The following is a 72089-nucleotide window of genomic DNA, read 5'->3' as shown; positions in this document are numbered from 1 at the left end:
AAGAGCTTCGAATGGAAGTTCCAATTCATTTCAATTGATATAGTAAGCAATCCATTTTTTATAATTAAATACAATTTTGCGAGAGAAACCTTTGCCAAAATAAAAATAAAAGGTTTAAGAAATTGTGTTCCCTTAAATCACAGTATCTCATAATTTCAAGATTAGATCAACATATTGATGAGTCGCCAGGCACCAATGAACCAAAACTTGTGTGAAGTCAAGATAATATAAGAAGCTATAGTTGAAACAATGCTTAAATATCCAATGCCATAGCTGAATGAATTACTCATGAATTTTAAGTTTACCTAATCTCCCCAAATATATTCTTTTGTTTCGTTGCTTAAACACTAAGAGAGTATTGATATATTTTTCTTATTCATAGGCAACGATAACAGAGTTTTGCCTTATTGTTTAACATAGTTCTCCAAGTTTACCTAACACGGCTTACTGATATATTTTTGCTTATTCATAGGCAACGATAACAGAGTTTTGCTTATTGTTTAACAGAGTTCTCCAAGTTTACCTAACATAGCTTATTTTTCTTATTCATAGGCAACAATAATAGAGTACTGAAACAAACGAAAACGGAGGAGGAAAAAAAAAGTAAAATCCACACCTACAGCAAAATTCGTTATCTCCTTTCGCCTTATGAATTATTAGCAATCAAACATTCAACGAACTCCAACGAGATAAATCAAAATTGAAGAAAAGAGATAAAAGGAGAGAAGCAGCTTATCGAATAAAGCTTAAAGACATGAGAAATGAGAAAGATCGACGGACGACGTGAAGAACGATCGATGGATAGCGAAGGAAGAAAGCTGATAATGAAGAGAAGGAGCGACTGTGTCAGCGCGAAAGGTAAGAGGAGAAGGAGTCGCGATTTAGGGTTATATTATTTAATAAAATAAGAAAAAAAATTACACCTTTAATGTCGGTTTTAAATTGACATTAAAGCCCATCTTCAATGTTGGTTTAAAACCGACATTAAAGATCCATTTTTTTTAAACCGACATTATACATCCGATTTTACTTTTTTCAATCGACATTAAAGCCTGAATTTCTTCTAGTGGCAGGGGAAAAAACGGTAACTTTGACCTAATTGTACTTACAAGCAATTTGTGAAAGGTCATCGCACTGTTGACTGGTTATATCCAATGGACACAGAAATATATCTATAGTTCGAAGAGTGCAGCTGTAGGTCTTTAGTGGAGTACCCGACAGTTAATGGATGTTGAATAATTTAATTAAAGAAGTTTAATTAATTATTCAAGTAACATTGGAGTTTCAAGCTACAGGTCCATGAGGTCCCCTCTGTAGCTCAATAGGGATTTTATGAGAATCAATTTTGGATTAATTTGAATTGTTCAAATTAATTGAGGGAATTAATTATATGTGATATAATTAATTTAATTTAATTATATATGATATAATGACTATAATGTATTTGATACATTATAATATAGAGTTTATTTGAGAGGAAACAAATATTTGAATATGATTCAGATATTAATTATATGAATTGATGTAATTGAATTTAATATAAATGAGATTTATATTAAGTACCATTGATGAGAGAATTAAAACTATAGGTTATATTATATATGCTACAATATTAAACCATAGGTTATAGGTTATATGGTTATATATATATATATAAATTAATTAATTTATTATTTACTAATTTTAATTTTTTGAAATTTAGGGAGGGAAATAACTTCCCTCCCTTAATCTCTCTCAACTCACTACGTGTGTGAGAATGGTTGTTATGGGATTTCTTTCTTCACGATTTTTGTGGAAGAAAGATAGAGCTCTGTGAGTGAAAAAGAAAAGAAAAAGATCTCTCTGTGTTTTTCTCTCCCAGACATTCTCTTCTCTCAATTCCCTTTAATCTCCCTCTCTTCCAAAATTCCAAGAGCCCACACAACTCCTTGAATTCTCATCCCAAAGAATACAAAATATATTTTCGTGGTGGTGCCATTTGGAGATTGATCATGTTTTGTACATGACTATCTTGAGAAGAGGTTCACATGAAGAAATTCATTATTCAAAGGTAAGGGTTTCTTCCTCTTCCTTTAATTTTATTTTGCATGCTGTAATTTTTGTGTTTTTGCATAGTCATGTTTCTGTAATTTGTGTTATGTGAAAACTAAAAATTGGGACAATCCAAGTTTCCGCTTAAGGCTTTCACAGGTTCCTTCACTACATTCCTGAAATATCAAAACAAAAGTTACGTCATGATTTTGTCTGATGAAGAGTCTGATGTCAGTAGTGAGTCTAAAGAAGATGTCAAGATTTTGTTAGTTGCATTTCATCTGACAGTTCTGAAAATAAACAACTTATGGATGAACTCACTGCAATAGTTGGTAATGATGAATCATTTGACTCATCAATTGAATATGCATATATGAGCTATACAAGCAGAAATGTGAGGATGCAAAGGCTCTTGATATCTAGAAGGGAAGGATAGAATCACTTATTGCTTATAACACTCGTCTTATGTTTGTCACTTTTTACTTGAAGCGTAAACTCAATAAAGTTAAAGTTGAAAAAGAGTCAATATATAATGTTAAATTCTGGAACAGATCACCTTGATAAAATCATTTATGAAAGTAAGCCAGGGATACTTGAGGCATTAGATTCTCTGGTTCCAGCAGTTCAAAAGGAAGGCAATCTTTGGACAAAGGGAAACAAAAAATTATGTTTGTTAAAGAACAAGTGTCTTGGAGAAATTCACAGCTTGAATGTTCTACCAAAACCCAATTTTGAAACAAGTTCGAAGTGAATAAAGTGCAGTGGATCTATCATTTTTGTGGAAGAAAAAGTCACATAAGACCCTGCTATTACAAGCTTCATGGATATCATAATAATGAGAATCCCGCATTTTTTACTAGGCATGTATTCAAAAGGAAATCAAATATTTCCCCTGTAAAGAAAGTGTGGAAAGTTAAAACCAGCCAAAATCTGTGTAATGTGATTCTCACATCTCTTCGATCTACAACCAAAAGTGATTAGTTCTTTGATAGCGGGTGCTCGATGCATATGACTGGCTACAAGATTTATATTTCTGACATTAAGGCGATTGGATCAGGTCAAGTCACTTTTGGTGATGGATCCATTGGAAAGATTGTTGGCAAATGGAATCTAAAATATCCCAGATTACTTGTGTTGATGAGCCTTGTGTATACAAGAAAATCATCAATAATTCAGTAGCTTTTCTAGTGTTGTATGTAGACGATATCTTACACATAAGGAATGATGTTGTTCTACTGATTGAAGTTAAGAACTAACTAGCGATCCAATTCCAAATGAAAGATTTAGGAAAGGCTCAGTTTGTTCTGGGAATTCAAATCTTTAGTGATCAAAAGAACAAAATGCTAGCCCTGTCTCAAGCATCGTACATTGACAAAAGCTTGTCAAGTATTCGATGCAAAACTCCAAGAGATATTTACTACCTTTCAGGCATGGACGTGTTATAAGTTTATGCCATAGTTTATTGTTTGTGTAATTTATATATTAGTTTGACTTTTATATTGTACATTCCATTATCTTTAGGTCAAGTGGGAGATTGCTAAGATTTGTGTCCTGAATCTCGTAGAGTCCTATAGTTTATAATTGTATTGTACGAATATTTTATTTATATAATAAAATATGTGATGTTTTATTTGACATTTAGTTACATTAATCCACAAACCAATAAACTAACATCCAAGGTTGTCTTGTAGCTTAAACATGTATGTAGAGACATATGGGTGGATCATGTTTAAGTGATAACCTAAATGGTTTGTACTAGATGGATAGGGTTGGATACCTTATCTTGATGACACTATGAGTACGACCCACTTTGTAGATGTTACAATTGTTGTAAAGTGCTACAAATGATCTGATCGTGATCACTCATGTGAAGACATATTAAGGGGGTATTCTATACAAAGAAGTTTGTATAAGAATGGGCCATGAAATGATTAGTGTCGTTATATAATGTCGTTCATAATTGAGACTTACATTTCACAAGGATGACCATAAGTGACATGACTTGAATCCTGAGTGAGTAGTGAACTCCTGCCTATGAAGGCGGCCCTTTGATTTGTATAGATGAGAGTGGCTAGATCACTGACTCAATAAGTCTACCATTTTAGGAATTTGTCTGATTGGGAAGCTAGGAACACAACTACACAGGACGGGATTCACTCTTTCCCTAACGTCGGGGTAAGTAACTCACTGAAGGGTTGATTTCGGGGCTTCAACAATGTGGCGACACACTCTCTCTTGGCCTGAGAGGGGTTTGATCATATTTGGACTATGATTTATTGTTCATTAGAGGGATTAGTAGTACTTATAGAGTAAGATTTAACTATAGGGGCAAAACGATAATTTTGGTCCAGATGTACTTACGAGCAATTTTTTAAGGGTCTTCGTACTATTAATTGGTTAAATCCGATGGACACAGAAATATATCTGTAATGCGAAGAGTGCAACATTGGTCTTTAGTGGAGTGCCTAATAGTTAATGGATGGTTAATATTTTAATTAAAGAGTTGAATTAATTATTCACGTACCTTGGAGCTTCAAGCTATAGGTCCATGAGGTCTCCTCTGTAGCTCAACAGGAATTAATGAGAATCAATTTTTTGATTAATTTGAATTGTTCAAATTGATTGAGAAAATTAATTATATGATATAATTAATTTAATCTAACTATATATGATATGATTACTATAATATATTTGATACATTATAATATAAAGTTTATATGAGAGAAAATAAATATTTAAATATGATTCAAATATTAATTATGTGAATTGGATTCATATAATTAAATTTAATATAAATGAGATTTATATTAAATATTGTTGTAACTATAGGTTATATTGTATTTGGTACAATATTAAGCTATATGTTATATGTTATATTTGGTATAACATATAGTTTAATATATATTATATGATAAAATAGTTATATCATATATGTTGGGGTTGATGCCCTAAATACATAGGGTCCTATAGTTTGTAATTGTATTGTATAAACATTTTATTTATGTAATAAAATATATGATGTTTTGTTTCAAAATTTGTTGCTTTAACCACAAACCGATAAACTAACACATCAAAGGTGTTAGTTTCTACAAACGTGTAGCGAAAAAAAATAGAATCATTAAGCACTCTAATTCATCAATTTTAGCTCTAAATTAAGCATGCTCATCAAATAACAATAGGGTTTCAAACATACCTTTGAAGTTCTACTTCAAACTCGAAATTCAGCTACAATTCTCCCTTTTTCTAGTCATGAACCACCACTAGAGCTTTCCTACTATCCTCCAGGAACCTTAGATTGAGTTGTGGGACTCAAAATAAGCTGAAATTTAGGGAAATGAAGACAAAGGTCACTGATTTTCACACTGTTGAAGACCTCTTTTTCAACCTCAGAATTTCAGCAAATTCAATAGTTTTGCATGAGCTTTTCCCCGCCTCGAAGCTTTAGTTTTGTACCATCAATATATGCAATCAGATTGCATCTAAAATGGCCAGCTCCACCTTCAAGTTTGTGGTGGGATTTGGTGAATAAGATGTGTGCTTGAAAGTGGGAAAATCCCACATGGGATTTTCCATTTTCAATTTCTTTTTATTTTGAAATTAATTTTAAAAAACAAAAACCATTTTTCAATTTTTAATTCTTTAATTAAAACTGAAAAATTTATTAATTTTACAAAATTAATTCAATAATGAATTTTTTAATAAAATTAATAATTAATAACTAATTAAATAATTTAATTAATTCCATTAATTTAATATTAAATATTAAGTTAGTTTGTCACCAATTCTATCGCCATGAATCCCCATTCATGAAATTAATATTTAAATCATATTTAAATATTAATCGATTCTCCAATTTCAATGTGTAATTATATCACATATAATTACTTATTCCCTTAATTCAAATTTCAACGATTCAAATTAACACCTATCACGCTATTCTAAGGCTAATTCTGTTTAGGGGGACCTAAGGATTTACAGATCATGGGCTCCAACGATCCGAGATTAAATGTCAAACTCTTTACACCGATTTAACTCTCATTTGTTAACTACTAGGTCACTTTACTAAAGTCTAGTAGTTACACTCCACTCACTGTAGATATATTATGTCCACTCGATATAACCATGATTAGTAAGTAACCCTTCACAGGTTGTTCGTAATAACAACTGGGTCAATAGTTGTTTTACCCCCGAGAATACCTCTTGTTCCTTAAGTTCCACTGATCCTCTAATGAACAATTTGTTTGTGGTCCAATCAACAAATCAAATCTCTCTCAGGCTAACGAGAGGGTAGGGCCTCTTATTCAACGGAGCCAACACTTAAGGGAACACCCTCTCTACTATCCCTAAATGTGGGTAGTTACCATATATATACATATATATTAAATGTTTTATTAAATAAATAATTTTTTTTTCATTTATTTATTTNTATTAAATAAATAATTTTTTTTTCATTTATTTATTTAAAAAAATAACTAATTATGGGAGGGAGTTGACAAGTCCCCACATTTTACTCTCTCAGACATGAGAATGGGAAGAATCCCTCATTCTCTTACAGTTTTGTGAAAATTATATACAGAGGCTTTCTTATATAGTGAAAATTCCAATTTTGGGTCATTCGTTTTACAAAGTTGAAGAAACAAGCGAAGAAGGTCAAGAGCCCATGTTTTGGGGCAATTAATTGTGATCGAGTCTGTTTTTTAAGTTTTGGGTCGTTTGTGCTGTTCCTGGTGTGTTTTTGGAGTAAATGGCATCCACATTGGAAAAAGAAGAAAATCGTTTGAAGGATTGTTGGGTGATCATTAAGCGAGTGTTGGGCAATTGTTGTTAGGCGTGGCGTTGGATAATGGTTGCTATGCGATAGCACTAGGCGTTCGTTGTTACGTGATAGCACTATGCGATCGTTGCTAAGCGTGGTGTTGGATAATGGTTGCTATGGGATAGCACTAGGCAATCATTGTTATGCCATAGTACTAGGCAGTCGTTGTTATGCGATAGCACTAAGCATTCATTGCTATGTGATAGCACTATGCGATCGTTGCTAGGTGTGGAGTTGGATGATCGTTGCTTTGCGATGGCTGTGGGCGAACATTGTTGAGCGATCCGGGTCTGATTCAAAGGCTGAATGTTTCGGTTCAAGCGGTTCAAGCCTTGGTTCACTTGTTTTGAACCCGTTGATCATTTAATTATGTAATAGTTAGATTTTTTTATTAATTAAATTAATATAAGAGCTATATTAATTTAATTAATAGTTTAAGTGTCCAATCCTGGTCCAATAATTTTTTAATTAATCATGCATTTGATGTATGATTTTTAATAAAATATGTATATCATATTGTATGTCATATAGTATTAAATCCTACCATAGATTATGCATTTATTTTCATGCATCGTTTATATTATAATTATTAGAATATATGTTTAGATGCATGATTTAATTTTATAGCATGCTCATGCATCATATAGTATAAATGCTATAATATATGCATGCATGCATTATGATGGAACGAAAACATGCACAGCAGAAGAAAAATGGATCTAAAGTACTCTAATTAGATTAATTACTAAGATAAGCATGCATGCAATAAACCAAGAAAAAGGAGGAAAAGAATACAACCTTTATAGTCTTTGAATCTTCTCCAAATCAACTCCAATCTCCTCACAAACGGTTCCTAGACCATCACGAGAGTCTTCCCAACTATTCTCCGGCCTTAGAACGGGATGTTGGAATCCAGTAAGTGACTAATTTGGAGAGGAAAAGGCTAAAGCTTTGAGAGAAAAATGAATGAGATTATCACATAATCTCATTTAAACCCACTGTGGCCAAAAGTTCTCCAAAAGCAATAAACACTCTCTTTTAAAGACCATTACATGCAAACATGTAACTTTGAGTTTAATGAGAATTTGACACTAAAAAATCCACGGACTCAAAGTGGGATTTAGTGGGACAAGTGTCTTCAAATGAAAACAACATTTAGCCATGCAAATGTTGGCATTTTCCACTCACAAATATTTGATTTTTCCACTAGCTTGGTCAAAGTTTGACTTTCAGAGTCCAAAGTCAACAAATTTGACTTTTTGACTTTCAAAAATCAACAATTTGACTTCTATTGCATTTTTGACCTAGTCAACAATTTGACTTTTAATTCAATTTTGATCAATTCCATTTAATTTCAAAATTAATTCTAATAATCAATTTTAAAATTAAATTAGTATTAAATAAATAATTAATTTAATTTAATATTAAGTCCAACACTTATTCCAATTTATATGAATCTCTATTCATAATCTTGATATTTAAATCTTATTTAAATATCTCTTATTTTCTCTCTCTTTATATTTAATTTACAATTAAACAATAGGTTCAATATATCGTATATATTTAACGCTTTGCTCCAAAAATCGAATTTGAACACTTCAAATTCGTTCGTCACACTGTTATAAGGTTTAGTCTGATATGAGCTAGTAGGGGAATCTCATGGACCTATAGAATATGGGCTCCAACGATATATGATTAACTGACTAAACTTTTTAACCTAATTAACCACCATTCGTTAACTACCGAGTCACTCCACTAAAGTCTAGTAGTTGCACTCCCATCACTGTAGATATATTATGTCCACTTGATATAACCATGATTTGTAAGTCAGCCCTTCATAGGTTGTTCGTAATAATGGTTGGGTCAAAAGTTGTTTTACCCCCGAGATTACATCTTGCTCCTTATGTCTCATTGATCCTCTAATGAATAATTGGTTTGTGATCCAATCACTAAACCGAGTCCCTCTTGAGCCAATGAGAGGGTGGGGCCTCTTGTTCAAGACTTGGAGTCAGCACTTAAGGGAACAACCTCTCTACTATCCCTAAAAGTGGGTAGAAGTGAATTCCATGTTGCACCCTATGTTCCCAACTATCTACCCGGTCTTACCCCTGAAATGGGAGGCTTATTGAGTCGGCGTTGTTAAGTCAACCCTCACCCATGCAAATCTAAGGATAATTCCAAATAAACAGGAGTTCATAGTTAACTCAGGATTAAAGTCAAGTTACCTAGGTCATCGCTTTGAAATAGTCAGTCTTAAACAGTAAACAACATTATAAAGCAAGAGTGACTTAATTCTTGGTCCGATCTTATACAAACTCATTGCATAGGACGCCCCCACTCCTCATGTCAATACATGAACGAATCAGGATCACTTCATTTGTAGCACTTGACAACAAATTGTAACAACTACAGAGTGGGCCGCATCCAATAGTATTACCAGAATAAGGTACCCAACCTTATTCGTATACTATAGACCATTTTCGCTATTTCCTGAACTTGATTCACTCTTATGTCTCTACATAAAGTTTATATATTCATATAATAGCCATGGATTTTTAGTTTATTGGATTTAGACTTTACAAGGGCAATTAACATATTCAACAACAGTTTTATTGAATAAACGTCAATAACATCTTTATTGATAATGGAATATGTTTAACATTACAAACTGTGAGTTTTAGGACATAAAACCCAACATATCAATAACATATACATGCATCATTAATATTATAATATATAGTATGATGCATGTTTGAAGTATGTTATTAATAATTTTATTACTTTAGTATATAATTGTTATGTATGTTACTAATAAAATGAAATTTCATGAAGCATGCCACCACTTTAGGGTAATTTATAATTGTTATAAAATTACCTAAGTATGTTGTACTTGCAATGTATGGTTTTAATTATTTCATTTGCTTATAATTGATATAACAAAATGAAATTAGAATTAAAATCCATAAATCAGAATTGCATGCAAACCTTAGGTTAAATTCATTTTTTAAAATATGAATCATATAGATCTAAGATCACTTTTCTAATGAAATTTAAGTTTAATCTTTTAATCCGTTTAATAGGGATAAATTGATTCTTATTTAAAAGATTAACATTGTAACAAATATATCTATAAGGGACCTTTTGTCTAAGGCTAGTTCTATCTAGGCTGGGGTGTTTAAGTTGATGGAAATGTAACACCCCTACCTGGAAACTTACCTGTAAAGGTGAATTAGATAGATTTGTTACAAGCATGTAATTATTGGTTAATGTTTGTTAAAGTGTTTAATAAACCTTAATAAAAAAAATTGTCTAACTATCCAAAGAAAATGTTGTTTTTGGGCAAATTAAACAATCACTTAGTTAAAATCAATAGTTGAATTTTCCTATGTTAATTAACCCTAGGTAAAACGCTTAGTGGGAGAAAATGGGGTATTTGATACTTCATTTTATCCTCTTCACGTTTCTCCTTAAAATTTCAACCGTAAGATCTATACTCGGCCTCGAGGCACCTTGAGTGTCCCCCTATAGATGGTGTTTGTATAGATCAATATCAAGGTGAATGAAGATAGTTTTTATAGTAAGTGGGAGCGGGATGTGTGACAACACATCCCTCGATTTCTCTCATTAGTTTGAAGTAAAGTCTCATGCACGGCCTCATGGCACCTTATTATGAAAATTCAATAAACGCTTCCTTGGCTATAGTCTGAATGTTGTAACTTTATGTAGTGACATAAACAGGATCAAATTGACAGTATATAGCCTAAATGGTCTAATAAGTATATGGATGAAATTTGGTATCTCATCCTTGTAACACTATTGGATGCAACCCACTCTGTAGTTGTTACAAGAAGTTGTAAGGTGCTACAAATGATGTGATCCACAAATCATTCATGTTGAGACATGAGAGTGGAGGTATCCTATGCAATGAGTTTGCATATAGACTGGACCACGAAAATAGTCACTTTTCTTTATAACGACCGTTTACTGTTAAAACTGACTATTTCATTTATTATATAACCTATGTTAACTTGATCTTAATCCTGAGCTAGCTATGAACTCCTGTTTGTTCATGATTATCCTTTGATCTGTAAACGGTGAGAGTAGTCCAACAGCACTACTCAATAAGCTTACCATTTTGGGGATAAGACCGGATGAATAGCTGGGGACATAGCCTTGCAAGATGGAATCCACTCCTACCCTATTTAAGGTTAGTAGATAGGTTGTTCTCTTAAGTACTGACTCCAGGTCTTGAACAAATGGGGCCCTGCCTTCTCATGATAGAGAAAGGATTTGATACATAGAGATTATGAATCAGAATTGTTCATTAGAGAATCAGTAGGAACTTAAGGAACAAGATGTAGTCACAGGGGTAAAACGGTATTTTCACCTGGCTGTGATTACGAACAACCTGTGAAAGATCGACTTACTGATTATGGTTATTAAGTTGACATAATACATCTACAGTGAGGGGAGTTCAACTATGGGCTATAGTGGAGTATCCCATTAGTTAACGAAAGGGGTTAGATCGGACTCATGAGTTTAGCCGATTAATCTCGAATCGTTGGAGCCCATGATTTGTAGGTCTGCGAGGTCCCCTTACTAGCTCGTAAATGGATAAGCTTTAGGGTAGGTTAAGAAATTAATTTGAAACGTTCAAATTAAACTTAACAAGAGAATATATATTTAAATATGATTTAAATATATGAAGATGATTATTGTGCCAAAATTAATTTAATATTTGATATTAAATTAATAAATATTTTAAATTAATTTAAGAAAATCAATTATCAATTAAAATTATTTTGAAATCATTTTTTGTTTTAAAAGAAAAGTGAAAATTCGTTTTGCATGTTGCACAAAATGGAGAATTAGTTTTTTCCATTATCTTCATTTTCATGCTGACACAAAGGCCATTATCCTCTCTATATTGATTCTCCAAGCATGAGTTGCAAAGTCATGTACTCCATTTCTTTGCATGTTCATCTACTATATATAAAGAAGATTTGAGTCATTTGAGAGGGATGAATGCAGAATTTTTTAGAGAAAATTTTCTGTGAGAAGAGACTGTCTTCTTTAATCGGTTGCTGTGAGTTCTTCTTGGTTCTTCACTTCTTCAAGCTGTTCTTGAGTCCCACAACTCTACCTAAAGCTCCAAGAGCATAGTAGGGAAGCCTTTGAGGTGGTTCACGGTGATATCAAGAGAAGACTACACCCGTTTTTTGGGAGAGTTCTTCAAAGGTATGATCTTAAAACCCACTTTTTAGAAAAGCATGCAGAGCTTCTGCCAAAATTAATGAATTTGAATGTATATAAATCCTTGATACTTCCGCTACATTTTATTTAACTCATTTGATTGGTATCAAAGCATCTTTTAAGCTTTCAATTCGGTCTAATTTTAGCAAGTTGGGTGTTTTTTTCATGAGATATATGAAACTGATGCACTGTTATGGTTTTCTGAGTTTTGGCATCTTAATTCTCTTTAATTTCTCAATTAAATTTTTACTTGGCTCTTTTTTTATGAGCATTTACGTGTTAGCAAGAGTCTATAATTTATTTGGAGTCATTAGAGTTGAATTTAAGATGTAATTGAAGAAACAAGAAAAGAAGGTCAAGCTGCTGTTCCAGTATTTTCAGCTTCTGCTCAAATTTGTTGCTAAGGTCTAGTTGTTAAACGATCGTTTAGCTCCAGACGTTACATAATGAGAAGAAAAGCTAGACGATCAAGTAATATGCGCTGGTCGTGGTGATGTTGAACGCTATACGATCATGTACCTGCGGGAGCTAAGTGATGCGTTTATTTGCTATACGATAGTATTACGCGATTGTTCAACTTTGTCGTGGGAACTAAACGATACGTTGATTTTGCTAAACGATGGTACTATACGATCGTTTAGCAACAATGTGCGCTAAGCGATGCGATGAAGTGCTACGCGATAGCACTGAGCGATCGTTTCATCGTGGAGCTAAGCGATCGTGTAGATAAATGCTATGCAACGCAATGATGTTCTATACGATGGAGCTAAGCGATCGTTTAGCTGTGACGATTACTAAACGATGACTTGAATGCGTTGGGCGATGGTGTCAAGCGATCGCTTAGTACTATGCGATGGAACTAAGCAATCGTCTAGTCCTATGCGATAGAGCTAAACGATCGTTTAGCTTTCAGCAAGCACTATACGATTGTTACTTCCTCTCAACCCAAAGCAATGACCCTAGATGATTACCTCCAGTCATTACATGATTGGCCTTAATAGCACATTGAGGATGGACCACAACTGGTTCGACCGGTTTACTCAAGGTTCAATCCGGTTCAGCCTCAAATGGTTTTGGTTGGTTCGATTCAGGCTTTGTTGGTCTGATTCAGACTCGTCCAACCTGGTTCAAGTTGTTTTAGGTTCGATTTGGAGCAATTCAAGCGGTTTAAAGATGGTTATGAAGTTGTTTGTATTAGTTAGTTATCTATTTACTTGTTTATGACAAAACAAAAACCATAACAGTTAGTATTTAATTGTTTATACATGAGATGTATGTGATAATTAAATAATTCATGTATATGCACACGGTATGCCATGTAGATTTAAAACCCCACCATAGGAAGCATGTTACATGCATTGACAGTATGTTATAATTGTTATAATATATAGTATGCATGTTAGGGTTATGTTTAATATAATAGTTATGTTGGATACCTTTGTTGAATGTTGTGGATATTAAGCATGTCTAAATGTTGTAAGTTGTATAAAATTGGTTAGACGTTTAAAATCCATAACAAAGAACAGTTGCATGCTCACTTAGGTTAACAACTAATTTTAATCGTTAAAATAGATTGTCGCCTTATAAAATACGATTACAAACTCATATCGGTTCATAAACCTGTCTAAGGTTGGGGATACTTAAGTTGATAGTTTACGACACACCTCTTACCTGAAGATTATGACCGAACTATTGAGAGTTGTTAACTGATTTTATGAGCTTGCATGAGTGATGTGAGGTAATAAAATGGTTTATCACCTAGACATTGTAGGTAAAATCAATTATAAGAGTTATATTTGGATAAACCACTTAGACTTAGGTTGTATGAAATTAGCTGTCACGCCTAAGTAAATTACCCAAACATTTAGAACACTTCAGTGGGAGATTAACAATATATTTGATATATAGTTATTAGCTCTCACGTCCTCAAGAGTTCACACCGTGAGATCCATGCTCGGCTTCTTGTCGATTTTACCTCGACTGCTTCATACGGAAAGTGTTTGCATGGGTCAATAACAAGGTGAATGAGGGAAGTGGTTCATAGTAAGTGGGTGAAGGAAATGTGTCAACATTGTCCTACGGTCTCCTCCATTAGTTTGAACCGTGAGATTCCTATGTTGTGACTACTGTCGTTTTTATGTGGCACTAGCTAGTTTTTAATCGCGACGATCCCTACGGAGGGTTGTAACATAGGATTTGGAACAACCCAAGCTTTAGTAAAATGAATAGGGTCTTATAGTTCCGTCTTGAATATTGTCTTCTATCTCGGAGGCATATTCATACCGTCCTATAAGATCTGAAAATGGCGGGTCACACTTACAAGAATTACTAAGTGTTAATAAAAATCTTGACTGAAAACGATAACCAAAAGAACTATTGGGATATGAGTTATTCTAGATATTAGTATTTGGTCAAGATCTGTATTGCTTCTGTGAAGGAATTCTTGACTGCCCCATAGTAGCACTTTGATAACTTGTAGAAATACAAGTTATTTATACTGCTTTATTTAGATATTGCGGCCAAAAGAGAGGAAAGTTGTGTCAGTTGTAGAGAAATTAACTAAGAAATACAATAATGATAGATTTTCGTCAATACACCCACTAACACCATTGCGATGGAAGAAAAGAATATTTCATGTCTGTTTTGCAGGAAATCAGTCACTGTATGCATTCATGGCTCAAGAGAGAAAGATTAACGCATCTACGTCGTATTGCGCCCATCATTCAGGAATGAATAGACGATCAACGCAATGATGGCGCATGCGACAATCAATCATCCTTGTCACTAATTGCGACGTTCTTGATATTTTATTTTTGCGTTATTCATTGCGTTGCCATGATGTATAATATGTTTACACTTAGAAACATTTCCCACACTTTGTAATTTCTAACTAACACTTATTTAATTCGTAGCTTAGCAATACTTTACCTTTTGCCCTTCAAAGTTCTACTCAAACCTTCTTTTTGAAATTTTTTTCTAAGTATTTATCTATTCTGTCCAAACAACGCAATGAGGACCTTGTGCATCTCTAAATTTGGGGGTGGAGAAAATCTGAGCAGGTGAGATCAAGATTATGCAGTCTTTAAGAAAATGCGTTCATATATTTCAAAAAAAAAATATTTTCATATCAACTCCAATGTCAGCACAAGGGAAAACTTCAAAAACATTCCCAACCTGATAAGAGTTAGTTGTGAAAGGAACCTGCTCGTAGTTGGATGTTCGCATACACCCGTGGGAGCAAGCCAAAACGAAGGTGAGTTTCCAAGAACAATGCAATGTGAAAAAGAAAAGAAAGAAAACAAAAGAAATGAGAGACAACTCCTCTGAAATTCATGAGTTAAAGTTGAAATTGGCATACAATTGTGGTTGGATGTTCGCATGACACCCGTGGGAACAAGCCAAAATGAAGGGTGTAACCATGATCAACGGTCTCTAATAAATGACGCAAAGTTTGACCACTGCATACAAACGCATCAAGTTGTTTTGATAAAGAAGAGGTAAACATTCTCTTTGAAACTAGAAAAGCATTTTTGAGTAGAAATTTGTAGTATAGATGAATAAAGTAGGGCTTTGATACGACTTAGCAAGGATAGAAGGAAATTGCGTTGTTAAGTAATGTGCCTGAGTGGAGCATTCAGAGCAACCAATCAACGCAAATATTTAGGATAGGAACTGAGCATTTTTGCCTTAGTAGAAGATATGCTTGTATCTAAATTTGGGGATGTGATAACTTATAGAAATACAAGTCATTTATAATGCTTTATTTAGATATTGCGGCCAAAAGAGAGGAAAGTTGCGTCAATTGTAGAGAAATTAACTAAGAAATACAATAATTATAGATTGTCGTCAATACACCCACTAATACCATTGTGATGGAAGAAAAGAATATTTCATGTCTGTTTTGCAGGAAATCAGTCACCGTATGTGTTCATGGCTCAAGAGAGAAAGATTAATGCATCTACATCGTATTGCACCCATCATTCAGGAATGAATAGACGATCAACGCAATGACGATGCATGCGACAATCGATCCAGAGCTGAACTTCAACCGCATACGGTAATAAAAATAATATCGCATGCGGGCACACGATCGAAAGATGCAAATGAGCAACGCAATCATGGAGGATTTTGACACGTGTACAACTAACCGTTGTGCATTTTCGACGAACTGATTGCATAACAGAAGGAATATTTATTCCACCATTCTTGGAATTTCCATAACAATAAAGTGGGGACCGCAAGTCAGAGAGTCAAAGCTTTCATCTATAAATACTCTCAAAGAATTCACTGAAGATATACTTGATATAGGGGATAATTGATACGAGGCTATTGAGAGAGAGGTTGATCTGAGTGCTGATCAGAGAAGATCCAGGAAGAAAAAAGACAAGGCCGAGAGGTGAGTCTCAGGGTGAATCATTCCAAATCCCTGTCGTGAAGCTCTGTACCTAGATCAACTCTACTGGTTGAGTAAGCCTGAGAGGGAAGCTCATCCTTCCATTCACTCCATCTACGCCGGCAAGCAATCTCTCCATCTAGATTGGTGTCAAGACATTGGCACTCTTCTGTATCTGTTTCTAACTCTTATTCATCAATTGTATTTCATCTTCTTAGTCTAAATCATTCACAACCATGTATCAGACACTTGATTTTATAATTAAATGTCATGATCACTTTCATTTCCACAATTTCTGTCTATTTTCGTTCCTCCATTAATCGCTTTCTCCATGATGTTTTCTTAATCCCTTGGTGATTAATATGAATTAAACAAGTAACTTAATCTGTGCTAAAGAAATAAAGATGTTTAGCTAAAGCATGCTAGATGGCATCTTCACCTGTGAGAGCAGAAGTGAGGATGCCATTCTGATTTTTCGAGAGAATGTTAGAAGAATGCGTTAACTAAAGCAAGAAGTACTTCCAGAGATGGAAGCAACCTTGCGTTCACTACATTCGTCCCTATTTCACCATAGAGATGTGGGAAATGCTGCCGATCACCGAGAGGTGTACGCCAAGGGAAAGCGGAACCGTACTTATATCTTTAACGCAATTAAGAAACTTGGGTTGTTTATATTAATTATCCTTTCTCTTTCTGTTTCGCACATAAGCCTTGCCACTACATAACACAATCTTTGTATATTCTTCACAGTCAGTCTCAACCTCGGTATCTTGTATCATCATAGCTTAGGTTTATTTTATCGCACTTTATTTTTATCACAATTTACTTTATTATCGCATTTTTATCGCTTATCTTTACTTTACTGCACAATTTACTTTACCACATGTACAAACCACAATTTTATTATATTGAAAAACCCCTGGTTGCATATATCACAAATATAATGCAATTAACCTAAAACAATCCTTGTGTTCGACCTGGAATCACACCGAGAAACTTGCGGTGGAATTATACTTGGTTCCAACGCAAGGAAACTTGTGACAACACACAGCATACTACAAGATCATTCATTAATAACACATACATCTAGAAGTAGTATCGCATATCATCGCAATCATCTATGCGTTGTATGACATAAGAAGATAAATTTTATTCATTCATATTCATACTTGTCTACATGCTTAAAATAGAAGTATCAATTTTTATGTCATATCAAGTTTATGGCATGGACTTGTAGCTAAGATTAAAATTATGTCATACATGCATTACAAGTTTATGGTGCCGTTGTCGGGGATTGGTTAACGGTTATTGTTGGAGTATGTTTGTGGTATTTTGCAATACAAATCTCTTTGTACTGACTGTTCAACGCGGAAAGCAGTCTGACAGTTTATGAGTACTGGTACCGAACAAGAATTCGTAGTTGACCCAGAGATCGAGCGTACCTTTCGCACAAGAGCACGCCAGAATTGAGCAAGGCGAAAGAAAGCAACTGATATGGCAGATAATATGGACAACACAGCTCCCGCAGAAAATCAAGGGGAGGTATGGCCAGTGCAGGACCCAGTCTTCCTGTTGATGATAAGAAAGTTGGTCCTTCTTCATATTCTAAGGATAAAACTGTACAGATGAAAAAGAAAAGAAAAGGGAAAAAGAAAACCGCTGTGAAGAAAAACAAAAACAAAACTCCCAAGGGAAAATGTTTCCATTGTGGAGAGGTTGGGCATTGTAAGCGTAATTGCCTAAAATATCTGGCTAAAAAGAAAGCAAAAAAGAATAAACAAGGTAAATATGATTTACTAGTTGTTGAAACATGTATAGTGGAAAATTCTCACCTTACCTGGATATTAGATTCAGACCCTGCTAATCATGTTTGTACTTTTCTACAGGAAACTAGTTATTGGAGAAGACTTTCTGAATATGAGATGACTTTCAAGGTGGGCACAGGTGAAGTCATTTCAGTTGAAGTAGTGGGAGATGTGAAGTTGTTTTTGGGAGATTCTTTTATCTTACTCAAGAATGTGTTATTTGTAACTAAGATGAAAAGAAATCGGATCTCCATTTCTTGTCTTTTAAAGAATATGTACAGTGTATCTTTAGAATGTAATCAAGTGTTTGTTTATTCAAGAGGTGTTCATATTTGTTTTGCTAGACTTGTGAAAAACTTATACATATTATAACCAACGGAAGCAAAAGCCATTTTAAATATAGAGATGTTTAAAACGACTGAGACTCATAATAAAAAGCGAAAAATTTCTCCTAATGCTTATCTTTGGCACCTCAGCCTTGGTCACATTAATCTCAACAGGATTGAGAGATTGGTAAAAAAAGGTCATCTAAATTAGTTAGAAGACGGTTCCCTACCTTCATGTGAATCATGTCTTGAGGGAAAAATGATGAAAAGATCTTTTTCTGAAAAAGGTCTTCGTGCCAAAAAACCTCTTGAACTTATACATTCAGATCTTTATGGTCCGATGAATGTTAAAGCTCGAAGAGGATATCAGTACTTCGTCAGTTTTATTGATGATTACTCTTGATATGGCTATATTTACTTAATCAGTCACAAGTCTGAAACTCTTGAAAGAGTTTAAAGAATTTAAGGTTGAGACTGAAAATCAGTTAAGTAAAAGAATTAAAACACTTTGATCTGATCGAAGTGGTGAGTATATGAATTTGCAATTAAAACACTTCAATCTCGTGCATACTTAATTAACAGTTTGACACGCTAGATTCAACTCAACATCTTCTCTCTCGAGACAGACATTAAGTAAAGAACATTTAATTAATGATTATTAATCAAAAGCATTAAGAACAAACATGCTAAAATAATTATACATAAATTCAATCAAAGAAGCAACTAATTCTTTCAAAATCCATAAAACTAAGTCGACAACCGAGAAACAAAAATCAATCACTCATGGTTACAACACAAACATAGACCATTCATGAGGTTTCCAAACACAAAGTACGAAAAATAAAAGAGGGAAGAAATTGCAAGCCGTGTTCTTGACTCTCGTCCTTGAACTCGGATCGCAACCTAATGAACTCTTCAAATTTTTTATCCTTTGAAGCTCCAAGATGCCGCCTCTATCCATAATTACACTCCCCAAGGAAGCCTAACCAAAATATTGCCTTACACTCTCAAAATAGCCCTAAAAGTGCCTCCCTAGATCAAATCGGCCAAAAGATGCTTATATATACAGCAGTCGCAGCATCGCAACGCTGACGGTAATTTTAGTGTCATGGAGCAGTGTTGCAACACTTGTTCAACACTGCCCTGCCTCTGATTTTTTAATTTTCTTTCCTTTTTCTCCATTGATCAATGCCCTAGGTAAAAAATTTGACCTTTTTGGGGGTATCTTGGTCATTAATCTTCCAAAATTGCTTGTTCTCGTCCAATTGCTCAATTTCCTACAATCAAATAATAAAAGCATAAAAAATCTCAAATTAAACATAAAATTAACTAAATTCTAAGCCCATAAAACACACTTTTTGGATGTGTTTCAGTTTAATGCAAATATACTAATATAAATCATTTGTATGGTTTCAAAAAATTTATTCATAATGACTTTCGTGACTCTTAATTTACTCCTCGCCAAAAACTAATGATGATAACTACACAACATGAAAAAACACAATCAAAACTATTATAATCATCGATGACCTCTAGTTTTTCCTAATGGAGAATCATCCTCACATTTCAACTCCAAATGTTGCTCGAAATGTTCGAGAAGCATACGAGCGATTAACACGAGCAAATAAGAAGGCCCGAGCGTACATCTTGGCAAGACTTTATGAAGTCTTAGCCAAGAAGCATAAGACCGTGCTCACAGCCCGTGAGATCATAGAGTCCCTGAAGGAAATGTTTGGACAACCGTCCACACAGCTCAGCACTACATTCTCAAATTCATCCTCAATGCCCATATGCAAGAAGGGGCATCTATTAAAGAACATGTTCTCGACATGATTGTCCACTTCAACGTAGCAGAGATGAATGGGTCCGTTTCGTAGCAATGCTATTATGAACAGGATTGACTACAATCTAACCACCTTACTCAATGAGCTACAGACCTTTCAATCCTTGATGAAAACTAAGGAATAAAAGGGTGAGACAAATATTGCTCACCTCTAAGAAGTTCTTCAGAGGTTCGACCTCTGGTACAAAGTCTATGCCTTCTTCTTCTGGCACCAAAAAGTGGAAGAAGAAGAAAGGTGGAAAGAGGAAAACTAACCCACCAGCTGCTATCCAAAAAGGCAAGAAGACCAAGGCTGCAAAGGGAATCTATTTCCACTGCAACCAAGAGGGACTTTAGAAGAAGAATTGTCCCACATATTTGATAAAAAAGAAGAAGGCCAAGCAAGATAAATTTGATTTACTTGTTTTGAAAACTTATTTAGTGGAGAATGATGATTCGGCCTGGATAATTGATTCAGACGCCACTAACTATGTTTGCTCTTCATTTTAGGGAATTAGTTCCTGGCGGCAATTGGAAGCTGAGGAGATGACAATGCAATTTGGAACTAGGCACGTTGTCTCAACTGTGGTAGTGGGAGGTCTCCAGTTGACTTTATAGAATAAATATATTTTACTTGAAAACATATATGTTGTTTCTAGTTTGAAGAGGAAGTTAATTTATGTAAAGTGTTTGTTAGATCAATATTATTGTATTCAATTCTCTATAGATAAAGCGTTTATTTCAAAGAATAATATTAATATTTGTTCTGCTCAGTTGGAAAACAATCTTTATGTGCTAAGACCGTTAGCAACTAAAGCCCTTCTTAACACCGAAATGTTTAAAACTACGATAACTCAAAATAAAAGACTTAGAATTTCTCCTCAAGAAAATTCTCAACTGTGGCACCTAAGATTTGGACACTTCAATCTCATAGGATTGAGAGATTGGTAAAGAATGGGTTTCTAAACGAGTTAGAATAAAACTTTTTACCTATGTGTGAGTCATGTCTTGAAGGCAAAATGACTAAAAGATCTTTTACTAGAAAAGCACAAGGCCAAAGAACCCTTAGTACTAGTACATTCAGACCATTATGTTTCGATGAATGTAAAAGCAAGAGGAGGGTTTGAATTTTTCATCACCTCTATGATGATTGTTCAAGGTATGGGTATGTTTATTTAATGCAACATAAATATGAATCCTTTGAAAAGTTCAAAGAGTTTAAGGATGAAGTTGAAAATGCATTAAATAGAACTATTAAGACATTTCGATCTGATCGAGGTGGAGAGTTTTTGGATCTTATATTCCAAAACTATTTGATAGAGCATGGAATTGTATTCTAACTCTCAACACCTAGTACATCTCAACAGAATGGTGTATCAGAAAGGAGAAATCGAACCCTATTGGACATGGTTCGATCTATGATGAATTACGCTGCCTTACCTGATTCGTTTTGGGGTTTTGCAATACAAACTGCAATGTATATTTTGAACTATGTTCCATCCAAGAGTGTTACGAGAACACCTTTGGAGTTATGGAATGGTCGTTAAGCTAGTTTACTTCATTTCAGAATATAAGGTTACCCAGCACATCTGCTTGAGGAAAATCCTAAGATACTAGAAACTCGTTAAAAACTGTGCCTATTTATAGGCTACCCCAAAGGAACGAGAGGTGGATACTTCTTCGACCCTAATGAAAATAAAGTGTTTGTGTCGATAAACGCTACTTTTCTAGAAGAATACCACATAAGGGAGCACAGGCCCCTCAATAAAATAGTGTTGACTGAATTTTCCAAAGAAACTAATGAAACTTCAACAAGAGTTGTTGAGGAACCCAACACCTCAACGAGATTTGTTGAAGATCATCTAGTAGGTTAAATCCACCTCAAGTGTTGAGGGAGCCTCGACATAGTGGGAGGGTTGCGAACCCAGTTACCCATTATATGGGTTTAACAAAATTTCTAGCTATGGTAGTTGAGAAGTTGTTGAGGATCCATTGTCTTGTAAGAAAGCAATGAAGGATGTTGACAAAGATGAATGGATGAAAGCAATGGATCTCGAAATGGAGTCGATGTACTTAAATTTAGCTTGGGATCTTGTAGGTCAACCTGATGGGATTAAACCTATAGGTTGCAAATGGATTTACAAGAGAAAACAGGGTGTTTATGTGAAGGAGCAAACCTTCAAGGCTAGACTAGTGGCAAAGGGTTATACCCAAGTTAAGAGAACCGACTATTAGGAGGTCTTCTCACCTATTGTCATGCTAAAGTCTATCCATATCCTCATGACCATTGCTTCATATTATAACTATGAGATCTGGCAAATGGATATCAAGATTGTCTTTTTGAATGGCAATCTTGAGGAGACCATTTATATGCAACAACCCTGAGGGATTCATAACCCAAGGTCAAGAGCAAAAGGTTTACAGTCTTAATCGGTCCATTTATGGATTGAAGCAAGCTTCGCGATCTTGGAATATAAGATTTGATACTGCAATCAATTCTTATGGATTTGATATAACATATAATTTAATATATATTATATGATAAAGTGGTTATCATATAAATATATGTTAAAGTTTTTATTAAAATTAATTTATTTTATTATTTTTATTTTTAAAAATAATTTTAGGGAGTGAGTTGTAACTTCTTCCCCATTTTTCTCTCTACAACGTGAGAGTGTGAAGTGGTTTGTTCACTTGACCTTCTTCTTCCATTCTGGTTTTTCCAGAGAATAACAAAAAAAAAAAATTCACAGAAACATTCTGAGTTTTTCCCTATCTTCTTCTCCTCTCGATTAAAAAATCTCCCTCTTCCAAAATAGCCAAAGCACACACAAATTCTTGGATTCTCACCTAGAAAATACAAAGGTTTCATCGCGGTGGTGTTCCATTCAGTTCGAGGGATTTTACTTGAAGAACAATTCTTCAAAGGTAAGGGTTTCAGAAACCTATTTTTTTATTTTGTTATTTTTCCTTTAAGCATGTTGAAATTATCTTTTAGATGCATGATGTTTTTTTGCTGTAAAATTCTTTATTCTATAAATTTGAATTTTTTTTGGGTCTGATCCCATTTTTTGCTCGAGGACTGTCAAAGGTTCCTTCAACTTGTTCTTGATGATGTGATTTTCATTAAAGGGCTGACACCAAATCTTATCAGTATAAGTCAACTATGTGTTTAGAGGTTGAATGTAAACTTTACAAGAGATAGTTGTATTGTCACATGTAATGCTAAAACTCTTGTCATGATAGGAAAGTGCTCTACCAACAACTACTATATATGGACCCCTATATACTTTAGTCAAAAGTGCCTTTATCTAAACAGGATATATTAGCTTTGTCTTGGCATCAAACCATACAAAAGGCTATGATGAGAAATGTTGTGATTAGCCTTCCAAACGTTAGCAACTATGAAGGGGTTATGTGTGGAGAATCCCAAATAGGAAGCAAACGAGAGTGCCTCATAAACAGGTACTGGTAACTATTACAAATCACATCCTCGAGTTGATTCATGTAGACCTTATAGGACCCATACAATTAGAAAGCCTTGGAGGGGAAGTATGCCATGGTATGTGTTAATGAATTTTCCAGATCAGTATAAGTCAACTATGTGATCAGGGGTTGAATGTAAACTTTACAAGAGATGGTTGTGTTGTCATATGTAATGCTAAAACTCTTGTCAAGACAGAAAAGCGCTTTACCAATAGCTACTATATGTAGACCCCTATATACTCTAATCATAAGTGCCTTGTATCTAAACAGGATATATCAGCTTTGTAGCACAAACATCTTGGACATCTTGGCATCAAAACCATACAGAAGGCTGTGATGAGAAATGTTGTGATTAGCCTTCCAAATGTCAGCAACTATGAAGGGGCTATATATAGAGAATCCAAAAAGGAAGCAAATGAGAGTGCCTCATAAACAGGTACCAGTAACTGTTACAAATCGCATCCTCGAGCTGATTCATGTAGATCTTATGGGACCCATACAAGTAGAAAGCCTTGGAGGGAAAGTATGTCATGGTCTGTATTAATGAATTTTCCAGATACACGTGGGTTAAATTCATAAGAGAAAAGTTGAGTCATTTTAAGTACTCAAGACTCTCTATCTCCAACTACAAAGGGGAAAAGGGTTGAACATTGTTTTTATTCACACTGATCATGGCAGGGAATTTAAAAATAATCAATTTCCTGATTCTTGTCACTCTGAAGGTATGCATCATGAGTTATCTGCTCCCCGTCACGCCTCAGTAGAATGGAGTTGTCAAACGAAATAACTGAACCTTACAGGAGATGGCTCGAGTTATGCTTCATGCTTATAACCTTCCGTATCATTCTTGGGTTGAAGCCCTGAATACTGCCTATCACATACATAATTGGATAGTTATCCGGCCAAGTACTAATTGTACAAATTATGAAATTTGGAAGGGGAGGAAACCCAATATCAATTACTTTCATATTTTTGGAAATCCGTGTTATATATTAGCTAATTGAGATCCAAAGAAAAATGGGATTCAAAAGTGATGAAGTAATTTTCCTAAGGTACTCAACATACAGCAAGGTCTATAAGGTCTATAACAAGCATATAAAGAGTGTTGTGGAGTCTATCAACGTTGTCATAGATGATATGAATGAAGAAAAAGGGAGTGTTGAGGTGATTAAAGACGATGATGTTGATGTTGTGCTAGACAGGAATGAATCTAAATTGATTGTCTCACAAACTGCTGATAACAATTCTTGTGACAAGTCTGTAAATCCTGAAGACTGTACAGTTTCGATAGTGAAAAGGACCATAAAAGTTCTAAGCAACCCTCTAGTAGAATCTTGAAAAATCATCCTTCTAGTAATATTATAAGAGATGTTGAGTCTGGCGTTTCCACCCAAAAAAAAAAAGAAAAAAAGAAAAAAGTGGACTACCTCCAAACGATTGGTAACATTTGCTTCACATCCCTTGTGGAACCCAAAAATGCTTCTAAAGCCTTGAAAGATGAATGTTGGATTAATGCAATGCAAGAAAAATCGATGCAATTTGAAAGACTTCAAACCTGGACGCTGGTCTCACGACCTGTTTTAGTAAATATCATTGCCACAAATGGATCTTCAAGAATAAATCTGACGTGAATGGAATGGTCAGAAGAAATAAGGCTCACCTAGTTGCTCAAGGGTACTCTCAAATAGAAGGTGTTGACTTTGATGAGATGTTTGCCCCTATAGCAGGTCTGGAAGCCATCATACTTTTCCTATGTTTTGCTTATTTGCTCAAGTTTAAGCTTTACCAGATGGATGTCAAAAGAGTCTTTCTCAATGAGTACTTAAATGAAGAAGTCTATGTTGAGCAACCTAAAGGATTTGTTGATCCTTATCACCCTAATTATGTATAAAAGCTTCAAAAAGCTTTGTATGGCCTGAAGCAAGCACCTCGTGCTTGGTATGATCACTTATCTGAATTTCTTCTTAAACAGGGATATGTGAGAAGGGGAACTAAAAAAAACTATGTTTGTGAAGAAAGAACAAAGGAGCCTTGTGGTTGCCCAAGTTTATGTGGATGATATTGTGTTTGGAGGAATGTCACAGCATCTTGTGGATCGTTTTGTAAATCAAATGCAGACTGAACTTGAAATGAGCTTGGTGGGCGAGCTAACATACTTCTTGGGTCTCTAGATCAAGCAACTTAAAGATGGAATTTTCATCTCTCAAAGCAAATATGCAAAGGATTAGTTAAAAAGGTTTAGGCTTCAAAATGCTCGTACAAAGAGAACCTCTGCTCCCACTCATGTTAAAATAACTGAAGACCCTTTTGGGTCATGTGTTGATGAGAGTCTATATCGAAGTATTATTGGGAGTTTAATTTACCTTGTTACCAGTAGGCCTAACATTGCTTTTGTTGTTAGGATCCGTGCTTGATATCAAGTAGAACCTAAAGCTAGTCATTTACTAAGTGCCAAGTGAATCATCAAATATATTGATGACACATATAAATATGGTATTCTATATTCTTTTGACTCTAAATACTCTCTAGTTGGTTATTGTGATGCAGATTGGGTTGGAAGCTCAAAAGATAGAAAAAGCACTTCAGGTAGCAGTTGCACTCAGCTTCTCTGTATAAAATAGATGCTTGGAGAATATGATGTCACGCAAAATTCTATGACATTGTACTATGACAATTTGAGCGCAATCAATATTTCTAAGAATCCAGTTCAACACAACAGAATGAAATATATTGACATCAGACACCATTTTATCCAAGAATTGGTTGAAAGCAAACAAATTGTCTTGAAAGATATTCGAACTGAAAATTAGATTGCTGACTCACAAAGGCTCTCAATGCTAAACAGTTTGAGGCTCTTTGAACGGCTTTGGGCCTTTGTATAATTGATTCATAGTAGTTAATCAAGCTCTAGAAGTGAGCTACAGAGGGATTAAGGCCCTTTCTTCAAAGCTAGACACATGACCTTTTGTTGATGGATGTTGTGAGGCAAACTAGAGTAAGTTGTGTGGCATTTACTGTTTATATATTTATGATAACTCTCAACAGTTGTGTTTTGGTAGGAAAGAAGTTTTTTAATTTTTGCATGCCACATTCTCTTCAACTTCCTTTGTGATCGTGGGTGTTTTCTGGTGGTTCTGAATAAAATGGTGAGTACTCAAACTGGAACTCATACTTCAAAATTTAAGATAGTGCGCTATAAGGAAAAGGCAAATAGACGAAGGATTCGTGACTCGTCTGAAGGAAATGCTCCATCGAATTTCATGGAAGTTAATCTCTCTTTAAATCCTAATGTTGAGACCTTGAGTCGAGGAAATGTTGTGTTCGTGTCTAGTGTTAAATGGAAAAGCTCCCGTCTCTCGACAATAGGTAAAAGCAAGAAGAATAAGGGAGAGACCTCTCTTAGACTTACCATGGAGGACCTTGTGGGTCCTGGCATTGAAGTTGAACCGTCTTGTTTTTCCTCTAAGCCCCAAAAACCCACAGGTACTGATCCTCCTCTTGTTATCTTTGAGAATGAAAATATTACTGTTATTAGGGATGTCTTGCATCTTCTAGAAGAGTCTACGGTTTATGTTTCTATGAATTCGTCAAAAGATAATTTGTTTGGAAGTAGTCCTTTGCAATAGGTGTGGAATCTAACATTAATGAACTTATCCAAAATGTTGAAATTGTTGAGACTGAGGCTTTAAATGTTCTATCAAATGTCATTGCATCTGGTGAGGTGCATAAGTCGGAAGATGTTGAAAAAGAAGATAACCAAAAGGTTTCTGATTAGTGGGATGATAAGAGTATCTCGAATAAAGAATGTTCTGGAAATGAAATTCAAGATAATTTTCCTGATAAAAATGAGAATAGTGAAAATTCTCTTGAAAAGGAAGATGTAAGGAAGAGCTCTCCCGACTTTGCTTATGACTCGTTTGATGATAATGTGCCTATTTTTCTGTTGAAGCAAAAAGGTGAACAAAAAGTTATTGATGAGGAGCCTAGTTCTCAAAATGATTCTGTCTCAGTTTCTGAGGAAGAAGAAAATTAGTTGATAAAAGATCCTTAGGATGTGTCTGTTGAGGAAGTATAGAAACCTAAGGTCAAGAAAATAGTAAAGAAGAAAGATGTTCCATTTGTACCGTTCTGCCAATATTTTTTTTCCTTCTTTACTCTTGACTGCTATGGAAGTTAGAGTTGCCTGGTGTGTTTTCGATGCTCATATTTAAAGGGTTCCTTGTATTTTGAAAAGGTTGGTCGCATTATTGTTTTGAAAAAGCTTTTACTGAAATATAAACAACTTGAGTGTAGTCGGTCAAAAAGGGAGTGCATCGACAGAACCTTGTGTTGCTTGGAAGACGTGTTCTGTGTCTTTGCATTAAGAAATAAGAAGATCAGTTAAGAAGGGATTCTTAAGCTTAGAGGAGCCTAAGCTATTCGAGCAAATGAGACTTTGGTCTTGAAGGAAAATATACAACTCACGTGAGAAGGAGTCTCACATCTTAAGAGGAGCTCAAGTCTGATCTTAGGGGAGCCTGAGATTTGCTTCATTAATAGTACAACTTAGGGGGAGCCTAAGTCACAGTGAGAATGAGTCTTACACATAGAGAAAGCATAGGTTATTAGTTGAGTGATAAAGTTGTATAAGAGACACTCTATTTATTTTTTATTATTATTATTATTATTATTATTTTTGCAAAGGAAAAAGTCGTGCTTTCAATATAGATAAGTTTTGCGTTGTAATTACTTATCATTGATTTTAGTGAAGCTATCTTTCCTGGGCGCTCTGTCCCCCAAACGTAGGTGATTTATACCGAACTAAGTTATCAATCTCGAGTGTCATTCTCTTGTGTATGTGTTTCCTTTTAGTCTTGTAAATTGCAATACCATCAATTGTAACATTGTTAAATTGCAGTAGACACTTTTTTATCGTTTTTTAAGTTCCTTTTATTCATTTTTGTCCTATTGTATAAAGAGCAGATATATTGTACCTATTTATGAGTTTTCTCATTTTAACAAAAGATGAGACTCTATTTATTCAACATGTGAAACTAGTATCCACATTTTTAAGTTAAAAAAACATGCATATCAACATGCAGATTTTTAATTCACATTGAAGATTATTAAGAGACAACCTCATTCAATAAATTTTCAACCTATTGACATATTAAACCATCTCTAAATCACAAATGTTCAACTATCGTAGTATTTTGATTGTTCAAGTAACTGCATACTAGTTTGGAGAGTGAGAGATAAAAGCTGTCTTACTTCTTGGATCGACATGAAAATTTGTATTAGTTTAAGTTGTGATACAAATAACTTTAGTTTACTATATTCATTTAAATTTTTAAATTTGCATTCAATAATTATTAAGAGATAATGACATTGTGACAATCTAATTCAATAACTTTTCAACCCTTTGACATGTTAAATCATCTCTAAATCACAAATGTTCAATTATTCTAGTTTTTTCCTCAATTATTCGGTAATTATAGATTGAATGTTGGAGTCACTGGATATTGGATCATGATTTTGGACTGATGATAATTTGTAATAATTTAATCGAGCTACATTTAAAATTCTGTATTCTTCAAGATAATCTCTTGAACATGGAACAAAGTTTTCAGCAATGTATTATCAGAGCGAGGCTTTGACTCTAATGATCTCTTGAATTCCTCCCTTAGGATCTCTCAAACTTGTTTGCCAAAGTAGTCGACATAAAAGCATCAACTACGATAACAAGAATATCGAAAATGTGGTTTGAAATGAACTACATAAACTTAAGGTTCAGTTAACTTTTGCTGAGCTGATCAGAGAAGGATCATAGCATTTGACAGTTCCTACCAAAGTCGATGCTTCCACAAGTGCAGCCAGGAGATAGTCTGGATAATCTTCAATATTGGCATCTCCATTTTGTGTTTTCATTGAACTCAAGACCCTTCCAACTATCTAAACAACATATTTAACATAGATTATAGAGATGGGTTTTGAACTCGAAAATCTAAACTTTATGCAAATGTTAATGAACTTACTTTCCGAGCATATCCCCCGTAAGCAATACCACCAATCAACGCGTGCAATGAACTTGATAACTCTTCATTCATCGAATTCTCTAAATGTAGTAAGAGAAACATTTGATTCTAGATTGGAAACCGGCCGTTGGTAGACTGTATATTGATGTGAGTGAAACATGGTGAAAGGTCAAACTTACTTAAAGTTGATGTGGATTGAAAAAGTCTCTCTTTCTTCAAGCCATCAACAGTGTGAAAGTTTGTGCCACCAGCCAGTTGAAGGAAGCCTGCAAAGGAAACAAGAAGCTTGTCAGTGAAGTGACATGAATCTAAGCTTCGTGAGACCGGATTTGTACACAAACCAGGAGGGCAGTCATTGGAAAGAGCTAACTGGGCAGCAAAAGCAATTGTTTCCCTTGTGGTGCCTCGTCCAATATCTCCACTCATCGGTCGTCCATCCAACTTCATTTAATGTTTAAACGAAATGATGATTGTGTAAACAAGTATAGGTTTTGGAACTTAGAGAGTGTAACAGAAATGGAAGTAATTCATTTGGCTTCATGAAGTTTGAGGCAGACCTGCCATAAGTTCAAACAATGAAGCTGCGATTCCATGATCGAGAACATTGTTTTCATTGTAGATACTGTTAAATCCCCAATATTAGGTAGGCTTACCTGCATCAAGTATAAGTTACCAACATTAAGCAAGTGGAAGGTGGCTAAAATGTTCAAATTCTAAAAGAGAGAGAAGGCTCAGAATCAACACACTTACTGCAACTAGTCTTAGATATTTGGATGAGTCCCCTAATTTATCCCAAAGTTCTTGAAAAGGAGTGGTTTGTCTAGAAGAAAGACGTCAGTTTGTAGTTCTCCAAATTGTCACATTTAGGCCTGTTTGGATTCACTTTCTAAGTGCTGAAGCAAGTGTTTCTAAGTAGAAAAAAAGTGTTTTTGAACGAAAAGTCAATCCAAACAGGCTCTAGATATCAAAGATCAAATTCTGAGTTTATATATACCTTCCATTGGTGTGAATCTCCAAAGCATCGACGTCACCCCGTTTAATAAGCTTTGCAGTAGTAGCTGCATCCCTTACATATGTGACTAGATCTGCACCAATTCAAACAAGCAAACAAAATCAGCAGCAGAGCAGCACCAATTCAAAATAAAGGCTACATTCTTCCCACCAAATCAACAACTAAATCTGTGACAAGTCATACTTATTTTATCATATGGGCAGACTGGAGAGCAACGGCCACAACCATAACAGCGCTCTGTCATTACTCCGCCCTGCAAAAAGGGGAGCAGATATTCACAAGGCCGATAAGGTTTTTGATAAGTATGTTAATTGGGATTTTATAAGGATATATCAGTAATTAGTTAGAGAGTTTGTTAGGCTTGTTGGTTATAAATAGAGTGGGTAGGGAAGGAGGGAGGTAGGTAATATTTGGTGAAATGAATTAGGGCTTGAGAGTATTCTCGAGACTGAAAGGGTCCAAGTACCTCTAATACTTGATTTATCTTGTATTTCTGTCATCTTTTATAGTTCAATATACTCGGGTTCTACCCATTTTTTAAGATAAATGAGTATCCGGGGCACCACTCCTTACACATATACTAGTATTCCACTCCTACCTACAAATCTCAATAGAAGTATTGAAGCCAGCTCCAGAGTCTACCATTGAATATGTTAGAAACCAAGGTAGTATGGGCTACCTTTGTCCCACATTGGTTAGAATGGGATGACCATTGTGGTACTTAAGTGGTTTGGCTCTCTTAATTGAATAGTTGGCTTTTGGGGTGTGGTTCTCCAAGGTACTTAAGTACCTAATTGAATGTTGCTTGGAATTGGGGTAGTGAGAGGCCCCCTGTTGATAAATATTTGGTTTTTTGTTTATGAACATTGTGCTTGTTTTCTTACCATTTCTTTAGAATGGTTTTTATCTTTGAAATATTTGAATTTAGCCAAGTTCCAAAAATAAAAATAAGTTTTTAAAAGCTACTATTATCTCGTTTGATAATCATTTGATTTTTAGTTTTCGAAAATTAGCTTGTAAACACTACTTCCACCTATAAATTTCATTGTATAGTTTTCTACTTTTAACAAAATTTGCTAAACCATGCCAAGTTTTGAAAACAAAAAAAAAAAAAAAAAAAAAAAAAAAAAAAGAAGAAGAAGTAAGTTCTTAAAGTTTTTTTTTTAATTTTTTTAATTTGGCTAAGAATTCAAATGTTACCTCAAAAAAATTGAAGAACGTTATAAAGAAATTGAGAGAAAACAAAGCACAATTTTAAAAAGCTAAATAGTTATCTTTTCTTAGTTTTCAAAACTTTGTTTAAATTTTGAAAACATTGGTAAATAATAGATAACAAAATGAAGAAATCTATTGGTAAAAGTAGTGTTAATAAGTTTAATTTTCAAAAAAGATGAACCAAAAACTAAATAGTTATCAAATGAGACATAATAAATTGGTTTGGAAAAAACTAAAGAGAAAGGGGACGAGAAAAGCAACTATATACATACTAGTTTTTTTAGTTTTCAAATTTTTGCTTAGATTTTGAAAATATTTGTAAAGAATAGATAACAAAACAAAAAACCAAAATTCAAATAGTTATCAAACAGGGCCTAATAAACCACTTTGGAAAAACTAAAGAGACGGGACAAGAAAGGCAACCTTCAATACTCCAGATACACTAGCCACTTGTGAAGGTTCTTTCATTGTTTCTTCCTGTAGTGAGATTGCATTAGCAGGGCAAACAATTTCACAAGGTCTTGAACAGTCAATTGGACAATTCTCAGGATCAAACTCTGTCAATAAAACAATTAATTCATCACTTTAAAAACAAATCCATTTTGAAACCTTTTGCAATAAGCTAGAAGAAATTACCAGCTTTGCGGAAGTGAAGATCTTGGTCATCATTGACACTAATCATCACCCAAGGCCTTCGAACGCCAACAATGCCTCTTGCTGCTTGAATTCCCTCATTCACAGCACTAACAACCGATGCATCAGCAGCACAATCAATACAATCAACTGCAAGTCCTCAGTAAAATCAACAAAACAAGGCTTAAATGTTACTTTGGCCTTACACTTTTGGTTTTTGTCCGTTTTGGTCACTATACTTTCAAAACATCCATTTTGATTCCTCTACTTTCAAAAAGTAACCATGTTGATCCTTTCATTTTCATTTTCATCTCATTTATTTCTATCAAAATTTAACATGATACGTCATTCACTAAGTTTCTTAAATTGTAGCCATAAACTTATATTAAAATGTTTTCATTGTGTACGAATGTTGTGTTAAAATCTTGTAAACAGGAATATAAATGGTCACCTTCCAAAAGTAAGAGACTAATATAAACGTTCTGAAAGTACATAACTAAAATGAACAAAAAATATTGAATCTTTGCAACGTTAGTTTTGATCCTTCTACTTTAAAAAGGTACCATATTGGTCCATTTATTTTCATTTTCATCTCATTTATTTCAATCTTAATTTTAGCATCATACGTCATTCACTAAGTTTCTCAAAATGTAACCATAAACTTTATAGTAAAAGGTTTTCACTGTGTATGAATGTTGTGATAAAATTTTACAAATAGTAAAAAAAATTGGTCACCCTCCTAAAGTAATAGACTAATATAGCGTGTTTGGCATTGATTTCGAAATGGTTAAAGTCACTTCTGTCGTATTTAAAATCACTCTGAAACACATCTTGAATCACTCAAATCAATTTAATACTTAGTTTTAAGTTCTTAAACACAAATTTCAAACTATTAAAGTGAATTTTGAATGATTAAAAGCATTTTTCGAGTGATTTTAAAAATGACAAAAGTGAGTTTAACAATTTTAGAATCACTCTCAAACATGCCAATAGACGTTTTGAAAGTGCATCGACTAAAATAAACAAAAATCGAAAGCATGAGAACCAAACATCTTGAATGTATATGGACCAATAATAAACAGAGCACATTCCATTGAGATATAAATTGGGTGATTCTTACCCCCAGCAAGAGTGTAAACAAGAGAGAGATTCCTGATATCAACCACATCCTACACAGAAAACAAACATTTACTTTAATATGAAGAAGCTTTTCTTTTTTGGGGGAATGCGAAATTGAAGAGTTTTCTAAACCTCGAAACTAGCACCGCAGATAAGCTTAACCCAGTGGCCATTTCGAAGAGATTGAAGAGGAGAAGATTGAACAGAAGCAATTCCAATTCGATCTACGAGGCTTCTTACATTGTTGAGGTTCTTGTTGCTGTTGTTTCTGGAAGCCACTGAGAATAAGGGGGGAAGAGAAAAAGAAAAGAGAAAATTAGATTATGTGAAAAAGAAAAGAAACGGGAAATTTATAGATGCTTAAAGAGCTGGAAGTAGGACCTTGATGTTGAAGATGAAGAGTGGCATGGCAGGACAAGCTCAAAGCCATTTTGATTTTTGCTTTTCTTCCGTTGAAGAAAGAAGAATGCCGCAAGAGAAATAAATGGGATTTCTTTTTTTTTTTTTGGTTAATTTTTGGGTACGGATGACGATTTGACGAACAAAGAGATATTAAATTTAGTTTGTGATATTTATATCCAATTTTAACATTATGAAATCAATATGGTAGTTATCCTCCATGAAAAAGTTAAAGGTTAAAATAAAGGGAAAAAAAATACTAGTGTAACTCTGATTCTACCTATTTTTGTGTTGTCTACGAGTATCTAACTATGTGACAGATTTTTTTTAAAAAAAAACAATAAGATAGATGTCGTTGAAAACTCAAATATTTTTCTTTTTTAATATTTTTCGTCACGGGATGCATGGAGATTTTGGGTTACACTCAAGTATTACTCGTTCAAATTATCTCATTCTATATATTGGTAAAGTGACAAAAAAAAGATTCTTTTCTAAAAATTTTGGATTATCAAGATTTAATGTCTCTTCCAATTATGCAGTAAGTTAATTATTAATTATTTATTAGTATCACAGTCCTAAGAATGGTATAAAAAAATTTGTGACATGCTCGAATCTCTGATTTCAAGAAAGAGTGCATGTACAAGTAGTTAAACTATTATAGCATAGTCATTCGATTGTTACTTAGATTTATGAATACGATTAGTCAAACAATCTAATCGTACCATGATTCAATTATAATTAAGTTTAATTTATCAATTTAAATTTTAAATATTGAAGTGAGTTTAGTTCAATCGTAATTAACACAAAGACATAAAAAGTTTGATCCTAAAAGATTATTCATCCAAAATCATTTACATCATATGATTTTCTTCCCTTTTTTTTTCGTCGTATGTAAATTATACTTAGATAACTATTAATACCAGTTATTAAGCAAGACAACTATTAATGGCAGTTAATAGTTATTATAGTTATCTCATAGATTTTAGATAAGATAACTATTAATAGCAGATATTAAAGACACTTTTAAAGTCCTATTTACCAATTCAAATGATTTTCATCTATTTTCATTATTTCAAAACTCTCATTTACATTAATATTTCTATCTACGTTTCAACAATTTCTTTTAGAGCCCATTTATTTTATAGATTTTGTCATGATATTTTGGATATATATTTAATATTCTTGTTTTTCACAAATTTTCACTTTTTAAAGTTCAATATATTATTATTTAGGTAACGTTAAAACTCATCTTATATGAGTTTTCTAATACCTTTCAAATAAATAAAATTTTATTGAAGATGAACAGTAAAAATATAGGCTGATTATTTTGTTTTAAACAAATACATAGAATGGTTAATTAATAAAATATCAACTATTCATGATAATTAGTTTTAAAATTATTAAATATATGATTTAGATATAATAAAGGGAGTTTTCACGAAATAGAAAAATAAGATAGACTATTTACACAAATAGCAAAATTTTAATCTTATTTAATAGAGGTTGATAGAAGTCTATCAATGTTTATCGATTTTTTTTATTGTATTTCTGTAAATAGTTTGAAATTTTTTTATCTGTGAAAAATTTCCTTTAATAAATTTCAACCAATACATTTACCATTGATATTTTATATTATCTTATGATCCATTTGGTAACCATTTAGTTTTATTTATTTATTTATTTATTTTTAAATTTAAGTCTATTTCATCAACATTTCTGATAATGATTTGCATATTTCTTAAGTACAATGGTTGAATTCTTAGCCAAATTCCAAAAACAAAAATAAGTTTTTGAAAGCTACTTTTTCCTTCTAAAAAATTGATTTGTTTTTTAAACCATTGGTAAAAATAACAACAAATAAAGAAATTTCAAAGGAGAAATAGTATCTATTGGTTTAATTTTCAAAAACAAAAACAAATAATAATATGATTACCAAATAGGTCTTTAACTATTCAATATACAATTTTATAATTTATTATTAATATTCTAATTCATATACCGTTATTAAATAAGAGAACTATTAATAGCAGTTAATAGTTATTAATAGTTATGTCATAGATTTTAGATGATATAACTATTAATAGAAGTTATTAAAGCCAATATTAAAGTCCTATTTACCTTTTTTTTTTTTTTTTTTTAAAGATTATTAAAGTCCTATTTACTAATTCCAATGATTTTCATCCATTTTTATTATTTCAAAAATTTTCATTTACATTAACATTTCTATCTACATTTCGATAAAATAAAAAATCTCAACAATTTCCTTAAGAGCCCATTTGATTTATAGATTGTCATGACATTTTATATATATATATTTAATATTCTTGTTTTTAAAAAAATGTTACTTTTTAAAATTCAATATATTATTATCTATATAACTTTAAAACCTATTTCATATAAGTTTTCTAATACCTTCCATATAAGTAAGACTTTTATAGGTGGGAGATCAATCAAAATATAGATTGATTTTCTCTTTTTGAAACAAGTATATGGAATGATTAATTAATAAGATATCAATTATTCATTATGGTTTGTTTTAAAATTATTATATATATTACTTAGATGTAATAAATGGAGTTTTAAAAGAATAGAAAAATAAGGAAAATTATTTACACAAATTACAAGATTTTAATATTCTTTGATAGAGACCGACGAAGGTCTATAAGTATATATCAATGTTTTTTTATATATATATATATATTTCTATAAATAGTTTGACAATTTCTATTTGTGGAAATTTCCATTTAATAAATTTTAACTAATATATTTGCCATTGATATTTTATGTTATCTTATATCCTAATTGGTAATCATTTGGTTTTTTTTTTTTGTTTTTTAAATTTAGGCATATTTTATCAACATTTCTTACAATTTGTATATTAAGTAGAATGATTAAATTCTTAGCCAAATTCAAAAAACAAAAATATTTTTCTAAAAGCTATTTTCTTACTTCTCAAAATTTAGCTTTTTTTTATACCATTGGTAAAAGTTAGACAATAAATAAAGAAATTTAGAAGTAGAAGTAGTATTTATAGCTCAATTTAAAGGAAAACAAAAAAATAAAATATTACCAAACGGAGTCTTAACGGTTCAATATACAATTTTATTATTAATATTCTAATTAATCTATATTAATTCAATTCTTTGGAATAAAATATTTATTGATATTTTATTAATTAATATAATAATATATTAAATAATAATAAATTCAATTTATTATTACATTAAATGTTATCTTACATTTAATTAAATGTTATTTAGTTTTGATTTTTATATATAAAATTGATAAATTAAATACATATATTTAACTAATATTAATTATCATGTATATTCAAATACTGATTATCCAAACGGCCAACAGATCCTAATATTATATTTAGACGGATTTTTAAAATTTTTAAAATAGAATTTTTTAGCCTAGAATAAATTTGCATACCAAAAATTTGGACAGGAGAGGAGGAGGAAAAAAAAAAAGAAAAAAAGAAAATCACGAGGCATAAAAGCTACGCGAGGAGTAAACTGTTAAGCCCAATTCTACGTCTGCATCAGGTTTTCCCGCGATCTCTACTCTCATTTTACTACTTGCTCCAATAAATTTGATCGACTTCGTCTCTTTGAAGAACCTCGTGGTCATCGGAGAATTTGTTCTTCATCTCCGTCGGCGGACGCGCCATGGCATTTTGGTGGACTCTGCTTGTTCTTGGAATTGCTTACGCGATCTGTAGGTTACTCTTGATGCTCATCCCTCCGAATGTGCCTTCAATCGATGTTGACGCATCTGACGGTGACAAATTCATTCCCCTCTCGTTCTATCTGTGCATTCGAACACTTTTGAATACACTCGCACACTAGTGTGCTTTCTGCCTCCGTTTAATTTTGTGTTCAATCATTTATTCCGACTAATATTCTTCCAGTTATGGACGACGGAAATCAGACGCAGGAGAATAGCTACATCTACGTAAGTAATTCCGGAGATTCTACAATTGATTTTAGCCATACTTAGTTTTATGATACATTATTGCTTCATTTCCTGCGTTAATTTTTGGAATTAGTCGGCATTCTCACACTTTGATGTAAACTGCATTATCTGGTACCGTGATATGCGAACACGAGTAATTTCTTGAAACTCGTATTCAGGATTACTATCTCAGGGTTTGATTCTTAAACTACACCGACGGCATTTTCTTACTTCGATTTAAACTGCACTGTTAAGTAAAAATAGGAGCAAGTTCTTGAAATTTCTATTCCGGAACTATCATTTGTTTATTTAAACTGTTGTTTGTTTTTGTACTAAGCTGAATTCTCTTAATTTGAGTTAAATTGCACTGTTTAGTACCGAGCTATATGAATTTGTGTACGTTCTTGAAATCTCTGTCCTGGAACCACCGTCTCATGCTTTGATTCTTTAGACTGAACTGTTTAGTTTGTATTTGATTTGAATTACGTTTGGTACCGAACTAAACAGATTCCATGATTGATTTAGCTATAATAGTTTTGATAATACATTGCTTCATTTCTAGCATTAAGTTTTTTGTATTAAGTTGACACTCTCTTACTTTGATATAATCTATACACTGTTTAGTAATGATATGAGGATGAGTAAACTATTGAAATTTCCATTCGGGAACTATCTCAGGCTTTGATTCTATTATGGAACTATGCCCTTTGAGAGGATGTTCTTGGACCTGGTTAAAGAAAATTACTACTTACTAATACGTAAATTAGAGATCCTCTTAAGTTCTATTCTGAAAATTTTAGTGACTCAGGCTAACACATTTATTGGCTAATACAAACCATTCGTTCTCCCATATCAAAGCTTGCAGAAGGCAAAGACTTTTGTTTCAAATTGTCTTGGGCAAAACTATTTAATTTCATAATTTTGGTTGGTGATTACTGAACAGATTCCACCTAGGGTAAAGACACAACAGCAAGACAAGAAAGTCCAGTGTTACGAGCCTGCAACTATGAAATATCTGGGCTATTTTCCTGCATTGTCGCGAGACGAGGTTAGTACTCATTGCTGGCTGGGCAATAGCTAATTGGTGAACTAGTTAAAATTATCATTCTTGTTATTGTTTCTGTTAAATTTGGATGGAGGGGAGATTTTTCATCTCATTCCATGCTGTAGTGTCGTATCTTTCATGTCAATCCTCCCCTATGATTTTTCACACTATGTCCCAGATTATCCTCTTAATCCGAGAAGAGATGGGAAGGCAGCAATTGCCAACCCTCTTATGACAATTACTGTCTAATATACTCATGAAAATCTGTATCCTTAGCACCTGCTAAGCCTGATTAGTAGTTTATACTTCTCTAGGACTTACCATATGGTCTCAATAACAACTTAAAACATATAATTTACCATTAACCGGTAATATCAACATCAATATACATAACAGATTCAGAAACCACACTTATATACAACACAAACTCTACTCTGTTTTCCCCTTGACATGGACATACAACCAATAACAGAACATTATGAGCCACCTAAACTGCAATCTTCCTACGGGTTTGAGAAGTGACTGCCTGGTAGAACTGAACTGCCAAGTTTCGGCACGTCGACTATTACCTGGGGAGGAAAACATCTTTAAAGTGTAAGTTGGAAATCCCAGTGATTGACTATCTTAAGTAAAACATACTTTAAATCATAGTTAACATAAGCATGCTTATCAAAGAAATATTTATTAAATCATAATAAGGGGTTTTAAAATGGAACTGAAATCATAAGGGTACATCATGTCAAAACCCTGAGATAATTTATTAGCATATTTCTAAAACTCCACTACTTCACTGCCTAAACATGTAGGAGAGCCATTTTGCTCAATCCCTATTAACCTTAATCGAGAGAGAGCCCTTTTACTCGATCTCATCAACATTGATAACATAGTCATACGTGCATGTAGAGCTGGGTTGGATCCTGACCACCTTACCATACCTTCGGTGTCAAGGATCCATAACATCATTGTAATCTGGGTACCTTACCATACCTTCGGTACCAACATTGAAGTAGGGTTTGTATGAGGCATAGACATTTAAACATTTAAGAATATATACAAAATATGCATATTTGAAATAATACCTCATGGTTTCATATCAAGGCATAGTGCCTTGTAAAACATGGAATACTTGATTAATTCCATCATGTAATAAAACATGGCATAGGCTTAATGGAAAACACATGCTAAGCTCTTAAATAACTTCATCATTTAAAAACATGGATCATGTGATTAACATTCATTTCAAGGCATTCTTGGAGAAAATTATGATATAATAACTTCATATGAAATGTCTATGCGTTGGGAATCATTCATAAAACTTGTGTTAGAAAACATTTATTAAAACTTGTTACTCACTGTCTTAGGCTACTTATCCAAGGGATTGTACGTCTCTCCTATTTGCATTTGCCCTGAAAAGGAAATGTCCTTTGGTCATATTCTTAGCTCCCTTTTGAGCTTAACGCATAGCTTAACTTCATCATATACTAGTAGCTATCGCATTATAGTTAAGTTCGACACATCAAAACCATCCTTAACGCATCGACTATCCTTAGCCATCTTACCTTATAACTTGGCTGATAATTGGGAATCCTTTCTCAAGGTGCTTGGTAAGCGTTGAAACACTTTTCAGTCCATGCGACGTACGTCCACTATACGATGTACTCAAATTGCCTTCGTTGTGGTTTGGCTATGTTGTATGCGTTAACGCATAACATCACTGAGTCAGCTGTTTGTTTGTTCTTCATATACAGCTGCTTGCTTATTCATCCACAACATCATTCCAAATTTAAACTTCCAGATTTCTAACTTTAATTCCAACATTCGTTTAACTAAACTCCTTTTGAAGGCTCATAAACATCTTAACTTTTGCTTACCTTAGCATTTGAGCATCATTTCCTCCAGAATCGATCAGAAATCTCTCAAATTCTCCTTTAGTTGGGCGAGAGTTCTTGAACTTTCAAAGTCTTCAAATGGCAACAACACTCCTTCACTTAGGCGTTAGAAAAATTTTGGTAAAACAATCTCCTTCTTGATTAAGCCTATTTATACTCGGGCTTGCATGAGGAGTTTACTTAATTAATTGCCACCTGGCTTACTTATCCCTTCATGGACGTTAACAAGACTGCCACTTGGTTTACTCACTCGTTAATTAAGCTGAATTTCTCATCTTAAACTCCATCGCATGGCCTTGCGGCCACTCAAGCCTTCTCCCTACAACGCATAACTTTCTACCGCATCACTTGCCAGCTTAACCGTCATCAATAGTATACAAAGTTGGTCGCATAAATCCGTCATACCACTTGTTGTACTTAGCCACAATGCCTCCTCCTTGATCCTCTGGTCGCATCATTCAACCAAGCTGGTCGCATGGCACCTACTAGTTCCAACGCATGGAACCCTCTCCTCTCTCTAGGTGTTAACTTGTTCATACTTCACCTGAGAACCCAATGCTCCATACTTAACATATTTTCTTGCCCTTTTTCGGCTTACCGTTGTTATTCTCCACCCTCTACGCATCGACCAGGTTACAACCTGAACACATATAGTCATAACACTTAGAAAATTTTCCTTCTCTTGCATTTCAGACGCGCAATTCACAATACTTAACTTACTTATTTCATTAATATTAATTCACATCCTAACTCATCATTAAGAGATCTTAAACATGATTAACTAGTAAAACAAGTTCAAGGGTTTACAATTTTTCTCTCAATCTTTTGATATTTGATGGAAGGGAAAGGACTCACAATTCTCTACTTCAAAAGAACACTACTTTAAGTTTCCCTCTTTCATTCATCCAGTTGTCATCTCTACATAATATTTCTCATATTGATGGCATTAGTTATTAGTATTGCTAAATGAGAGGGAGAGAGAAAGAAACTGAAGTTGTTGATTAAGCATATTATGTTAAATTCTATGCTCAGGTCAAGGAGCGTGTCGCTTCAGCCAGGAAAGCGCAGAAAGAATGGGCCAAAAGTAGCTTCAAGCAAAGGCGTTTGCTTTTACGGATACTTTTGAAGTATATTATTGAACATCAAGAACTCATTTGCGAGTAAGATCCAATTATTTTAATATACTATAGACTTTTGTTATTTCTATATTCTCCAAAAGTAAAAAAAAAAAAAAAAAAAAGGAGACAAAAGCAGCCATATGGATATTTTCTGTCATTCTAATTATTTATCATGTGGGGACAGGATCTCCTCCCGTGAAACTGGAAAAACAATAGTGGATGCTAATATGGGAGAAGTAATGGCGACATGTGAAAAGATTACTTGGCTTCTTTCAGAGGGTGAGAAATGGCTGAAGCCTGAGAGCCGGTATCTCTCTTTTCTCCTCTTTTCCCCTCTTGAAAATATGTTGTTGCAGCCAATAACATCCCTTACTCTTGTTGAAGACAGGGTGAATTACAATTTCTATATGTTTCCTTCAGCAGTTAATTAGTTCTCTTTCCTGTGACCAGCATAGTGGCTCATCCAGTCATTGCTATGCATTTTTCTTTTTTTTAACCTTAGAAAAGACTTCGATAAGGAACATCAAAGAGAAGGCTTAATCTTGATGTTCTTGAAGCAATCCTACCAAGAGGAAAAATTATCTTAAAAAACTCTGATTTCTTTTTATCCAAATCGAAAGAATGGCTTTTAAAGCATTAATCCATATTAATTTGGCCTTGATAGAGAAGTTGCTAAACATTTGAGTAAACATCATTGCTAGAAAGTTGAAAACGAAGCTCATATTAAAGATAGAGAAGAAAGAGGACCTACAAAACCTTGAGAGAGGGCACCAAAAAAAAAAAGATGAAAGTGGATTTCAGAAGCTGCCATACAATTCTCTGTTGCTCTTATTTACTAGTAACCGAGCATCTTCGAGGCATTCCGGCTGGACTGCAACTTGTCACTGTGAAAATGATATTGTCCCCATGTCCCTAGTTATGTTGGATGTGGATTATATTTTGATTAAGAAAGACTGAAAGAGAGCACTTAAAATTCTGGACGATTGAATTCGTCATGCATTCGTTCTCTTAACTTTTTTCAATTTGCAGATCATGTGGAAGGGCAACACTTCACAAGAAAGCCCGAGTAGAATTTCATCCCCTTGGAGTTATTGGGGCGATAGTCCCATGGAACTATCCATTCCATAACATTTTCAATCCAGTGCTTGCAGCAGTTTTTGCAGGAAACGGCATTGTAGTTAAGGTATTAAAGTTGAAAGGTTTCTTTTAATACTTTTGAGATATAATATTTTTTTTATGCCATGCTCTGTCAGAAACTACTTACTGCAACAAATTGCATGTCCTACCATCCCGACCAATCATTGCATGTGCCCTAGCCTGTTCTTAAGATGGCATGCATCACTAGAGTACATGGATGCATGGATGCATATCCTTAAGGAATTTCAATATTGTAGAAAAATGTTCTTCATATTTCTTATTGGAACCTCTGTTAAAAAATTAATTAATTAATTAATCAATTAAAATATAAAATTAGAGGTTTCTTTATGGAAAAACAATCTTCAAATAGCTTTTGTTTGTAGTTTGTTTTGGTGTTTTTGGTCCTCTTTTCAGTTGTTTTTTAAGGCTCCTGTACTTTTGGTGTGTGCTTGTTTCTTTGGGGTGTTTTGCTTTGTATACTCTCCCTTTGGGAATTGTATCCTTGAACATCTTTCTTCCTCTTTATCTATCAGTGAAACCTTTGTTTCTTGTTTTTCTTTGGGGGAAAAAAAACAAATAACTAATAGCTTCAACTAAGGACTTTGCGAAGGTTCAGTATCATGATCCTGTTCTTTTATGAAACAAATTTGTTTTATACTGGTTTTGTTTTAATATCATGCAATTGATTGAAATTGTAGGTTTCAGAACATGCAAGTTGGTCAGGATGCTTTTATGTCAGGATTATCCAAGCTGCACTTGCTGCTGTTGGAGCTCCTGAGAGTTTGGTTGATGTGATAACAGGGTAGACATTTTAACTTTTCATTTGAACTATCTTCACTAGGCTGTTCATTTGTCCACTTTAATATGATCCTTTATCAGGTTTGCTGAAACAGGGGAAGCGCTAGTATCTTCAGTAGACAAAATGATATTCGTTGGATCTACTGGTGTGGGTAGGATGGTATGAACTATGTCTGGTCTGGAATATTTTAATTTTCTACTCCTATATTTTTTGTTCTTATCATTTATTGATGCTGCTGTTTTGTCTTCCAAATTTATAATTATAGCACCCATCCATGCTCTGAAGCCGTGTGCCATACATAATAGGGAATGAATTTGGAGGTTAGGCAGAAAAAATATCCATTGGATTAAAAGTTGTGGGGATGAGAGCTAAATTTTCTATTATTGTGTTGTTACATTTATTTTGCAATCAGGCTCAAAATGAAGAAGATTGCCGATATTGTTCACAAAGAATGAGAATTATATCTGAATTTGTTTGAATAAATAAAGAGAGAAGAAACAAGGAAATGCTGGAACTCATTATACATGTTCCACCGAAGAATGTGTGGGGGTTCTGTAGGGATTCTTTCTCCATTCTATTTCTATTTTATAAACAATGGAAAGAAGGTTAGTAGGAAATGACGTCCATTCTGTATGAGTATTGTAGACTGATTAATTTGCTTTATTTCTAGCAAATAAAGTAATACTCATTCTGCTTGGAAGTTCATTTTTTGTTTCCCCTTGAATGCTAGTTATTACAGCCGGGGCTTTTATTTATATTCTTTTTACAATAAAAGAGATGGAAAAAGTGACTTTGTTTCTAGCACCCACCTCTGGGCTGTGTTACAGATTTGGCATGACTCTTTGCAGATAATGAAAACTGCTGCTGAGACACTTATTCCAGTTACTCTTGAGTTGGGTGGAAAGGATGCATTTATCGTTTGTGAGGATGTAGATCTGGATCATGTATGAATACTCTACAATTTTACTACATACAAGTAGCTCTACTAGTTTAATATGCTTTCATGTCATAGAGAACTGATGGGAGTTTCTTTACTTAATATAGGTTGTAAACGTTGCTCTCAGGGCTTCCATTACATCAAGTGGACATAATTGTACCGGAGCTGAGAGATTTTATGTCCACAAGAACATTTATTCTTCGTTTGTGGATAGAATATCAGAACGTGTAAAGGCTATTACAGTTGTAAGTATGAATTAGTATTATATATATATATGTATCAAAATTCTGTCCATCCTTCTGCTGGGGTATAGGGTTTATGTGGTTTTTCAGTTTCAAATTTCTACTTTACATTCTGCACATACGGGTCATTTGGAAGGTATGTGGTGTTTTGCAAAATGTAAATTAGGAGTGGCAGCTGAAACTGAATTTATAATGTAAGGTTTCCACAGGGATAAAAATTTTCAAGGTTCTTAGTAGTTCTTTTTGCTTCATAGGGTGTGGGAAGCGTTTTTTGTTCTCACCACTCTCTGATATATTCAGTGGAAAGTTCTCAATTCAATGTTAAGAAAACATCCATAGAAAAATAGGATTTCACTACTCATGTAAATAATAAAAACTGTAATTAAAAAAAAGAAGGTTTACGTGAAAGATTACTCTTTGAAGCCAGTAAGAAGATTTACAAGGGATCTGCTAGAATTGTTGTACCATATTCTTCTATCAACAATTAGAGATGGGTTTAAGTCTTGAATAAGAGCAGTTTGAGATGAAGGCCCAATGAGCTCGAAGATCATTCATATTGAGATGAGAATTAAAGTATATTGGTTTTTAGAAACTAAGCCAAATGGCTTCTGGAATTGGGTTTTGGAACCATCTTTCCATATGAATTTTACACAAGGAATGTAGGAATTAAAACCTTGAGGGATAGATTTCCTAGGACAAAAATGGGAGGTCATTAACTTAAGAGTCTCAACCAATTTTAGAAAGAACCTATTCACTTCTAGCAGAAGCTGAAAAAGAAAAATCACTGGAAAATCTCAACAGCAGAATTTCCATGAGCCCTTTACTTTGACGTTAATAATTTTTAAATGCAACATGGGCACGTAATTCTCATAAATTGGTTAAAATTTGGCTCCTTTGACTCTGCCAGTAAGTTTGTTGTTTACACTTCTAGTCTTTCAGCAAAATATATTTGTGGTTGAATAATCATGCATCATCTATTTTGGTTGTATGCCATTGTTGTTGCCAACTTGCCATATCCATATTGTATCTATTCCAAGTGAGGAGGTTTCGACTAAGTCTTGATTGCCTGTGGAACAAACAATCTCGATCAAAGTTTGAATCTTATTTTGTAACTGAAAGATGAGACTTTCTTCTCAAAAATGTATTTCAGGGTCCACCGTTAGCTGGGAAATATGATATGGGTGCCATCTGTACGCAAGAGCAGTCTGAAAAACTTCAAAGCCTTGTAAATGATGCCTTAGACAGAGGGGCAAAAATTGTTGCTCGTGGAACTTTCGGACATTTACCTGAAGGTGCCGTTGATCAATATTTCCCACCTACTGTTATTGTTGATGTCAACCATACAATGACGTTAATGCAAGAGGAGGTACCAATACTTGACATGCTCTTTTTGTGCAATAGAATTTTTGGTAGTTCCTATCCCTTTTAGTCGGCCTATATTATATTTTGTTGGAATAATTCTCCAAATAGCTCTTGAAACCCTACTTAATACTCACTCTGACAACGTGATGGTGCTGTTTGTAAATGACTATTGAGTCTTTAGAATTAAAAACAAAGAACAGCTATTATAAACATATATATAGAACAACTAAGACCCCTTTTGATAATAATTTGGTTTTTGGTTTTTAATTTTTTCGAATCAAGCTTATAAAGCTTATAAACATTACTTCCTCTTATTTGACTAAAAATTTAAATCTTTCTCTAAGAAAGATGAAAACCATCGGAATTTTAGAAAACAAGAGACAAATAAAGTTGTTATTAAATAGGGTCTAAATTTTTTTTCCCTAGACAATTAAATTTAAATTTTATGAAATTGGTCTCTAGAAAAATGTGTATAACTGGAGTGGCCATCTTATCTTTTATATTAAATTTGCAGCGCAATTGATCCCTAGGAAAATATCTTCTGGCTCCCAATTGACCTAAAACTCATTGCTTAACTTTCAAAGTTAAGCAAATGTGCTAACTTAGTGATGGCATACAGGCATTTGGACCAATCTTGCCTATAATGAAATTCAGCACAGATGATGAGGCCGTGAAGCTTGCAAATGATTCAAGATTTGGGCTTGGCTGTGCTGTTTTTTCTGGCAGTCAGCGGCGTGCCAAGAATATTGCTTCGCAGATACATTCTGGAAGTGTTGCAATTAATGACTTTGCCACAAATTATTTGTGTCAGGTAGTATTCATTCTGAAGCATTGCGATGATTTAGTTATGTTTACTAGTTCCTGTTTGCACGGTTGATACTGACTCAGGGTCACTTGTTAGACATTCATTGTGCATTTGTTGGTTTTACCTACGTGAATTATAGATCATTAGTATATTTTAGTTATTATTTAGTTCAGTTGTTCATTTAGATTAATTACTGTTTAGTTAGTATTTTAGAATCATTTAGTTTATTGTCTCATTTCTTTGTAAGGCTATAAATAATCACGTTAGATGGTAATAGGAAGCTTTTACTTTTTGGAATATCATTTTAAATATAGAACATTATTCTTAGAGAAAGTTCTAACTTAGGGATGAATTTTCCTGATTTGACCTAATGCTTTCACCTGTTGCATCACTAATTGTTATAGAAAGAAATCATTTCAGGTGTGTGCTACATAACATTTAAGGGACACATTTTTTGAGGTATTGTCTTTATAGTCTAGTTACCCATGTATCAGGAAGAATTTGTTAGTGTTATAGGGCAGTTACACGTATTGAATTGTATAGTGCATCCTTGGCTAGAAAAACTGAAAAGCTGATTCAAGTTAGTCTTATCTCAATGTTTGAATATTCAACCTTCGTTGCATTTTTTATTTTTGGATAAATTGCAAAAATTACCTCTGAAGTAGGGGCGAGTGGTCGGAATCGGTTTTCTGACCAAACTGCCACCGAACCGACTATGGTTAGTTTACTAAATTTTCAAACCAACCTCAACCGGCGATGAGTAAAAGTCGGTCGGTTTTATTTTTTATTTATTTATTTTTTGAAATTTTTCGATTTGGAATTTTTCCAAAACGCCGCTGACCGACTCCTCATTCTCCGACCGAACCGTCGGCTCACTTTCTCGGACTAGCATACTCACTCCTACCCTAAAGTATGATAGTAGTTGCAATTACACAACCTTCAACTTTCAATTGTAAAACTTAAGCCCTCAAACTTCTATATGCAATAAATTTGAACCTTAAAACTTACAATAGTTGTAGAAATTGGAGTCTCATAAATGATAAAAATTGAACCTTCAAATTTATACAACTATTATAAATTTTACAATTATGTAAGTCTAAGGGTCCAATTTTTATACTTGTAGAAGTTTGAGGGTCCAATTTTTACAATTCAAAGTTGGGTATGTAATTGCAATAACCACCATATTTTAGGGGTAGTTTTTGCAATTTGCCCTAAACTCATCAATAGCTTATCACCTCAATATCTTTACTATTTATGGTTTGTGCCACATTTATACTAAGGTCTCTTTGATTTTCAGTCCTTGCCATTTGGTGGTGTAAAAGAGAGTGGATTTGGTCGATTTGCGGGCGTTGAAGGATTACGAGCTTGTTGTCTCGTTAAAGCAGTAGTTGAGGATAGATGGTGGCCATTCATTCAGACTAAGCATCCTAAGCCTCTTACGGTGAGACATTAGAAAAACTTTGACAAGTACTTATTTTTGCTTTTATTTTGTACGTATATATTGAAACGGTTCGTATTCTTTTTCGATTAGTATCCTGTTGCAGACAACGCCTTTGAGTTTCAGATGTCACTCGTGGAAGCAACCTACGGCCTGAACATATGGGATCGATTAAGAGCATTGGTCAATGTTCTGAAGATGCTGTCCGAGCAGAACACTGCGGCTAAAGACAACTCTACCATTGATGATGGAAGTAAGAGAGCTGATTGAAGGGCAATTGGATTTGCAATAGAAGATGTATTATTCACCTAGAAGGTGTTCTTGGAGGTACTTTAGAATTTTCCTGTTTTTCTTTTTGTGTTTTAGTAATTTCTTTTTTTCATTATAACCATAACAACCCTATGATTTCTGATGTTTGAATATGTAGTTTTGAAAGTGCTTCTTAATTGAGCACATGAGACAAATGCACTATTCAAATGCTTGCTAACAAGCGTTTTAAAGTGCATTTTGATTTTTTTTACTTTCTAAGAGCACTTTTATGTCGCTTCTAAATGATTGAAAGTGGGAAGTATTTGGCCAACGCCAAAAACTCTTCCAATTAGAGCTTCTAAATAAATAAGTCCGATTAAATAATTCTCTAAACTTTCATATTTTTTACCTGATTAGTTTAATGAGTTATTAGTTTGCACAAAAAACCTGATCAAATTTACTTTTTCAACCTTCTTACCATTCCAATTTTTAAAAAAATATATAATAACATTAATAGCAAAAGACTCAGGTAAGAGAAGTTTCTCGAATTTTCTAAAATGATCTTTTTAAAACCTACACAACAAAGATTCTTTGAAAATTCAAAACTATTTTCATAAATGAAAATAAGTATCGACAAGAAGCTTTAGAGAAGAAAATAAGATATATTTGATATCTACAACATCACATATTTAATATACATTTGAATTTTTTTTAAAAATAAAATCAAAGTATGTTTGATAAGTGCATGGACAATTTATATAGTATATCGTCTTATATATCGAACCATATTTGATATATATGATGTATATTTATATTTTCCATTATACATTTAAAAATATCAAAAAAAAAAAAATTAAATCATGGTTTTTACAAGGCACTTTTACATTTTTCAATATATTATCAGAATATCCGACATATATTTGAGATTTCTTTGAAGAGGTGATCAATTTTCAATTATGAATATGAAATAAAATGAAGAAAATGAAGAAAATTAATTTAAAATATTATGTACTAAATGAATATCAATCAAAATTAATGAATAACAAACAAAGTGAAACTTAATAACTGTGGCTAATAAAGAAAGAATTAAACATTTCAAAAATTATTAAATAATGGTGAATATGTAAATTAGTCCAAAATTAAAACTAAAAGCTTTTAACAGAGTAATTTAAAATACGAGACATTCCAAAATATATGGTGTATAAAAAAGGATTTTACAAAAAAAAAATTCCGTGTAAAATCCTTTTTTATGTTTACACTTACAGGTGTTAATAGTGATTGTGGGAAAATTTTAATGTTTTTCTTTTTTGGTAAAATTGATGGTCTATTAATTTAAACAAAATCACTCTAACAATTAAGTTGATTAGTAAAATTTCAAATTTGTGATGAAATAAGAACAAATGAACAAAATAACCATGAAAGCAAGACAAGAAAGAAAAGTAGGAAAAGAAGTAGAGAGCTAATATTGAACTCAATTATGGTGTCCTCTACAAAGGCATCTTACAACCCTATTTATAGAGTATGGTGGACTTTATGTAATAAGGTAAAGTTAATGGGAGAAGTTATGGGATTGGGTAACCTATGAAGGTAATGGATTTGTTGTAACATAAGTTATGAATATCTATAATATTACATTTATAATACTCTCCCTTAGATATCTATAGTATGTAAAATAAATGTCACGTTAAAATCTTACTAGGAAAAACCCAATGGGATAAAAACCTAGTAAAGAAAAAAGAATACATCATTCATATACTTTAATAACTACATTAAAAACTTTTGCTAGAAAAACTCAATGGGACAAAACCATAGTCAAGGGAAAAGGAGTGCAACACATCTACTATCCCTCATGAAAACATCACTTGATACTCTTAGTTGTTACATACAAATGTTGCGTGTTAACTTCTTAAATGTTGTTGCAGGTAAGACCTTCGTCAATAAGTCTCCCAATTCGTCTTTGGAAGAATAAGTCTCCCAATTCGTCTTTGGAAGAATAAGTCTCCCAAGTCATCTTTTGAAGAATAAATCTCCCAAGTCGTCTTTTGAAGAAATTTACTGAATAGTGATATCGATACTTTATGCTTTATCATCTTCATAAATGAACACTATTGGCTAGCCTCGTAAATCATCAAGATTTTAACATGATTTAAAGTAGTTGTTATGATCTGCTTCATAAGCTACTATGATATAAAAAATCTTCTCTATGTACTAAGTAACCTGTTTAAGATCTAGTTCTAATGGATTGGATACGTAACTTGCATCTTCACAATCAATTCCATTACGATTAGATTTATAAGAATAAAATAAATCTATATAAACTAATTCTCAAATAAAAACATAACATATGTTTAACTCTACTCCAGTATCTTTCTTTGGAGGAATATTATATTTATGCTATGATAGGTAGAGTATAAACTAGTAAAGATATAAGTGCACTTATTTCTCAAAATTATGGTTCTTCAAGACCTAAAGTTTTTCTCAAAATTATGGTTCTTCAAGACCTAAAGTTTTTCATTATCTTTCCGATATCAGATGATATAACTTTTTTTCACACTAAGTGAATCAACTACTATGGTAATGTAGCTGGTTCATCTAAGATTTTTTATGTATAAATTGATGTAATTTCATTTGCTTTATGCTTTATTTGCAAGCTAAAGCAATACTTACCATCCCAATTTCTTTCTTAAAGAAACTTTATTGCCTTTAAAATCTCTTCAGGAGTTTCTACTCAAATCATCTATATGTATATATACATATATATATATATATATATATATATATATAAATCTCATGTTGTGATTTCTTTATAAAATCATTTGGACAAATAAGGTTAATTTTATACCCTCATATCATCTAAGCTGATTACTTTACATTCATCCGGAATGTTTTATAAATCTCTCTCTCTCTCTCTCTCTCTCTCTCTCTATATATATATATATATATATATTCATCAAAATAATTCCAAGGATTATCGAATTCATCATAAGAAAGTTTTTCTATTGTGAACAAAGATATCGCTGAAGTAGCTACTTTCAAAGTAACAGAAAGAAAAGCAATGACTGGTGTTGCTGTATATCTCGTTCGTACACATCTTCTCTTTGTTTCTCAAGCCTATAGTGAGTTACAAACAAAGTTCGAAAACATGAAAAAATCATTGTTCAACTCTTTGACAACATGAAAAAAAAACACGTCTTTTATTCTCCCTTCAATCAAATATGAATACTACAGCTGGATTTTGGGCTGGAGCAATGAACCTATTCAAAGTGGCTCATTTCGTAACGGACAAGCCCATGTATGCCGCCTTACCGCTCGGCCATGCCGCCAAAACGATCCCCTGGATTCATTACCTTAACTGCAAAGAGGGGGATGCGAAACCAGTGGTTTCTTGGTCACGATCAGCTAAAGCTAAAGTTCCAATGTCCAAATATATAGAATAACTGCTGCTATTACTATCCCTAACTAAATACACACACGCACGCACGTATATATGTGTGTGTGTATATATATATACATATATATCATTCTATAATATTTGTATAATTTTGATACGTTTAATCACTCAGGGATATATTATTAAGAGATTCATATAAATGTAGAATAACTACATCCATAAGATGCATGTTAAGCTTTTCATGCACAATTAGATAAATTAAATATCTCATGGTATCGTATCTACCATAGGATAATGTGTCTCTTCATAATCAATACCAGTTCTTTGTGAGAATTATTGTGGAACTTGTCTCGCTTTATATATTGCGATCCCGTTCTATTTGTTTTTCTTACAAATACTCACTTGTATCCCACATATTTGAAATTCTCTAATGTCTAAACTACTAGTTCTCACGATTTGGAAAATAAATTTATTTCTGTTGGATTGCTTCTTTCTACACAAGTCAATCATTTTTATATTGCGACATTTTTTTTCCAATATATTTGAGTATATACTACTCATTTTCATAACTGATATTGTGAACAACATTGTATGCAAAAATGTTGTCAAGTTATTTAAGTATATGGTTCCAATTTTTTCTTGTCATGACATATAATTTATCGAGATCTCTTTAATGTCCTTTTTTACTTCAATATTCTCATGAGTACTCATATTTAGGATTCCTTTTTAGGATTCCTTCTAGGATATCCATATTCTTAATTGAGTCATTAATTAACTATTTCTTTTTCGATGATCTTTATTTTTGAAACCCATTTGTCTATCATGCTTCATGCATGTTGCAGACTCATTAGTATTGACAACTTGTTGTATTGGAATATAATTTGATTACTTTCTTGCAACTGTAAATGTTCCATAAATGAATCTAGCATTGATTTGCAATATTTTACAAATAAATTATCTTTTAAACTTCTGGCTCAAAGTGATCGTATGATGATCAAAATGAAATAATACTTATGTATTTTATTCAATTTCTTTTTCCAACTTTTCCTCAACTCTTCCCCTAATGTTGGAAAATTTGTCTAACTAATAACAATTAAATTGTGTAGAATCCACCCATCAAAGTAATTAATTGATGTAAAATCAATTTTAACATAGATTTTAATCGCTCCATCATGTTAATTGTTGTTGTGGAACAATTTAAACATTTACTGCATATCTTGCCTAATGAAATATATTTGGCTTCTGGCTATAAGTGTGGGTTGATGCCCTAAATCTCTTAAGGTCCTGTAGTTTGTAATTCTATTGTACAAACATTTTACTTATTTAATAAAATATGAGATGTTTCATTTGACATTTAATAGTATTAAACCTACAAACCAATAAATTAACATCCAAGGTTATCATTTATAGCTTAAACATATATGTAGAGACATACAGGTGGTTCATATTTAAGTGATAACTTAAATGATTAGAAGTAGATGGATAAGGCTGGATACCTTATTCTACTGACACTACGAATATGACCTGCTTTATAGATGTTACAATTTTTGTAAAGTACTACAAATGATCTGATCCTGATCATTCATGTGGAGACATATGAGTGGGGGTATTCTAAACAAAGGAGTTGGTATAAGACCGAACCACGAAATTACTAGTCTCATTATATAACACCGTTCATAATAGAGACTTATATTTCACCAGGATGACCATAGGTGATATGACTAAATCCTGAGTGAGTTGTAAACTCTTGCCTATGAAAGTAGTCTTTTGATTTGTATGGATGAGAGTGGCCAGATCGCTGACTCAATAAACCTACCATTTTGGGGATTTATCTAATTGGGAGTTGGAAATACAACTACACAAGAAGGAATTCACTCATTCTCCAATGTGAGGTAAGTAGATAAATTACTCCCTTAAGGGCTGATTCCAGAGATTGAACAATGTGGCATCACTTCTTCTTCTGGCCCGAAAGGGGTTTGGTCATAGTTGGGTTATGATTTATTGTTCACTAGAGGGATCAGTGGTACATAAAGAGTTAGACGTAACTACAGGGGTAAAACAGTACTTTTGGTCTAGCCGTACTTACAAGCAATTTGTGAAGGGTCATCGCACTGTTGATTGTTATATCCAATTGAAACAGAAATATATCTGTAGTGCGAAGAGTGCCGCTATTGGTCTTTAGTTGAGTGCTCGACAGTTATATTTGATACATTATAATATAAAGTTTATTTGAAAGGAAATAAATATTTGAATATGATTTAAATATTAATTATGTGAGTTCGATTCATATAATTGAATTTAATATAAATGAGATTTATATTAAATATCATTGTTAAGAGAATTAAAACTATAGGTTATATTATATGTGAGACAATTTTAAATCATAGGTTATATGTTATATATGATATAATATATAATATTATATATATAAAGTTAGTTTTTATATATGTATATATATTTTATATTAAAATTAATTAATTATTCATTAATTTTAATATTTTGAAATTAAGGAAGGGAAATAACTTCCCTTATTCTCTCTCTCAACCCATGTAGTGAGTGGGAGAATTAGTTGAAGTATTTTTCTTGTTCTTCACAGAGTTTACAGAATTCTCTATGTGTGTGAAGTCATGCTCTTAGAAAAAAAAACCTTCTAAGATTTTCTTCCTATTCCTCTCATTTCTCAATTTTTTTCCCCACAAAATTCCAAGAGTCTCCTTGAATTCTCATCCTAGAGTATACAGAGGAATCCAATTGGTGGTGCCTATTTTGGTTTACGTTTTTTTTATCGTGACTATTTCAGATCGAACAGGATTCACGTGAAGAAAAGGTTCTTCAAAGATAAGGGTAACCTTAATTCTCTTTTGTTTAATTGTGTTGGCATGCTGTAAATTTTGGCTTTCTACATAACTTTATTTCTGTAAATTGTGTTTTGTAAGAATAGAAAAAATTAGGACGATCCCCTTCCGCTGCGAACATTCGCCGTATCCTTCAATAAGCACATTAGTCATTGATCGAGCATACATAATAACATGATTTCATATAGATATAGAAATTTTGCTATTTGAACATAAGCTACATGACGTTCAACACTTATCCCAATCAATTATTAAATGTTTGGGATGCAAACTCACTAGCATTAAAAACAAACAAAATAATAAGTATATATATGACCATCAACTAGATGTGTCAACAAAAATCATAAACCCATGAATATATTCCAACAATAGTAAAGGTTCAATTTCAATTTTAGCTAGTGAGAGTTTGATAATCAATCTCTTGAGAATACGACACCATGAAAATTTATTAGATGGAAGAATCTTCTAGTTTTTCAATGGATGTCAGTGTATATTTTCGATAATTATTTTCACTATTGACCCAAAATGACTCCTCATGTCAAAGGAAAATATATTTGGTTCAATGAACTTAAGGTTCATTGTTGCATATATTTCAACTACACAAATATGCATGGATACAATTTAGAAGGAAAAATATAACTTTTCTATATGCACTTCCCATAGAAGACAATAATTATAGTATATAAATACCATATATTATTCTTATTATCAACTTTTTCTAGATGATATCTATTACAACGTATACCTTCCAAATTTGCTAAACTTCTCTTTAATTTACAAGAGAATAAAGTATATCAATTGTCAATTCTATTCCTATGGCAAAATATTATTATATTTTTAAAATCTTTAATCAAGTCTACAAAACTTAATATTATATTTGATTTTTCACTTCAAGCATTTGAATTTTTTAAAACATATTGTCTATTTTTAAGTATAATATGCATAGATGTACTATATGCAAAACATAAATATTATTTATTCTGATTTTCTTCATGAGATTTAAAAGAAATCCAAATATGTCATATACAAGTGGGTCAAAAACAGTAATCATCTCTTCAAGAGATTCTAAAAAACTTATAACATCCAAATAATATCATATTTAGGGGTAAAAAGATAAGTTATAATCTTTTCAAAGGATTCAAATAAATTCTCAAAGTTTGCTTCCACACATCAAAATTTTCCATTAATAAGGATTTTAATTTTTCAGAAAGACTCTTATTGTATAACAGGTACAAGATTATTCTCTTTTGCATCATAATTAGAAAATGAAATTTTTCTTCAAAATATTATATATGTGTGGTTTTAATAGAATAATTACTTCTTCCTTTATTGACATATTTTCAACCTCAATGATTAAATATTGGAACATTTACGTCAGAGAATGATATTATATTATTTGGTCAAAATTCGTTTTAGAAAACATCTGCTCATATGTTTTATTCAACCTCAAAAGAAATTTGATAAATATTCATCACAATGTTTCAAACTTTCTTTCTCAAACTACTAATGCAAGAGCATAGCATGTTTGGTATATGTTATTAGTTTATAAGCATTTATTAATTTAAAATATGTGCAATTACAAGTGTAAGACAAAAACAATGAGCATTAATTGATTTAAGCAACTTCAGATATATTAAATCAAAATTGGCTTTAGAAAGAGTAATTAGCTATTATGCATAACTTTCAAACTTTCTCACAAAGGAATTCAGTCAATTATATATATATAATCACTATATATAAAGTTCAAAAGCTCGCAAATTTATCTATATGAGAATAATTTAAATAATTAACAATCAAATAAATTTCAATTCTAGCATAGCAAACAAAAATCGACTAATTCAACTCCTAAGTTAGTTCCCAAATAGAGGTGTTTCCTTACGGTAGTTTAAATACCTCAACCTAGCAAAATTATCCTTAGACAGAGTTCCCTTAATCAATTTTTATTTCTAATTCATTAATCTTTTAACTGGGAGTTAAATTCTAAGTGAATTATTAATCTTAATAAAACAAATTCATTTTAAGAAATAATCTTTAATATCTTAAGCCTTAAATCTTTCAAATTCAGAATGAAGATAACTATGCATATTTATTCTCATATCTGACAAATAAAAGACAATATTATCATAAGATAATTTTAGCATATAAAAATTAATATTAATATGAGATAATCTTATCTTAATTTAAAAGAAACTCAATTTTATTAGGAAATATGTAATCCAATTAAGGAAACAAATATCCTAACTTAATTTTTCATATATAATAATTATATTTCAAGATATAGAAAAATATAAATTAATTAGAAAAATATCTCAAACAGATCTTTCAAATATAAGAAAATTAAGATGCATGATTTACAATCTATGACAGATTTTACATATATTACAAAAAAAAAAAAAAAAAAAAAAAAAAAATTGATGCATGCATGATTTATAACCTTGATTGCAGCATCTATGATATCATAAATACGATAAGGAAAAAAAAATCTACATTCTAGCAAAGGATTAAAGCTATACAAATTATACACATTGAATATTACCTCAACAAAAGTATTGATAAAATATTGATATGCACTTCATCAACACTACTACGATATCATATGCCTAACAGAGGTCCTACAAATGCCTCTTGGAGTATTTATTAAAAATCAAGTTGAATTAAAAAAGATGAAGATTAAAAATACAATGAGAACATCTACAATTATATGTATATAAACAACTGGCAAAGTAACAAATTGAATTGAGGATAGAATTTGGTGTACTTCAAAATGCATTGTGTGCATATGAGAGAAACTAGAGAGAGGTTTGCATAGTAACTCACAAGTTTTGTTTAAATCTCTTACACCCGTAGGATCATATCTCCTTTAATTTTCTAACTCAATTGCATAACAAGCAACCAAAGGTTAATTATAATCTTTAAGACTATAACTCGCAAGTACTTTAAGACACAAGTTGTACTCATGTCGAAAGATTTTAATTTCAATGCTCATATAATACTTATCAAGTCTATAATTTGATCTAATTAAACGTAAAATCTAATATCAAATATATCTCAACAATCAATTCACAAATACATAAATCACATATATTGTTTAAATAGAGTGTTCACCTTCTTTGAACTTTAGTTTTAAATACCTCAATAATATGTAAGCCCTTTATCGTACTTCATATTCCAATAAATCAATTCTAATCTCAACAAAATCTCCCAGATGGTAGAGACTCGTGTTGATAACGTGTGTGATGAAATAAGAACAATATGAATAAAATAAAAATGAAAGCAAGACAAGAGAGAAAAGTAGAAGAGAAGAAGTAGCGAGCTAATATTGAACTCAATTTTGATGTCTTCTACAAAGGCACCTTACAATAGTAGAGTTTGTGTAACAAGATAAAAGGTAACGGGGGGAGGGGATTATGGGATTGAGTAACCTATGAAAGTTATAGATTTGTTGTAATATAAGTAAGTTATGAATATCTACAATATTACACTTATAATAAAATTTAAAATTTAGACAAAATAAAAATAAATATTGTTTTCAGTATGGGTGTTCAAAAAACCTAATAACAAAAAAAAAATAGACCAATCCAATATGAATAATAAGGGTTGGGTTGGGTTGGAATAGATTTTGAGTAGGGTTGGGTTTAATTTTCAAGAATTGGTCGTGTTCGCGGATTCAATGAAAAGTACTCGGTTCAACCATAATCAAATTGGTAGCACGCACACATACATACATATATAAAAAAAAATATATATATATAGGTCTCCCACTTTCTAAACTTCAATGTCGTCGGCAAACAAACCATGTTGAAGCTTCATCGTCACTGACAGCACCTCCTAAATCTGAGATTCATCGTCGCCGTCAGTTATCTTTATTTTCATTGTACGCACGTTGCCGACACCTCCTCTCTTAGACTCTCACTCTCTTCTTGCCCTTTGAATCTTTTTCATCCAATTCACATGCCTTATCAAATTGGTTGTCGTATTCTTTCCTTATCGGAGAAGTTATTGTCCCCCTTTGGATTGTTTCTCATGTTTACACAAAGAAGACATTAAATAAAAAATCTGAGACAACTTGGCAATTCCAGTCTCGTATTCGTGTATCTCTCTCAGTTATCATTGGTACGCTTGTCTTATATACACTGAATTCTCAGAGTTCCATTCAATTGGAGCAATCTTCAAAATAAAATTAGATTTGACTAATGTTTGGCCCAATTATTTCCTCGTTAACTTTTCTTTGTGATCCTCCAGTTCGTGTAAGCAATATATGTAAGATTGCTTAGTATCTTAAAAAAAAAAAATTGAGTTGGAAAATTTTAGTTGAGTTGAGTCGAAATTGAGTTTGAGTTTGAATTGAGTTGGGTTGGATTGGGTTAAGCTGGGATGAGTTGGGTTGGATTGGTTTTTTTTTTTTTTTCTTCTTTTCTTCTTTTTGGCTTAGTTGATTAATTTTCAACTATACACCTATTTTCTCAACCCTTTTATGACATAAAAAGGAAGAACTCTATGTTATATTTCTTTTCAACGTATTCTTTTCAAAAACTGTAAAAACTCTAATTCTTTTCAATTTGTAAAACATACCACCAAAATACATGTCATATTGCAACTCAATTACTTATGAATTGGTATATTGTATGTAAGTATATTGAATCTTGCTAACATAAAATTATTATAAAAAAAAATTAACATATTATATACATAAACGTTGAATAACTGGATAACTTAACAATTTATGTTTATATAATATGCATCGTCTATGTCGAACTGAAATTGTGCATGGAATAATTACCTTTGATTTCATAATGATGTTGAGAATGTGATAGTATAATATAGTTACATTCTTCTGAATAACACAAAAATAATATCAAACGACCGAATATGTGGCCATTCCATAAAGGAAATTGACAAAATATATGTTTTTGGGTTCAAATATTAGATGGTCAATCTAGTGGTTACGAGCAAGTAGGCTTGTGCAATATCGTAGCCGTTTCTCTTTTGGTACAACAAGGAAGAGATCTGTCTTTTGTATGTTCATGTCAATTATATTAATTAGGTCGCATCTATCATCCCCATTCAACCCTTCAATATCAAATATGGCTTGAACTACCTCCTGAACGGTCTCCATCTTACTAGGGTAAGGAGGAAAGTATGTATATCCTGAAAGGATGAATTATATTTAGAATTAATGAACTTAGGTTTAGTTACAAAATGAAAAGTCTTGACAATTGAATATATCACTCATGTCCTACTATCTCGAGCTAAGTATACATTACGCACATCCCACAAATGAAGCCTATTACAGTTGCAATAGTTGTATTACATTGTCATTTATTAACTGGTCTGTCAGGAACAACCATAACTTGTCTAGCGTGTGTTGTACTGTAAGACCTATACGCATGCTCTACTTCATCAAATGTTTCATACGACTTGTGTAATGCCTTCTTGTACTCACTGACTTGACTATGACATTCATGCCAGGATAGGTAGATCCGTAGGTTACGACCAACGAATACCACATTGAATTTTTGTTTTCCCATCTACATATATTTTCAAAATAGGGTGGTCAATACCAATGACAAACATTAAAGTGAAGGGTTTATTGGGAGTTAGGATTCAGGGGTTCTAATAGTTATGGTTTAAGGGGCTGTTTGAAACCCTTTACTACCTATGAAAAGCTAAATTGTGCAGACTAGATATTCTAGTTAACATCATTATATTTTTCTAAGATTTATTATTATAGTTGAAAACTTATTAGCCTGCAATTTAAGCATACTCTAAAGTTTCAATTAATGCTAGTTTCAGGACTTACATAATATCATTGGCTAGAAAAAAATGTAGGCAACTCTGTGTAATTAATAAAATAAATATTATCTAAAAATGTCATATAAAGAGTTTGAAAAAAAAATATATTAAAAAAAAGACAATACTTTCATATTATAAAACAATTTAGACAATGTGGTTTTAGTCATGAGAATTAAAATTTTGAAAAAACTTCTAGAGTGAATATATATATATATATATGAAAATTTAGAACTAAAATAAATTCTAAAACATTACTCTTTTTATCTCACAAAAAAAAAAAAAAAAAGAAAAGAAAAGAAAGAAAGAAAGACTAGATAACTGAGCAAAAATGCCAAAAGTACTATTATCTAGAGCACGTGTGAATATTTAAAGCTTTAGTCTATAAGGTGGTGTCCAATAATGATTGGAACTTTGCTTTTTGTTAAAAGCAATTTTAAGATTTTTTTTTTTTTTTTATTCATATGGTTATGACGTTGATACTAGACTTTGTATATAACGTCGTTGATACTAGAGACTTACATCTCATCTAAAATGACCATAGGTGACATGACCTCAATCTTGAGTGTTTTTCGAACTCCTGCCATTGAGGGTTGGTGGGAGGTTATTGGTGGTTTCATGGTAACCGTGAGATAAAAGGAAAATTGTTTTCCTAATTTTAGTAAGGTTGAAAATTGTTTTTTGAGATTTTTTCTTTCTCGGAATCTCACGGAAGTTGTCAAGTAAATAGGATTTACTAAGAGACAACTTAGAGCGAACTAAACGATCGTGTAGTGTTTGTAGGTGAAAAACACACAGCTAAGTGATGAGTTAAACGATCGCTTAGCTTTTACTAGACGATTGCTTAGTTTTTGCTAAACAATTGGGCATCGACCTATACGATAGGTTCAGCCTTCTCCCACTTGCTCAATCATTTACACGATTGTTGTTTCCTCCGTCTTCTGCCTCAAACCAAGTCCACACAGAGCCCACCCTCTAGATTCTCACACCAGAATACCAAGGTAGCCTTCTTGGTGGTATCATACTCAACTCGATACCATCGAGTTCTGTGGAGGTTGTTCGTGCTGTTGGGGTGTTCATGATCGAGGCAATCGCTGAGTTTGCATGCGCGGTGTTCGTGCAGTGTAGTGGTCGTGTTGGACGAGAGTTCAAGGTTGTTGTGTTCAAGCATTCGTGATCAAAGGCCTTGGCGATGAGTCTACAAATGTGTGTAGCATTTCTCCTTGATTATTTCTTGTATCATGCTGTAATTTCTATAATGATTGCATAACCGTATGTTTCTATTTATGATGGTAATTTGTAAAGTTCATATATGATTGTAATTCAGAATGAACTTTCTACTACTCATGGAAATCCTCGTGCATGATTTCCTTCACATTGTTTGGTCCAGAAATTGTTAAACTTGCTTAACATGTCTTGTAAGTGTAACCCCTCATTTTAGATTCTAGAGTTCCGCCCTAATGAGCCAACTCTAGGGAAAAACCGATTAGGGCAAAAATTAAAGTAATCCTTATTTATTTCTAGAGTTTGAATAAAGCATCATGCAAAAATATCATCCGTAGGGGGACACTCAAGGTGCCACAAGGACATGCATGAGACTTTACTTCAAACTAATGAGAGAGACTAAGGGATGTGTTATCACACGTCCCACTCTCACTTACTATAAACACTCTCTCCATTTACCTTGTTATTGATCTATACAAACACCATCCGTAAGGGAACACTCAAGGTGCCTCGAGGCCGAGTATAGATTTCACAGTGTGAACTTTTAGGGAGAAACACGAAGATGATAAAATGAAGTATCATATACCCCATTTTTCTTCCACTGAGCATTTTACTTAGGGTTAATTAACTTAGAAAAATCTTGCTCCTGATTTTAACTAAGTGAATGTTTAATTTGCCCAAAAACAACATTTGTTTTGGATAGTCAAACAATTCTTTATTAAGGTTTATAAAACACTTTAACGAACGTTAACCAATAATTGTATGCTTGTAACAAATCTATCTAATTCACCTTTCTAGGTAAGTTCCTAGGTAGAGGTGTTACGTTTTCGTCAATTTAAATACTCCAGCCTAGTCAGAACTAGCCTTAGACAACAGGTCCCTTATAGACAACCGATTAAAAGATTTAACTAAATTTTTAATCTCGTTAGAAAAGTGATCTTAGGTCTATATGATTCATATTTTAAAACTATTTTTTAAAAATGAATTTTAACCTAAGTTTTGCGTGCAATTCTGATTTATTGATTTTAATTTCTAATTTCTTTTTGTTATAACTATTATAAGCAAAAGAAATAAATTAAAATCATATATGGCAAGTAAAACATACTTAGGTAATTTTATAACAATTATAAATTACCCTAAAGTGGTGACATGCTTCATGTAATTTCATTTCATTACTAACATACATAACAATTTTATACTAAAGTAATGAAATTATTATAACATACTTCAAACATACATTCATACTATATATTATAACTCTTATAATATTAATGATGCATGTATATGTTATTAATGCATGCATGCATATATTATAACATTTATACTATATGATGCATGAACATGCTTAAAATTAAATCATGAAAATATATATATTATAAATAAATGATGCATGAAATTAAATGCATAACCTAGGGTGGGATTTTATATCATATGACATACATTATGGATTATAATAATAAACTATAAATTATACATCACATGCATAACTTAAAAGTAATTAATGAACCAGAATTAGACACCTAAAAGAAAAAAAAAACTATTACAAGAAAATAGCCATTCGGTTCGAAACAAGTGAACCAAGCCTTCAGCCGATCGAACCAGACCACAAATCGGTCTAGAGGAATCCAAATAACTCGAACCGAAGAACCCACGAACTAAAGCAGACCAACAAACCACGAACTACGCACAAACCGGAGCTAGATTATGCATCTTTTTCGTCTCGGAATGTCACGGTGCTATGAGGAAGATCATCGTCTGCAGCATCACAGCGTCGCAACGCTAGGGCACAACGTCGCAACACTACAATACAGTCAACCACTATACTGCTTCAAACTCCTTCAAAACGCCACCAAAATTCACCTCTTTTTCTCCATAACTCAACCAAGAACATCACGAACAACTCCATAACATAAAATTACAGGCTCGATAACAATTTAATGCCTGAAAACATGGGCCCTTACAAAGCAATTTTGTAAATGAAAAGAAATTAAATCTAAATGTCCAATCTCGAAACATCCATTATTGCAAACAACATTCAAGGACAACCATCACGTGAAATATACAGAATGTTTGATCCCACCATTAAACTGTAAAATCATTCTGAAATTTTTGAAAAAATTTGGACCAAAAACCCCATTCTGATACCAATTGAAGGAACCTTTGAAGGTCCTTGAGAGGAATACGAGATTAGACCTAAACCCAGTTTATAGAATCATAATTTTACATCAAAAGATCATAAAATTGTGCAATTGATTGAAATTTACAACATGCTTGAAATTGAATAATGCTTAATAAAAATGGATTTTGGGAACCCTTACCTTTGAAAATCGATCTTCAATGGAATACCTCAAACCGATGAACATCACCACGATGGAAAACTCTATATTCTCTGGTTGAGAATTCAGGAGGATTGTGTGCTCTGGCTATTTTGGAAGAGATGGAATTTAAGAAGCAAGAAAGGAGGAGGAAGATACAAAATTTTTTCTCTGTTTTTGTATTTTTTCACTAAAAAGGAGAAGAAGCCACTCAACTCTAAACTCCCCACTAACACGTAGTAGATGAGAGAGAATAAGGGGGGGAAGTTATTTCCCTCCCATCAAATTTTAAAAAATAAAATTAAAATTAAAATAAAGGAATTTTAATTTATAACTAAAACTATATATATATATATAACCATATGTTTTATCATATATAACATACAACCTATAGTTTAATATTGCATCATATACAATATAACATATAGTTTTAATTCTCTCGTTAATGCATTTAATATAAATCCCATTTATGTTAAATTATATGAATCAAATTCACATAATTAATATTTGAATCATATTCAAATATTCATTTCCTCTCGAGTAAACTTTATATTATAATGTATCAAATACATTCTAGTAATTATGTCATATACAATTAGATTGGATTAATTATATCACATATAATTAATTTCCTCAATTAATTTGAACAATTCAAATTAATCCAAAATTGATTCTCATTAATCCCCATTGAGCTATAGAGGGGACCTCATGGACCGGTAGCTTAAAGCTCCAACGATACAAGAATAATTAATTAAACTTCTTTAATTAAATTATTCAGTTTATTTAATTGTTCACCATCCGTTAACTGTCAGAAACTCCATTAAAGATCGACAGCCACACTCGTAAGTACAATTAGGCCAAAATTATCGTTTTGCCCTTAAAGTTACATCTAACTCCTTAAGTACCATTGATCTCTCTAATGAACAATAAATCATAGTCAAACTATGACCAAACCCCTCTCATGCCAGGAGAGGTTGTGGCGCCACATTGTTCAAGTCCTAGAATTAGCCCTTAAGGGAGTAATTTATCTACTTACCCCAACATTAGGGAAGGAGTGAATTTCTTCTTGGATGGCTGTGTTCCCAGCTCCCCAATCAGACGTAACCCCAGAATGGTAGGCTTATTGAGTCGACGATCTGGCCACTCTCACCTATACAAATCAAAGAACCGCCTAGGTAAGACTTCACAACTCACTCAGTATTCAGGTCATGTTGCCTATGGTCATCCTGGTGAAACATAAGTCTCTATTATGAACGACGTTATATAATGAGACTAAGAATTTCATGGTTCGGTCTTATACAAACTCCTTTGTATAAAATACCTCTACTCACATGTCTCTACATGAATGATCAGGATCAAATCATTTATAGCACTTTACAACAATTGTAACATCTACAAAGCGGGTGGTACTCGTAGTGTCACGAGGATAAGGTATCTAACCTTATCCATCTACTACAGACCATTTAGGTTATCACTTAAACATGATCCACCCGTATGTCTCTACATACATGTTTAAGCTACAAGATGGTGACTGTTTGCACTCCTATCAGGCTGTGTACTTCATATGTTTGTGAACCTTTAAGTTCACTCTTATGTTTATGTTTCAGTATCCCTACGAGATCGCAACCTATGCTTATGGTTTTGACCTTTCCGATCATTATCTATGAAACATGCCTTTGCTTATGCCTATGTTTTTGCTTGTTGAAAAAGCGTTAGGATGACTCATCAAGCTAAAAGCATTGACAAATAGTTGTAACAACAAAAATTTCAATAGTAATAAAACAAGTAACGACACACAACATTTGGTAATCCAGTTCGATGATAAACACCTACATCTGGGGGGCTGAACGCCCAGGAAAGATAGTTCACTAATTTACTTATCTGTAATACCCCAACTACTACAACGGCTCACATAGAGCTTAACTCACACATCACCTAGGCTCTCCCCTAGATGTGAGACTTCCTCTTAACTAAACTTAAGCTCCCCCTAAGTATGTTAATATTAGCAATGAACACTTCCACACCCGACAGTGTATAAGACTCACTCTCACAACAATATGTTTCCCAATGTCAGTGAAACCCTTCACTGATGATTCTTAGGAACTCTTTAAGATGAAGAACTCCTTTCTTCGAATTTTAGTCTTAGGCTCCCTTCTTCAAATTCGAGTCTTAGGTAGAACATTCAGTGGGAGGTACTTGGGGTAGAACATTCAATGGGAGGTACTTGGTTTATCTGATATTTCATTTAAACCTCTTCGCATTTCTCTTTTTATGTTCACACTGTGAGATCTATCCTTGAGCTCGTGGCACCCTGGACTGTCCGCCTAAAGGATGGTGTTTAGGTAGGTCAATATCAAGGTAGATAGAGAGAATGTTCATAGTAAGCGGGAGCGGGACGTGTGACAGCATATCCCATGGTCTCTCTCATTAGGTTGGAAAACATTTCTGTGCATCACCTCGAGGCACCCTGGAGTGTCCCTCTATAGGATGGCAGTTTTGCACGATTCTTTATCTGATCTTCTGTATACGATACGATCGCTTTAGTCTCTTGTCCTAATCTTCTTTTTCCCTATGGTGGTCACATTAGGGCGGGACTCTAAGGCCGAAAATGAGGGGTTACACTTACGCGGAACTGTTAAGGGTTAACAGTTCTAGACCGCACGAATGGTGACTATTAGGTGCAGTTACAAGAGTTATTTCTGCTTAATGGTTGAGAGTGTCTCATCCAAATGAAGGGGCATCTGATCACTCCACAGATGACGTTTGTCTTGCCTCACTGGGGCATCATTGCGAAATAGAAGTCTAAAATTGGTGTTAAAATGTGGTATTACATAGACTTATTAAGTTTGTTCGTTTTTCAGCAATGTAATTATCGCTACAGCCACATTAGCTTTACTTAGCACCAATAAACTGACTGGCGAAAATTACGCTAGTTGGAAACACACGATCACAACCATTTTAATCATCAGTGATCTTAGATTCGTTCTTATGGAGGAGTGTCCTCCTATTCCACCTCCTAATGCCACTCAAAATGTTTAGAGGCCTATGAACGTTAGACACGGGTGAACGAGAAGGCCCGAGCCTATATCTTGGCCAGTCTTAATGACGTTTTGGCCAAGAAGCATGAGGCTATAGTCTCGGCGCATGAGATCATGGAGTCCCTGTGGGGCATATTCAGACAACCGTCTGGAAAGCTTAAGCAGAGGCTCTTAAATGCATCTTCAACTCCAAAATAGAGGAAGGCATATCTGTTCGAGAACACGTGCTTAATATGATGGTCCACTTCAATGTGGCAGAGTTGAATGGGTCTCGGATTGATAAGGGCAACCAGGTTAGCATTATCTTGCATTGATTGTTGAATAGCTCCCTGCATTTTGTTAGTAATGCCATACTAAACAAAGTGGATTATACCCTTATAACTCTCCTCAACGAATTACAGACATTCCAATCCTTATTGAAAAGTAAGGAGAAAAAGGTTGGTGAGGCAAATGTTGCCACATCATCAAAGAAATTCCATAAGGGTTCAACCTCAGAAACAAAATCTGCACCTTCTACTTCTAACACTACCAAGTGGAAGAAGAAGAAGGGTGGTAAGGGGAAAGGGAAGGCACCTGCTAACCTACCGCCTTTCGCCCAGCGGGGAAGGTGACCAGCGCCCGGAGATAAAGGAAAGTATTCTATTGTAACCAGGATGGTCGCTGGAAGAGAAATTGTCCTTGTTGGATCAAGGAGAAGAACAAGACCAAGGAAAAACAAGGTAAATATGATTTACTGGTGTTGGAAACTTGTTTAATGGAGACTGATGATTCTTCCTAGATTATTGACTTTGGGGTCACTAATCATGTTTGTTCTTCTTTTCAAGGGATTAGATCCTAGCGGCAGCTAGAGGCTTGTGAGATGACAATATGAGTAGGCACCGGGCACGTCGTCTCAGCTGTGGTAGTGGGAGGAGTCCAGTTGACTTTACAGAAGAATTTCTCATTTTAGATAATGTTTATGTAATTCCTGAGTTGAAAAGGAACTTAATTTCTGTAAAGTGTCTAATATAGTGTAAATATACTCTGAATTTTCAATTGAATAAAGTGTTTATTCATAAAGATGGAGTTGAAACTTGTTCAGCATATCTGGAAAATAACTTGTATATGCTAAGGCCGTTAGCAACAAGTTCCCTTCATAACATAGAAATGATTAAAATTGTCGTAACTAAAAATAAATGTCAAAAGGTTTCTCCAAAAGAAAATGCCCAACTTTGGCACCTTCGGTTAGGGCACATCAATCTCAATAAGATTGAAAGGTTGGTGAAGAATGGACTTCTAAGCGAGTTAGAGAAAAATTCTTTACCGGTGTATGAATCTTGCCTTGAGGGAAAGATGACTAAAAGACCTTTTACGGGAAAAGGTTATCGAGTCAAAGAGCCTCTAGAGTTAGTGCATTCTGGCCTTTGTGGTCCGATGAATGTGCGATCCAGGGGAGGCTATGAGTATTTCATTATCTTTACTGATGATTACTCAAGGTATGGATATGTTTATTTGATGCAACAGAAGTCTGAACCCTTTGAAAAGTTTAGAGAGTTCAAGGCTGAAGCTGACAATGCCTTGGATAGACGGATTAAGACACTTCGATCGTTCGAGGTGGAGAGATTTTGGATTCAGGGTTCCAGAACTATTTGATAGAACATGGAATCATTTCCTAACTCTCAGTGCCAGGTACACATCAGCAGAATGGTGTGGCGGAGAGGAGAAACAAAACCTTGTTGAACATGGTTCGGTCAATGATGAGTTACGCCTCCTTATTGGACTCATTTTGGGGTTTAGCAGTAGAGACTACAGTATATATACTCAATTGTATTCCTTCCAAGAGTGTTGCGAGAACACCTCTGGAGTTGTGGAACGGACGTAAAGCTAGTTTTCATCACTTCCACATATGGGGTTGCACAGTACATGTACTTGAGGCTAATCCAAAAAATTGGAACCACGGTTGAGGTTGTGCCTCCTTGTAAGCTACCCCAAAGGTACACGAGGGGGTTATTTTTATGATCCTATGGAAAACATATTGTTTGTGTCTACGAACACTACCTTCCTGGAGGAGGATCATATTAGGGAGCACAGTCCATGTAGTAAGATCGTGTTATGTGAGCTTTCAAACGAAACTACTAAAACTTCAATAATAGTTGTTGAAGGGTCTATGATGCGTTATTTTATGAGGTGAAATTATGAAATGAAATATGGTGATGAAAATGCGTTGAGCTACAAGTTTTCTCAGCGGAATCCAAGTATAAACCCCATTAAGTTTCCTGGTAAGTCCAGGGTCAAACTCAAGGACTAGGAAAAATGGTATGACGTGATAATTTTCAAGAAGACTTTGCGGTAACCAAATAATTCAAATAGTTGTTTTGGGTTGTTGTTTGCGATAATAGAATAAATATATGCAGCGTTTTGAAAAGAGTTGATAATACGGGAGATGCAATGAATATGCGGAGAATGGGTTGAGAAGGGGTTCGACTAACACTTCCTAGGATGCGTTCATGTTATGTGATCATGCAACACACATACAATAGCAAATCTTCTCTCGACAAAAATGCTACGGCTTCTAATACTAGAACACATGTGATATATGCAATGAGTCTATAGGACCTACACATAAGTCTCTATTCTTATCTATGCGATGACAAAATGACACACACACAAATAAGGCGACCACATAATATCTTAACTTATCTCTAGGGTGCATGCGATGCAGGTTGGCAAACAGAGCTTATCTCTAAGTCCCTATCTCTTGCTTATGTAGGTCTAATCTTGCTCTCTCGAGTCTAGATTCTAACCCAGCTCTCTCAAGTCTTAGGTTCTTTCTTTAGACTCTCTCTCGAGTAGCTCTAAAGGGTTTTTGGACACAACATAAAACAAGATAATTGCATGCGATGAAGATCCTAGGTCATGTTAGCTTAGTTCTTCTCAACCCATTCAATAAGTTTACCTACTCATGCGTGCTTTTAAGAGAGTGAACAGATGTAGATAAGCAATTTCATTGTATAGATATATAGTTGAAATACAAAATAACAATGCAAGATGAGAATAAAGAGCCTAGTAGCAATCTCTTGCTTCTCAAAGCTTTTACACTGTCTTTTCTACTCTATTCAAAAGATAGTCTCGCTCTCGTGAGAGTTGGCCCACTCTCTGCTTTTCCACACCTACGGGTTCTCTCTCGAGTTGCCCTGAGTGATCTTCCGGTGTCTCTTCCCTTCTCTCGTTCCACCTTCTAAATAAAAAGGATAAAGGAAATTCTCTAACTGTCTAAGCTTCTTTGCTGAAGGTTGCCTTCGATATTTATAGAGCTTTGGGGTGAAAGGCGTCTTCTCTCTTATGATTGCACAAATGGTATGGCTTTAATTTTCTGACTGATGCGCCGAATATTTGTCACCAAAAAGTTGTGTACTTGCTACAGTAAATCGTTAACGACTTGTCAACTTAATTCGGATTCGACCGTCATCAGCTTTCTGTCCCATCATGATTAATTATTCTTTTCACCCAGATGCACCCACTAAGTTGCAGTGGCTCTATGCAGTAATCCTTCTTGAGCAGATATTTGCAAGCATAAATCACCGCAAAGCCTTGCGGTATCGCTACGCTCGACCGTTGCTTTCTTGTGATCGCAATTTACGCTTTGCGTCAACGCATATTCTGCACAAAAATACAATAGTTAACTATTTTTATGCGATGAACGCATCGACCATAATGTTACAAACTTAATGCTTTTTAGACGCAATCTTATATGTTTTATTAATGCAAACCTGCATTGTTTAATAATTTAGTTCTGTAATAACGTGCATTTCTACTCGTTATCAGTCTGTTTCATCAGCAAGAGTTGTTGATGATAGTTCATTTGGGAGGTCAGTTCCACCTCAAGAGTTGAGGGAACCTCGACGTAGTGGGAGGGTTACGAACCCACCTGTTCATTATCTAGGTTTCACGAAAATCCTGGCTATGGTAGCCAATGGTGAAGTTGAGGATCCGTTGACTAATCAGAAAGTAATGGAGGATGTTGATTGGGATGAATGGTCAAAGCCATGGATCTTGAGATGGAGTCAATGTACTTCAACTCAATATGGGATCTTGTAGATCAACCTGATGGGGTAAAACCTATAGATTGCAAATGGATCTACAAGAGGAAACGGGGTGCCGATAAGAAGGGGCAAACCTTCAAGGCTAGACTTGT

At 33.4% G+C, this 72089-nt stretch overlaps 2 protein-coding genes across 3 annotated transcripts; one reads left to right on the top strand and one right to left on the bottom strand.

The window, feature by feature from the left end:
• Positions 1 to 29458: 29458 nt before the first annotated feature.
• LOC120092590 lies at positions 29459 to 34454 on the bottom strand. Its single transcript, XM_039050723.1, has 13 exons — positions 34307 to 34454; positions 34058 to 34203; positions 33927 to 33975; positions 32810 to 32956; positions 32597 to 32730; positions 31142 to 31211; positions 30941 to 31031; positions 30697 to 30766; positions 30504 to 30599; positions 30288 to 30387; positions 30126 to 30212; positions 29947 to 30026; positions 29459 to 29863 (listed from the first exon to the last, which is right to left on the bottom strand). Exons 1-13 carry the CDS (start codon positions 34353 to 34355, stop codon positions 29702 to 29704), a joined length of 1281 nt encoding a protein of 426 aa, XP_038906651.1. The 5' UTR covers positions 34356 to 34454; the 3' UTR covers positions 29459 to 29701.
• Positions 34455 to 37739: 3285 nt separating this feature from the next.
• On the top strand, positions 37740 to 51566 carry LOC120068213 (aldehyde dehydrogenase 22A1). 2 transcript variants are annotated; one of them, XM_039019919.1, is made up of 15 exons: positions 37740 to 37872; positions 37944 to 38107; positions 38238 to 38281; positions 39225 to 39329; positions 42248 to 42375; positions 42518 to 42640; positions 43363 to 43516; positions 44169 to 44272; positions 44350 to 44428; positions 45118 to 45213; positions 45314 to 45451; positions 46599 to 46814; positions 47430 to 47621; positions 48913 to 49056; positions 49147 to 49669. In XM_039019919.1, exons 2-15 carry the CDS (start codon positions 37996 to 37998, stop codon positions 49321 to 49323), a joined length of 1812 nt encoding a protein of 603 aa, XP_038875847.1. In that variant the 5' UTR covers positions 37740 to 37872; positions 37944 to 37995; the 3' UTR covers positions 49324 to 49669. The 2 variants fall into 2 exon arrangements, 1 of the variants encoding a protein (XP_038875847.1); XR_005479127.1 differs by adding an exon at positions 51225 to 51566 and having other exon boundaries at positions 37848 to 38107; positions 49147 to 49380.
• The last annotated feature ends 20523 nt before the right edge of the window (positions 51567 to 72089 follow it).

This window comes from Benincasa hispida, chromosome 12 (genome assembly GCF_009727055.1).
Source record: "Benincasa hispida cultivar B227 chromosome 12, ASM972705v1, whole genome shotgun sequence".
In the NCBI taxonomy this organism is placed as follows: domain Eukaryota; kingdom Viridiplantae; phylum Streptophyta; class Magnoliopsida; order Cucurbitales; family Cucurbitaceae; genus Benincasa; species Benincasa hispida.
The sequence above is the reverse complement of the archived record's forward strand: the minus strand, read 5'-3'. Positions and strand labels throughout refer to the sequence as shown.

What these genes read in the sequence shown, in the direction of transcription:
- LOC120068213 (XM_039019919.1), top strand. Translation starts at nt 37,996, where the DNA reads ATGGCATTTTGGTGGACTCTGCTTGTTCTTGGAATTGCTTACGCGATC. An exon ending in CGATGTTGACGCATCTGACG is followed by an intron (nt 38,108 to 38,237) that starts GTGACAAATTCA and finishes ATATTCTTCCAG; the next exon opens with TTATGGACGACGGAAATCAG. An exon ending in TGGCTGAAGCCTGAGAGCCG is followed by an intron (nt 42,641 to 43,362) that starts GTATCTCTCTTT and finishes TTCAATTTGCAG; the next exon opens with ATCATGTGGAAGGGCAACAC.
- LOC120092590 (XM_039050723.1), bottom strand. Translation starts at nt 34,355, where the DNA reads ATGGCTTTGAGCTTGTCCTGCCATGCCACTCTTCATCTTCAACATCAA. An exon ending in GTGTATCTGGAGTATTGAAG is followed by an intron (nt 31,212 to 32,596) that starts GTTGCCTTTCTT and finishes CCCTTTTTGCAG; the next exon opens with GGCGGAGTAATGACAGAGCG. An exon ending in TCAATCCACATCAACTTTAA is followed by an intron (nt 30,027 to 30,125) that starts GTAAGTTTGACC and finishes TACTACATTTAG; the next exon opens with AGAATTCGATGAATGAAGAG.